This window comes from Pleurodeles waltl, chromosome 7, assembly GCF_031143425.1.
Source record: "Pleurodeles waltl isolate 20211129_DDA chromosome 7, aPleWal1.hap1.20221129, whole genome shotgun sequence".
Lineage (NCBI taxonomy): Eukaryota > Metazoa > Chordata > Amphibia > Caudata > Salamandridae > Pleurodeles > Pleurodeles waltl.
The window spans coordinates 819,221,598-819,293,686 of record NC_090446.1 but is presented as its reverse complement, the minus strand read 5'-3'; positions in this window follow the sequence as shown (position 1 = coordinate 819,293,686).

Here is a 72,089-nt window from a genome sequence, read left to right as displayed (position 1 = left end):
GGAGGATGGTGGTGAAGAAAATGAGGGGGAACAGTACACCACAGCTGCTGGGATACACCACAGACTGCAAATAGTTGATAATTTCTTCACTTAAAAATCACAAAACTCACCTTGTACTTTTTGTCAGTTAACACCTCACTTATTCACACAATCCTGCTTTGGTGTCTTCATTCTCTACAACATATACCTCAGGATTGTCCGTCAAACCTAAGGGAGCACGTTACAAACACTAATCTGAAAAGTACTGTTGCTACATCACATGTGATGCGTAAGATTGTACTGCTATCATCACACACAACACAAATAGCCTCATCACTTGAATGTGATAACTGAAGGGCACAATTTATTCACCACAACATACGAATGACATCCACGTTGCCAACTTGTACAACAATAGCTCATCACAAACAACTACATCATGTCCAAATAGGAGGTAAACACATGCGGCAGTGGATGTCAAAATTTAGAAAGACAGTAATGTTTGAGCAGACCACTGTCACAACTCAGTGTGAGAGTTGCAATGGCTGCATGGAACATGTGTGACAAGGGGGGGGGACATCATTGGTAACAATGGTCATCATGATTATCCCAGGTATGACAAGCAATGGAATAATGTGGGTCTGTGAAGTACATCCATGGTAATTAGTCCTGCCGCTGCCATGGAGCCAAATCCTGACAGAGGGTACACATGACCTCACACTATGCACGGACACATCTGTGGAATGCACATCAGAATGGATAAGAACATATGCAGCTAGGGCTGCAGGTCCACCCCACAAAAAAAACAACCATTGCTAAATGTAATGCGTTTAATCAAACATTTGTGGACAAAACATAATATGGGTGGAATGTAGGCCGAGTGTGTCAATCACAGTATTTACCAAATATGTGCACATGTCAGATATATGAGTAGTTCACACACATGTCACCATAAACTCAAAATCTAGTTATGGAGACAGTTGCCACGTAAAATTTCCTAGGTAGCATTTCTCAGCCATCATCAACAATGCCTGAGCTGTGAATGTTGTCTTCAATGTTATGCTCTGTAAGACAACTACACACATCACATAAGTAAACACAATTCACAATCGCAAACCAGAACTGTTGCATAGTACTGACTGCCACACATATGTGGATACACTGTTGTCACACATGCATACATATGCACAACGTGCACATATTTGCATGCTATTGACTCTGTAACATACACATCGGTGTAACAGACCAATCACACCCACATCACATTGTAGCATAGACTACCACATGTGGACATACACAATATGCCACAATGCAGCATAGCCGGTTTCATTTGTATGTTGAGACAGGGTGCATCCACAGACAATGGAACAAAATCATGCAGTCAGGAATTGAGTAAAAACAATTGACGCAAATGAGTTGAAAACATCCACAAATGCAAAGTATATGACCCATGGGCCCTTAGCGTTAATTCCACGTTTGCACTCTTCTCAATGCTGATTTTCTGTTAATTCGATGCAATAAGGTAACGCATAAAAAAATAAATGACGCACTTAGGTCAAAAGTCCAAAATACTCATGCAAATATCACATGCGTCAACTAAATACACACCTAACAGAAAACGTGACACACGCTGACAGGTAGTGATGTAATAGGAAACTCTGTTTACAAGCATTGTATAGTGGGTGTACTTTCACTTTCTGTTGACAGACTGTGCCTCTTTTGACTGTGTGGTTGTGTCCTGGAGTTGGTGGTGTGATTTTCCTGCGTTTTGTATCTTTTGGTGTCCCTCCTGTCATGTTTTTGTATTTTTGATTGTACTTTGTTCCAGTGTCAGTAAATTTGTGTTTTTTCGTCTACAATTGTAATTGTACTGTGAGGTGTCTGTGCGGGATAGTTCATAAATTGGGTTAGTTGGGACAACTTTTTGGGCCTCAAGATTCCTTTATATTAATTTTTTGTTGTTGTTGTAAACCTGTACCTGGTAAATATGTCTAATAGGGGGAGGTTGACAAGGATGGGAGAGGAGGAGTTGGGTGGCTTTGTGTGGCTGGTAGCCCACTACCTGCCATTAATTTTGGAGATAGGGGGGCCATGCAATTCAAGGTTACTGGATGTAGGCGAGGTGGCTGTGATGGGGCAAGGTGCTCCACCACCTGAAGAGGGTATTTCAAAGCACCAGTAATGAGCACCAGCTCAAGCATCTCTGGGCAGATCTGGTGGCCAGGAAACAGGATCTTCTTGACCATCTTGGTGTGGTGATCGGTGGCCCTGTTGGTGAGTCTCCCATTGGCATACTATTTACTGTTCACCGCTCTTGAATGGCAGTAGCAGATGTGTTGGAGTGCTGCATGCAATGCATGTAGACGGGTGCATGCAACCAGAATGAAGTGCAACCACAAGGCAAAGTGGATCATAGAAGGAGCAGGTAATCACAGACTGCTGAACATGATGTCTGTTTTGTTGGGGTGCTCTTCATGTTCAGGCGTCTTCCAAACCAGGAATTGAAAGAGTGATAAACCTGGCACTGAATATACTCATGGTTACTGCAATGTGTCTATATTAATTGCCTTGTTATATTTTCGAGTTGATGGATGTTTACAAACTATATTGCTTATGGCTCATATCATTTGCATCAATTCCACTACTTTTATAGTACAGTATTTCATATGGTGTAGTGGGTATATAAAAGATGCTTTTACTTTGTCACACAGTGCTTCCTTTTTTACTGTGAGAAGTATCTTTAAATGAAACTGTTTCTTTCAACAGGTTTACATCCACAAATTGCATGCAAAAATTCTCAACCTGTTGTATCCCTTAAACTACTGCATGTAAAACTGACCTTCCAAGCACTTATGTTTTTCAAATCGACCTCTGCTTCTTTCTACCTACCTTCTTTCTCCCTCATCTATGTACAAGTTACTCTAAAAATCTCATAATTAACTGCCCTAGAGCTCTTTTGAAACCATAACAATATTAATTCCAGCTAGTAATTGTGCCTCATGTACCCCCTCTAATAATCACATCAAATGAAACAAGCTTCCACACAGCATGCAAACTAACCCCAATAACCAAATGTCTGACAACTAACTAGGTAGGCTTTGAGTAGTGTGCTACTCACCGTAAAGCGCTTCAACGCCTCATCAGGGATAGTAAGTTCTATACATATACTATATATATATATAAGTGTGCCAGTCTAGACATGGAGTTTACATTTCCTACCATTTTACCAATGCAGGTCAGATGTCTGGTGAGTCATGCATAACCATCACTAAGTCACACATTTCAGGGGCCATGGTGACACCTGTGCCCCAGCATAGTGTCATGTATGATATGTCAAGACACCCCCAGCCTACCATATTTGACTGGATTGTGTCAACAAAGTAATGCATGTGTAGCACTACATTGTCATCTTTTCACACAAATGATCCCTGCTATCATGTTAGCAAAGGGGGTTTACCCGCCGTAGGGGGCGATGTAAATGGGGCATTTGATACCATCAGACCACTTTGCCACATCAGTCATGGATTACTCAACACAGGATCATTGCAGACTAATAATTGAGCTGCATGTCCATCACAAAGTGCCTCTGGGTGCCTTGAAGGACAAGCCTCAATACCTGAGTCAATTGACTTGCAAAGCACCAGGGTAGTGTCATGTATTTGTCACCCAACTTCTCCTCATACAGTGGAGTTCTATCTTCTATAGATTGGCCATATATGGTTGTTGCAGGGTGTAGCATTACATCAGTCTCAGGCCCAGTGTAGGTGTGCAGGTGTGTGGCTCTCACTCACCTGAGTGTCAGTGTCATCGTGCGTTTGCAGTGGTGTGTCTGTTGCACTGTTTTACACCAGGATAATTTGCTCACTCCTCTAAAATAGTACACACTGTAATATGTTGTCCACTGGTAGTGGCAGTCATATGACACTAAGCATGGTTTTACAGGTGGACCTGCCCCCTACACCATTTGTGATTACAGGACCAAGGTGTATCCAGTAAGTCTGATAATGTCTGGTCTGTCCTGTGTAGTAATTAAAGGTTTGGTGTGAATGAGCTCTGTGTGTTGCACACAATGCTAGAAGTGATAAGCTGTCAAGTGATCAGATATCAAAGTAGGCTGGATGGTGACATTGTGGCCCTCATTATGAACACTGCGGTTTGCACCACTGTGTTCATGCTGGCGGTCCTTCCAGTGACCGCCAGCCCCCCTGGAACCCTGCCAGCCGTATCATAAATATTCTGCTGGGCCGGTGGGCGGCAACAGCAGAATGCCTGGCCGCGACATTGCCAGTGGCTCCCCAGGGGAGCCCCGGAGCACCCCTTCCGCCAGCCTTTCCCTGACGGGGAAACTCGCCAGAGAAAGGCTGGTGGAAATGGGATCATTATACGAGGGGCAGCAGCACTGCCCTGTCGGATAATGATGCCGTCCACCACCAGGCTGCCTGTCGTACGCAGCCTGGCGGTGGAGGAGGGCTGCCTATGGCGAACCTCCCTGTCATCATTATGTGGCAGTCTGGCCTGCCATGCCAGATGGTGGGATTTTCCGCCACCGCCGACATGGCGGCCTAGACTGCAAAGTCCATAATGAGGGCCTGTGTCCCATTTAAAGGTTCCCCATGCACAAGCATAGAGTCATATCTTGTGAGGCTTGTGGTGCTCAATGGGCAGCATCGTGTAAACAAGGTGATGACAAGCCACATGTAGGCCCATTGGTGACTAAGAAGTGCACCGTTGTTAGAATACTGACACTGGAACACACTGTCATTCTCACAACACAGAGATGCACCATTTTGACCACAATTTGGTACATCCCTGTATTGTAATGTATATGTAGGACTGGGTTGGCAATTGTCCCCCAGCATGGTGCTCCATATTTTTTACTCCATTTATGTAACACGTATGTGGAATGCAATAGGCGTGCATGCAGGACAAGGCCAGATGTGTACTTGCATGGATATGGGTGTGTAAGCAGTAGTATTGGCACATCAGGTATTAATGGGTGTCTGCACCTGGATACAAATATAGATGTGTTAGAGATATGGATGCCAGCTTCCTATTTGGCAGCACTCCTATCATATGGTCCACTCTCTGACTTCATGTATGAGTGGGCATGCCTTGATGGATGGCCAGGACTGTGGAGATGATGGATTGCATGGCCATCCCCTCTGAGGCAAAAGGGGAGAGGAACAACACATTTGTAGGTAGATGTGATGTTCACAGTGTAGGTGACAGTCATATTGATCAGGCCTGCATGTGCACCTATCAGCACTGACCCCTTATGGTTACTAATTGCATCCTATACTCTCAATAAAATATTTAAGTTACTGGTGATGTATGGTTGAAAACTGACACAGATGATGAAGAAATTTGGCCCTGATCTATGTGAAGGTGATGCTCCCTTTGCATTGTTACACATGGCACAAAATCAATGCACACCTAACTTGGTTTGGTTCCTAATATTACTGTTTGCTTTGGTGTCAATTAAATGATGCTAAGGTAACGTTGTCATTGTATTTATAAGTGCCATTGTCTTTTCTGGAATGTTAGTTGGAGTGCATGTGCAATTAGATGTAGAGTGTATGCTAATAATCTGTACATACTACACACAATTCTGGCATTGATGGTTGCCTGCCTCAATTTAACAGCTGCCAACATGAACAATGAGGAACTGCAGGCATTTCGGAAGAGGGCAGTCTGCTATAGGCACATCCTGGCAGTGGAATTTGGGGTCCAGAGGATGGAAAGCTGCTACCGCAGAGAGAGATCCACCAGGAAACGGCGGGCATTCACCCAAGGGGGACCCACACTGGCCACACCGAGAGGACCAAGCTTCACAGCTATGCAGCTGTCACCACCACTACAGTTCCAACTGCTACACATCCACATCTGTATCACAGCCCACATCAGCTGCAGCCATGGCTATGAACATGATATGAGATCTGCAGAGGGATGTTACACTTGTCCTGAAAATGTTGGATAGTCTGGAGAAGGAGGTGGAAAAAAAACATAAAGAGACTTAAGTTTACCTAAAATAAGCCTTGAGTACAAAGCTGTAATTGGCTTTGTGACTGTCACTCCCAGTTCTGTCCCCTCCTTCCTCATTTGTTTTAATGTTTTGCAGTCGGTTTTAGGGGGTTAGTGTCAGGTTAGATTAGGTCAGTAGGTTACTTAGTATAAGTGTGTTTGGGAGTGGGTTTTCTACTTTTTACATGGTACTTTGTTATAATGTTGGGGCATTTATGTGTTGTAGTAAAAAGAATTAAAGCAAAAGAAACATGTATTGTTTTTAAAAAATACCCAAAATATATATATTTGTTAAGATATTGGTAGTATGTGTGTAGTTTAGTATATGTTGTCCTGCATGTGTCTCGCAATATGAGAGGGGCGGGGAGACCAATGTTCAGAGTGTGTTGTTAAAAATGTTAGGTAAGTTAAGGATAGGGTAGTTAGGGTCAGTTGTTGATTAAGTATAGTTAGGATCGGTTTGGTTAGGTTAGGATAGGTGTTCATCATTCTTTTTAGTTTAGTTTCATTCTTCTTAAAAAATCTTTGGGTACTCCCTTACTTCATGGTTCATATGTTTGGGTCTCAGTGTCTTCCCATGAGTGTACAGTGAAAATTGTATGTTGGCCTAGGGTTGCGTCCTGCCTCCAAATCTGTCTCTTGACATGTTCATCACTTGCTTACAACTGAGAGGTCACATTGGCAGCTGCAACACATCTACTTGTCTATGCATCTGCCATCCAGTAAAACCACCACTCAAGGTGACTATGTCAACTTTGTAATGGACAGGTAGGTGTGGTAATTCAGCTGTCATCGTTCGAGTCCTGTGTAGGAATGTTGGGCACTGTGGGACATCTGACAACAGCCTACATTTTATTTCTATGATGCTAAACTGACCAGTGTCAATCACAGCTAACGATATTGCCCGAGATCTGTTTCACAGCCATTCCTGCCGTATGTAGTGGGTGAAGCATACATGTGTTCAACATTTTTGACATACTCTGTGAATTGCTTGTGGGGGATGAGACCAGCATTGACGTTCATCATGTGGGTGCCTTGTGCGTAGATATGTGCCCCCATATTCCTACACTCTTGTACTGACACTCAAGCATCACAATTCCTAAGCATAGTAGATGTGTCACAACACACAAATACATGCTGGTTGTGTAGGTGGTGTTTAATTACAAGTGTTAGAGTGCAATATTTACTATGTCCTGGTCTGGGACTCCATTAGTGGAATCCATCCAATTGTGACACAACACAAGTCCAGGGTTGAGGGACATGACATGGGACATGCTTGGGTAAAGTGTCTTTCAGTGCAGGAGAACATAAATTGCCAATTGAAAAGTTAGAGACAATTGCAGTCCATAGAAGAAAGGTTTACAGTGTTTCGGTGAAGAGTGCATATCTCCAACTGTGCTAACACTGACATGACATCAAGCACAGGACATAGGAAAGCACTGCCTATGTGGAATGGGCTTGTGCTACTTGGAGCTCCCAATTCCTGGCAGCTGCCATTTGTGGATCTACATATAGTAGCAACATCCCTGTGGTAGGCAGCCATGTCTGCCCTGAGGGAGACCATTTCCTGGTGCATGGAGTCCATCTTGTTCTCAAGCACGCTGATGCCAGTTTGGGAGGGCGGTTTTTGTGGCCCCTCCCTCATGGCAGCAGCTATGTCCCTCAGACACTGCTGGACTCCATGCATTGGGAAGTGTGTGCCTCGTCTGGATGCTGCCTGTTCAGTGGCCATAATGATACATGTGCAGATAACCTCTAGGCTGGCTGCCATAGTCTGCATCCCCACCTGCACCTCCTTGGCCAGCTCCCGCTAGACTCCTACCACTGTCCTCTCAAAGCTGGTTCCTGGGTCCTCAGCTGTGTCGGTGCTGTCAGGTCGTACTACTGGGGTGTTGGGTGGGGCCTCTGGGATGTCTGCTACATTAATACTCCTCCTTGCGATGGGAGGTGGTGTCTGGAGGGATAAAAGGACTTCTTGGAGGGTCTCTTGGCTGATGTTGTCAGCTGGTCATCCAAGTCATTGGTGTACTCCAGGATAGGCAGACCGCAGGAGAGCCATCATCCTCTGCAATGAGATGGTGTAAAATCTGTCTATCTGTGTTGTGGCAGTTGATATGACACTTCACTGACTTGCTATTGGAGGCTCACTGTTATCTTAGTTCCCAAACATTGTTCCTGTACATAATGGTTGCAGTCTATAAGCCCTATGCCACACCTGTGTGTCACATGAAGGGAAGCCCAGTTGGCACAATTGACTGCATCATATCTTCTAGGTATGATGTATATCATTTTTGTGGCTTGACACCATCTTGTCATTTCAACCCTCCCTATGCATAACTTTGGATGGTGAGGCCTTGCAAAGGGTGTTGCCGTGCTCATTCCAATGCACTACACATGGCAGTTTTCCCCTGTCCCAGTCTTACATGTTTCACATTCACCCATGTGGTGCTGAGACCTTGCACCACCCCAGAGATGGCATTGCCAAGACACTATGCTCTTGTTACCCTTGATAGCTCTTCATGTTGATCTTTGTGTATGTGCTACATTGCATAGCACTCATGAACTTAGCAGAGTTCAATTTCATCTTCTGTCTGTAGAGGTGGGTTTGCCTTCCTACACACCTATGTCCTATCCCCTCAACTCAGCCCTCCTTGCACTATGATACATGAGATGCAGCATGGTGGCAGTGCATCTAACTTGATACAGGTACAGGGGTAGACCCAGGGATGGCAGCATGGGTATAAGGTTTCTGCTGAGTACATCATTATGTATGTGACAGTGCCTGATGGCAAATGAGTCTATGGACATAGCCAGTTAACAGGAGTTGTACTCAGGTACCTGTGGCTAATTTGATGGTGATTCAGCAGGTAAAAATAATAGTCCCTCATTTCAAGTGTGTCAGTCCTATGAGCAATTGACAGACATTTTCTATTAGACCACCCCCAACAGCATAGGTGGTAGTTGCAACAGTTGTCAATGTAGGATGTCCCATGGGCCAATGGCCTGGCACTGGCAGGTTTCCAGCATCTTACAGACTAGGAATGCCAGCTGTCCTGTGACACCAGACTATTACTTTCAACGCTACCCTCCAGGTCTGTGTCCACATTTCCACCAGCCTTTGCATGGTGGTGAAAACACCATGTAAATGTTGGTAGTGATGTGCTGTGGTGTGCCCCTGGGTACCCCTGCACAGCCCATGAACCTGGCATGGTCAGTGCATGGGGTCACATGCCCTGGCCCTTTGCCCTTTCCACTGCCTGATTTGCAGGGTTGAGTGCAGCGTGTCCTATCACACCCAATGCACCCCAAAACTGGTACCAACTCTATTTGATCAATCAACAATGCTGTACTAAGTGTCCCACAGAGCTGCCATGAGCAGGCAGATATTCAGCCGACATCCCAGCGTGTGTCTCATGCTGCCAACCGCAAAGGGTACACTGCACTGGCAGTCTTACTAACACCAGACTTCACCATGCACCATTCCTGGGCCATTGATGTGGAATCATACGCCATTATGTTCATAGTGATACATCACGTATTGCATGTGTGTGTTTATTTCCCCGTTCATATGTGTCCCACATGGTTGTGTCAAAGTAGTTGTGGGCTTAGCCTGTGACTGTTGTGACCTACTGTTTGCTATCTGTGGTACATATTTTCTGTAGTGGCACATTTTAGTTCATCATCAAGATGTGTGGTTCGACACTTCAGCAGTTTAGTTGGTCTGAGTAGTGGCATGTTACCAATGATACAGAACCAGCCTGCTATTTCCACAGCGCCTGTTCAGTTTATTGTTCCCTGCAACCAGGGGCATCCTGACTTCATGATGGAGTAGTGGCTACCACGGTGAATGTGCCACCCAGCTCGCAGATTTACTGGATTTTTTCAAAAACATATGGTGTAATTCTAATATGGCACTTGATTGCCTGGCAGCCTTGTATTTTCACACAAAGCTAGGCAAGGTCTAACATGTAATGTGGTGGTAAAGAGACGTTTGCATTCAGAGCTATGGGCCAGATGTATCAAGAATCCATTTTGAGATTCTCAAATAGCGATTTTTAAGAAATCGCTGTTTCAGAGTCGCAAAATGTTATGTATCATATTTGAAATTCGGTAATAGCGATTTCTTAAAAATCGCAAATGCTATTACCGAATCGCAAATAGCGATTCTGACCCCATTTGCACCTCTGGGCCTGTAGGGCCATATTTGCTAATTTTTTGCATTTCCCAAATTGCGAATTCCTAACTAGAATTCGCAATTTTGGAAATGCAAACCCCAGGGTGCTTGGGGTTTGCCAAAGGGGCATGTGTGTGTTACATGTCAATTTTAAAAATTCATTTTTAATGCATTTTAAAAATTTGCACATGGTTACCACCAAAATGTATTTGGTGATAACTGTGATTCCTTAATGCCCAATTCACATTAACCTCTTAGCTGCTGGGCCTTTTCCCCCCCAGTGCTGAGCCCTTTTTTGGCTATTTGGGGCAGTTCGCGCTTAGGGCTTCATAACTTTTTGTCCACATAAGCTAACCACGCCAAATTTGCGTCCTTTTTTTCCAACATCCTAGGGATTCTAATGGTACCCAGAGTTTGTGGTTTCCCCTGGAGGAGACCAAGAAAATAGCCAAAATACAGTGAAAATTTCGTTTTTTCCAAAAAAATGGGAAAAAAGGGCAGCCGAAGAAGGCTTGTGGTTTTTTCCCTGAAAATGCCATCAACAAAGGGTTTCTGGTGCTGAAATCACTATCTTCCCACCTTTCAGGAACGGGCAGACTTGAATCGGAAAACCACATTTTCCAACACAAATTTGGCATTTTACTGGGACATACCCCATTTTTACTATTTTTGGTGCTTTCAACCTCCTTCCAGTTAGTGACAGGAATGGGTGTGAAACCAATGCTGGATCCCGGAAAGCTAAACATTTCTGAAAACTAGACAAAATTCTGAATTCAGCAAGGGGTCATTTGTGTAGATCCTACAAGGTTTTCCTACAGAAAATAACAGCTGAAATAAAAATATATTGAAATTGAGCTGAAAACAACAGCCATTTTTCTTTATGTTTTACTCTGTAACTTTTTCCTGCGATGTCAGATTTCTGAAAGCAATATACCGTTTTGTCTGCTGGACTCTTCTGGTTGCGGGGATATAAAGGGCTTATAGGTTCATCAAGAACCCTAGGTACCAAGAGCCAATAAATGAGGTGCACCCTGCAGTTGGTTTTCATTCTATACTGGGTATACAGCAATTCATTTGCTGAAATATCAAGAGTGAAAAAGAGGTATCAAGAAAACCTTTGCATTTCCAAAATGGGATCAAGATAAGGTTTTGAGGAGCAGTGGTTATTTGCACATCTCTGAATTCCGAGGTGCCCATACTAGCATGTGAATTGCAGGGCATTTCTCAAATAGACGTCTTTTTTACACACTCTCTTATATTTGGAAGGAAAAAATGTAGAGAAAGATAAGGGGCAATAACACTTGTTTTGCTATTCTATGTTCCCCCAAGTCTCCCGATAAAAATGATACCTCACTTGTGTGGGTAGGCCTAGCGCCCGCGAAAGGAAATGCCCCAAAACACAACGTGGACACATCCCATTTTTTGACAAAATACAGAGCTGTTTTTTGCAAAGTGCCTACCTGTAGATTATGGCCTCTAGCTCAGCCGGCACATAGGGAAACCTACCAAACCTGTACATTTTTGAAAACTAGAGACCTAGGGGAATCCAAGATGGGGTGACTCGCGGGGCTCTGACCAGGTTCTGTTACCCAGAATCCTTTGCAAACCTCAAAAAGTGGCTAAAAAAACAAGTTTTCCTCACATTTCGATGACAGAAAGTTCTGGAATCTGAGAGGAGCCTCAAATTTCCTTCCACCCAGCGTCCCCCCAAGTCTCCCGATAAAAATGATACCTCACTTGTGTGGGTAGGCCTAGCGCCCGCGACAGGAAATGCCCCAAAACACAACGTGGACACATCACAGAAAACAGAGCTGTTTTTTGCAAAGTGCCTACATGTAGATTTTGGCCTCTAGCTCAGCCGGCACCTAGGGAAACCTACCAAACCTGTACATTTTTGAAAACTAGAGACCTAGGGGAATCCAAGATGGGGTGACTCGCGGGGCTCTGACCAGGTTCTGTTACCCAGAATCCTTTGCAAACCTCAAAAAGTGGCTAAAAAAACAAGTTTTCCTCACATTTCGATGACAGAAAGTTCTGGAATCTGAGAGGAGCCTCAAATTTCCTTCCACCCAGCGTCCCCCCAAGTCTCCCGATAAAAATGATACCTCACTTGTGTGGGTAGGCCTAGCGCCCGCAACAGGAAATGCCCCAAAACACAACGTGGACACATCACAGAAAACAGAGCTGTTTTTTGCAAAGTGCCTACCTGTAGATTTTGGCCTCTAGCTCAGCCGGCACCTAGGGAAACCTACCAAACCTGTACATTTCTGAAAACTAGAGACCTAGGGGAATCCAAGATGGGGTGACTCGCGGGGCTCTGACCAGGTTCTGTTACCCAGAATCCTTTGCAAACCTCAAAAAGTGGCTAAAAAAACAAGTTTTCCTCACATTTCGGTGACAGAAAGTTCTGGAATCTGAGAGGAGCCTCATATTTCCTTCCACCCAGCGTCCCCCCAAGTCTCCCGATAAAAATGATACCTCACTTGTGTGGGTAGGCCTAGCGCCCGCGACAGGAAATGCCCCAAAACACAACGTGGACACATCACAGAAAACAGAGCTGTTTTTTGCAAAGTGCCTACCTGTAGATTATGGCCTCTAGCTCAGCTGGCACATAGGGAAACCTACCAAACCTGTACATTTTTGAAAACTAGAGACCTAGGGGAATCCAAGATGGGGTGACTCGCGGGGCTCTGACCAGGTTCTGTTACCCAGAATCCTTTGCAAACCTCAAAAAGTGGCTAAAAAAACAAGTTTTCCTCACATTTCGGTGACAGAAAGTTCTGGAATCTGAGAGGAGCCTCAAATTTCCTTCCACCCAGCGTCCCCCCAAGTCTTCCGATAAAAATGATACCTCACTTGTGTGGGTAGGCCTAGCGCCCGCGACAGGAAATGCCCCAAAACACAACGTGGACACATCACAGAAAACAGAGCTGTTTTTTGCAAAGTGCCTACCTGTAGATTTTGGCCTCTAGCTCAGCCGGCACCTAGGGAAACCTACCAAACCTGTACATTTCTGAAAACTAGAGACCTAGGGGAATCCAAGATGTGGTGACTCGCGGGGCTCTGACCAGGTTCTGTTACCCAGAATCCTTTGCAAACCTCAAAAAGTGGCTAAAAAAACAAGTTTTCCTCACATTTCGGTGACAGAAAGTTCTGGAATCTGAGAGGAGCCTCATATTTCCTTCCACCCAGCGTCCCCCCAAGTCTCCCGATAAAAATGATACCTCACTTGTGTGGGTAGGCCTAGCGCCCGCAACAGGAAATGCCCCAAAACACAACGTGGACACATCACAGAAAACAGAGCTGTTTTTTGCAAAGTGCCTACCTGTAGATTATGGCCTCTAGCTCAGCCAGCACATAGGGAAACCTACCAAACCTGTACATTTTTGAAAACTAGAGACCTAGGGGAATCCAAGATGGGGTGACTCGCGGGGCTCTGACCAGGTTCTGTTACCCAGAATCCTTTGCAAACCTCAACAAGTGGCTAAAAAAACAAGTTTTCCTCACATTTCGGTGACAGAAAGTTCTGGAATCTGAGAGGAGCCTCAAATTTCCTTCCACCCAGCGTCCCCCCAAGTCTTCCGATAAAAATGATACCTCACTTGTGTGGGTAGGCCTAGCGCCCGCAACAGGAAATGCCCCAAAACACAACGTGGACACATCACAGAAAACAGAGCTGTTTTTTGCAAAGTGCCTACATGTAGATTTTGGCCTCTAGCTCAGCCGGCACCTAGGGAAACCTACCAAACCTGTACATTTTTGAAAACTAGAGACCTAGGGGAATCCAAGATGGGGTGACTCGCGGGGCTCTGACCAGGTTCTGTTACCCAGAATCCTTTGCAAACCTCAAAAAGTGGCTAAAAAAACAAGTTTTCCTAACATTTCGGTGACAGAAAGTTCTGGAATCTGAGAGGAGCCTCAAATTTCCTTCCACCCAGCGTCCCCCCAAGTCTCCCGATAAAAATGATACCTCACTTGTGTGGGTAGGCCTAGCGCCCGCGACAGGAAATGCCCCAAAACACAACGTGGACACATCACAGAAAACAGAGCTGTTTTTTGCAAAGTGCCTACCTGTAGATTTTGGCCTCTAGCTCAGCCGGCACCTAGGGAAACCTACCAAACCTGTACATTTTTGAAAACTAGAGACCTAGGGGAATCCAAGATGGGGTGACTCGCGGGGCTCTGACCAGGTTCTGTTACCCAGAATCCTTTGCAAACCTCAAAAAGTGGCTAAAAAAACAAGTTTTCCTCACATTTCGATGACAGAAAGTTCTGGAATCTGAGAGGAGCCTCAAATTTCCTTCCACCCAGCGTCCCCCCAAGTCTCCCGATAAAAATGATACCTCACTTGTGTGGGTAGGCCTAGCGCCCGCGACAGGAAATGCCCCAAAACACAACGTGGACACATCACAGAAAACAGAGCTGTTTTTTGCAAAGTGCCTACCTGTAGATTTTGGCCTCTAGCTCAGCCGGCACCTAGGGAAACCTACCAAACCTGTACATTTTTGAAAACTAGAGACCTAGGGGAATCCAAGATGGGGTGACTCGCGGGGCTCTGACCAGGTTCTGTTACCCATAATCCTTTGCAAACCTCAAAAAGTGGCTAAAAAAACAAGTTTTCCTCACATTTCGATGACAGAAAGTTCTGGAATCTGAGAGGAGCCTCAAATTTCCTTCCACCCAGCATCCCCCCAAGTCTCCCGATAAAAATGATACCTCACTTGTGTGGGTAGGCCTAGCGCCCGCGACAGGAATGGATCACACAAGGGTCAATGGTAGTCCTTGCTTGAGGTCTACTGTTAACCCTGGAGTGATTCATTCCTGAAGCAGGCACTAGGCGCAGGCACACAAGCGGGGTTGTGTTTTTATCAGGACAAGTGGGGAAACACTGGGTGGTAGGAATTTTGAGGATCCCTGCAGATCCCTGGACTTCTGCTCATTGGAATGCAAGGAAAATGTGTTTTTTAAGCACATAATGTAATTTCAAGGGGATTCTGGGTGAAGGAAAACTGGTGAGAGCCATGCAAGTCCTGCACCCTTGGTCTCCCCTGGTACTAGTTTGTTAAAGTTAACCCACCACTCACACTGGTTGGTTTTAGCACCTCCAGAAATTATGGTTTTAAAGCATGATTACTTATCAAAGTATCTGAATGTTGAAACCAAGCCTTCTGAAGGTGGGCCATAAAGCCGCGTCCAGGCACCAACCTCTTTATGGTCCATTCACACGCCATTCACGCACAACAAAAAACCCTTTCATATCGCCAGCCACGGGCCCAATCCAATCAATCACTCCACTCACATTAACTTACCGCTGCCAGACAAGGGCCCATCACATTCACACGCCACAGAACGGAATAAGTTTGACTACATTTTACCACCTGTCAAGTAACTGCCTCCTTCTTCCTTAACATTACCAAATGCATGCGTAACAAACCTTTACTAATGACTCCTGTGACAGCCACCTGAGGCTCAGGAAGACATGTTTTTTTAATGCACCTTTAGCGCACTCTCTGTGCTAAATCCAACTCCTTCCAGTTTGTGGATGCAAGTTGGGGGTGTCCGAGTATGCCGTACAAAGCGATTCCTCGAACTGAGTGAGCATATCTACCTTTGAAACTAAGGGAGACATGCTGGGGATTTCTCATGCTGTTACCTAAAGAGAAGGTCATAGGCTACCTGCCTCCTTCTTCCTTAACATTACCAAATGCATGCGTAACAAACCTTTACTAATGACTCCTGTGACAGCCACCTGAGGCTCAGGAAGACATGTTTTTCATGCGCCTTTAGCGCAATCTCTGTGCTAAATCCAACTCCTTCCAGTTTGTGGATGCAAGTTGGGGGTGTCCGAGTATGCCGTACAAAGCGATTCCTCGAACTGAGTGAGCATATCTACCTTTGAAACTAAGGGAGACATGCTGGGGATTTCTCATGATGTTCCCTAAAGAGAAGGTCATAGGCTATGGAAAAGGGTAGTGTTTGGTACATAGGGGAGTCCATGAGAACGTAGCATATGTCCCAGCCAACATTATGTGCAGTGATGTGACTATAATGCACTTATACAGCAAACTGAACATCTACTAAGTTCTGATGGAGGATGAACATGAAAAGCAGGTCAAACACTGACCTATACAAGTCATTCTCCTTTAGTGCTGGGATGGCACCAATGGGTTTGAATCCATAGGTGTAGATGATGTACATCTGTACTACCTTTACTATCTGCCTTCTACCTGTGCAATAACCCTGTGAAGGCACTCCTACCATAAGCTTTCCTTACCCATCCATGTCTCTGTTCTCATCAGAGTCCTGGCTAATCCTGTATAATAGCTAAGTGGACCTATACTAGTTTGTGGAAGCAAGTTGGGGGCTTCCAAGTATGCCCTACAAAGTGATTTCTCGAACTGAGAGAGCATATCTACCATTGAAAGTAAGGAAGACATGCAGGTGAAGAAAGGGTACTCCGTGGCAATGTGGCATATGTTCTGTCTACTAGTATATGCAGTAGGGGGAAGAAAATGCATGTTAATTGAACAGAACACCGACCACGCCAAAAGGAAGTCCATGATGAAGTAAAATTCTGTGGCTCCTTGCCTAACGAAGCAGTGGCCCATTGACGTTCGGTATCCATGCACTGCCACTGAAAGGATTACCCAACAGCAGCTCAACCTCAGTCGATTTCCCAGAACTTTGCTTTAGTATGATACAACGTAAAGCAAGTAGGGATACAGAGGCCTGGTTGTGATGGACACTGGGGACAGTAATACCGACTCTCCTGCCGCTTTCCATGCTTTGAGCACACTTTACAGCGACGACATGGGCGATCCTTTTTGGGTGTTTTAGGTATGCGATCAGCAAAGTGTCGCTCCTGCAGCCTTGCCACATCCTCCAGAACATATGAGGTGGAGGCTGCTGCTTCTTCAGTAACAGCAGTGAGGCTTTCAATTACAGACAACTGGAAGTCAAGGAAAGTCATGAGTCTTCCTGTTGTTGTCTGACGGTAAACAACATACGCATTATATGTTGCCATCTGAATCAGGTGGGTAAACAGTTTCTTGTACCAAGTGCGAGTTTTACGACACGCATTGTATGGTTGAAGAACCTGGTCGTTCTTGTCCACTCCACCCATGTACTTATTGTAATCAAGTATACAGATGGGCTTGTGGACTTCGGCCATCTGACCCCAAACCGTGATGGGAGAAGTGCTCTCATCATGAATTGTAGTGAGCACGTATACATCACGTCTATCTAGGAACTTGACTGCGAGCAGTTCGTTAGAACGCAATGCAGTACTCTGTGATTTCTGGAGCTTCTTGCAAACAAGCTCCCGCGGGAATCCTTTGCGGTTACAACGAACTGTACCGCAGGCCACAGTGCCAGCTTTGTAGAGCTCACTGAACAGCTCTACTCCTGTATAGAAATTGTCCACATAAAGGTTATAACCTTTGTGAAGAAGTGGATGGACAAGTTCCCATACAATCTTACCTGTGACCCCTAACGTGGGAGGGCAACCTACAGGGTTTAGGGTAGAATCCTTCCCTGTATACACTCTCAGGCTGTACACATAGCCAGTAGAGCTCTCACACAGCATGTACAGCTTTATGCCATAGCGAGCTCTTTTGCTCGCAATGTACTGTCTGAAAAGCAGCCGTCCTTTGTACAGGATCAAGGACTCATCGACTGCTATATTCTTTCCAGGAGTATAGATCTCTGGAAACCTGGCAGACAAATGTTCCACGACAGGCCGAATTTTGAACAACCTGTCATGATCTGGATGGTCCCGGGGCAATGCAGCAGAATTGTCATTGAAATGCAGCATGCGCTGCAGTAGCAAAAAACGATCTCTGCTCATGTATGGTGCGAAGATGGGAGTTACCCAAACCGTGCGAGTCGTCCAGTAGGACTGCAAGGTGGGTTTCTGTACTAACCCCATTTTGAGGGTAAGGCCCAAAAATATCTTCAACTCCGCCAGCGAAGTGGGAGTCCACTGGCGTGCCCTAGAACGGGGGCCTAGAGTGCCTCCGCGCTCCCTCAGAAATTGGTCTGCACGCAAATTTGTTTGCTGCACAACTTTCTGAAGAAAGTCAACATCCAAAAACAGATAGATGTAGTCGACTGGCAAAAAGTTAGCTGTATCGACTTTACATCCAGCGTCACCAGTAAAAGGTGGAATTTGGGGCTGAACCAAACAGGGGGGCTGCCAAGAGAGCACTCGTTCTGTGCTTGCGGCAGCAAGCACGTGCTCTCTGGGTTCGGCTAACCCAATGTGGTCCCGCTGCCCAGAATGTGCTTGCGAAGGGACAGCACGGATGTCGTCATTTTCTCCTTCAGACTCACTGGAAGAGGTGTCGTCAGATGGGACTCCGCCGACTGAAAAATCACTCCCAGAATCTGCCCCATTGTCCTCTCCCTCAGATGCTGTCTCAGTGTCTGCTGTCTCAGTCTCTGAGCCTACATCAGAACTGTCCTCCATAACCCGAGCTAGGGCTTGATCAGCAGTCATCCAACGAGACGCCATCTCTGCAACTGGCTAAACTGTCCCTCTAAATTACTATCCTACGTAGAAGGCAGATAGTCACAAAATTGCTTGTTGGTATGTTTGTTGTGTACAACAGGAAATGTCGTCACCTTACCTTCGCTTCTTCTCCAATTCTGCAGATTCTCTGAAAACACTGAAAAAAACAAAAAAAGAATGTATTACTTCACCTTACCACACACCCTGTGCAACAGTCATTTTTGGTGCTCTGCCTCCCATTACCTCCTCTTCTAATTCCCTCAGTACTATCCAGCAAAACTGCCACTACAGAAAAGACATGCATGCATGCATATTGTGTGTATATATATATATATATATATATATATATATATATATATATATTTATATGTTTAGAAACAAAGTGGTTGAAGGGTTGCTGGGCGGCACACTTCACTGCCGGTGCCCAGTGACAGGGAAGACCAATCTAGAAATTATCTAATGCCGAAAAATTTCACCGCACTCCATGAAGTACAAATAAACGTGTATTTTATTGCAGTCAATAACCACCAACGTGTTTCAACTCACCAAGGAGTCTTGATCACGGTCCTCGTGGAGTGCGGTGAAATTGTTCACCATTATAAAACAACACACACAAGAATAACAAGCATTTACAATGCAATGGGTCTCGCATCTGCTCGAGTTAGAGCTATTAGCGTTATAAACTCCTAACCCAACTTTTCTTGCCACATAAATTGATAATTTAAAGTTAAACTCTTTCACATAAGAGAGCCGATTCACAGCGCCATGGCCACCATGAGCATCATGTGAAGAGTTACACAAAAGGAAAAGAAGTTCGCTCGCAGTTAAACGTAACAGCAAAAGTGCAATTACCCATGTACCAGGGGCGATGGCCAAGGCGGTAGCAAAACCTCCCCAAGGAGGGACAAAGGTAAATCATTTTCCAATGCCATCAAAGGAGTGGTAGTGATGGGCGTGAGGTGGGCGTTGTTAGAAGCCCAGATACACACCAACAAGTCAGAAAAGCAGCACATGGACGCTGCAATGCTTGTCCTGAAAAAAATATATATATCTATCTATATATATATATATATATATATATATATATATATATATATATATATATATATATATATATATATATATATATATATCTATATAGATATATATATATATATATATATATCTATATAGATATATATATGTGTATACATATATACACATATATATGAGACTCATGTCACAAATCTTTTTCTTTTTATACATGTGTGCTTGCCCTCGGCAAAGCACACATGTATAAAAAAAAAATGGCCCCTAAGGGCTAACCACCAACAATTTGTTTTTTTGGGGGTTTTTTTACCCTGGGGGGGGCGATCGGCCTCCCCAGGCAAAACTACGTTTTTTTTTTTCCCCTGGGGTCGGCCCGTGTTCCAAGGGCCGACCCCGCCATTTTTTTTTTCTTTTTTTTATTTCTTTTTTTTGTGGGGGGCGCGATCGCCCCCCAAAACAGTATAAATAATTTAAATATTGCCGGGGGGGGGGGTGGCCCTTTTACGAGGGGGCCGACCCCCCCAAAGAAGATCCCTGGTGCCTAGTGGCGTTTCCTGGCCGTGGATCGCAGCCGCGCTGCGATCCACGGCCAGGAAACGGTGCCAGGGAGGCATCGATGGAAAGGGGAGAGCCTCCCCTTTCCATCGATGCCTCCCTGGCATCTGGGGAGGCCGTTTTGGGCTTTTTTTCCCCACGAAGGAAAGAACGCTTACCTCCGTCTCTCCTTCTCCGGTGGGGAAAAAATGTGACGTCAGCGCGCCTCGCGGCGCGCTGACGTCATAAGGGGGCGGGAGGGGGGTGGGATGGAGACGCGGAAGCTCTTCCGCGTCTCCTACGGTGAAAAAATAAAAAATAAAAATCCTCCGGTGCATTGCACCGGAGGATTTTTAACCCCCTCCCTGGTGTCGGCCACTGGTCGTGACCCGCACCAGGGAGGGAGTGTGGGCGTCGGCCAGTGGCCGACGCCCGCATTTAACGGGTTAAGGAAAAGCTTGATATATGTGCTTAAGAAATCGCAAATAAGGATTCCTTATTTGTGATTTCTTATTTAGAGAATCGTAATTTGCAATTCTCTAAACGGGGTCGCAATTTTAAGGAATCGCTATTTTTACCGATTCCTTAAAATTGCATAGCTAATGCCTTTCATACATACTGAAAGTCATTTTTGCATTTGCAAACGGGCGTTCGCACCATTTGTGAATGCAAAAAGCTGTGATAAATCTGGCCCTATATGTCTGAACCAATATGTGTGGTGCTTGTATAATGCACCATGGTAAATGTGCTGTGCAAATCTATTTGTATGTTGTTTGTGCCAAACAAGGTCAGCTTGAGTAGCCCTGACAAGTGTCATTAATCATAAGTGACACAATGTACTGCAAATAACTGCACTGCCTTACAATGCACCAGCGAGAGGCTTCTTGACCATTGCAGGGGGATGCCCAATCACATGCTGTTTACATGTGCATTCCCAAACATTCCAAACCAGGTAAATCTTGAAATGTGCCAGTACCTTCCCAGGAATGACATTACAAGGAGTTAGACCTTAATCTTGCCTTACTTTATTTTTCTATGAATGCTTTGTTCTGCAGCACACACAGATGGTGGAATATGAACAGGAAGACACACCTTCATGCACAAATACATCCCTGCATTTGATAGTTGTAACTTTGCTCCATGGTGCAAGTGTGTCTGCCTTGGCCCTAGGCAGTCAAACAAGCACCAGCACAGGGGAAAAGGCATGATTGTTTTGTATTCAGTTAAATACAATACATTACTTGCAATTTCCTTAAACACAAATCCATGCAGTAGAGAGACTATCTCTGCTGCACTTTGTGTCCATGCTAATTTATGCCCCTGTGTTAACAGTCACAGGACATTAGGGGAACTATACTGTGATCCATATGTGTTGGACATAAACAAATGGTAGGATGTGAAGCACACACACCCAGTCATTACACACTGTTTGGTTCTACACTTCCTTTAGACTGTCCTATAGCATCTCAAGGTGAACACACTCTTGCAGCTCACACACTCTCAGCATGTGCACGTTGTTCTACATTGTAACATTTGTCTTGTGTTTGTCTCACACAGGCACATGTGCTGTGCACATGGTGTTATAATACAAACATATTTTTTAGACTTGGGCAGGGTTCTGCCACGCGGAACTCCACGAAGTGCTGAAAAAACTCTGCCATGCAACAAGGAGTCCCATAGAGTAGTGTTTGCGCTGATATTCAGGACCAGGAGTTTCTCACGTGCTGTAAAATCAGCACAAACGGCATCACGCTAAGCACCAGAGGGCACTAACTTCTTTTTGCTGCTTGAGTAGATTTTCTTCTCGAATAGCCACTTCAATGCGAGAAGCCACTTTCTCAACATGGGCGATCACAAGCTGGTGCGATCTCCCGCATTCAGAAATCTTGCTCTCCAACATAGCAATTTCTCTTGCTCATGCTCTCGAACTTAATGTTGGCAAGCCATGTAAGAGAAAAAATTCTGCTCTGCGTCACTTCACAGAGTTTTTTAGAACTCTGTGTGGAGCGCAGAGGTGGAACGACCTACGGGTGAAGGTGCGTTCCGTGGTCTCAAGACACCAGATTGCAGTTCAGAGGACTGGCGGCGGACCCCCACTTCCTCCCCCACAACTAACAACATGGGAGGAGCATGTCTTGGCTATACTGCATCCTGAGGGCCTCACAGGAGTAGCTGGAGGAATGGACTCTGGTAAGTCAAATCTTAACTACTTCATCCCCCACCCTACCTGCATGCTATCACATACCCCCACCCTTGCCCTCACCCCCATCACTCCAACTCCTCACACATGTCCCACTAACACAAACAACCCATCCCAAACCCAAGCCCTGCACCCATCACCAAAGCATGTCCACTGCACATATCCATACACCCCCCTAGATCATTATTACACAAGGTCCCACACAAGAATGCAAGCACTGGGGTACAGGGTCACCCACCCATTGCACACCATGGCACACACAGATGCAATAATCATGCCTTTACACTCCTGCAGGACCCCTACCCAACGTCACCGGACAGGAGGGTCTAGACATGTCCACTCCACCCACAGAAGAGACCCACAGCTCTGTCCAACTGGATCATGATGACCAGTCCGGCCCATCTGGGACCTCGGGACAGTCGGTTCCCATCACGCTGGCACAGGCCACTACAGAGCTTCCCCCGTCTGGAAACACCAGCACAGCACCCACCCATCGGGCCCATCCTTCTTTCCCCAGTGTGTCCACCACTACAGGGAACCCAGGGTAACCCACCACCCCAACAACACCAGACCTGGGGGCAGTGGTAGTGGGCACACGGTTCAGGGGACAGAGGCCCAGGAACGCAGGGGAACTGGGCGGGCTGCTGTGCGACAGGGGGAGAACAGGCCCAGGAAACCCACTCTCCACGAGGCCCTCTCCAACATCATGGGAGTCTACCACCATTCCCAGGAGACAATGGCAACGGTACTGGCCAAGTTTCAGGAGACCCAGCGGCTGCAGGAGGAACAGTATTTGGGGTTCAGGGAGGAACTCAAATCCATCAATTCCACCCTGGGCACTATTGTAGGGGTGCTGAAGGAACTCGTCAACACCAGGAGGGACACTGTGGCACAACAAGGGGCCCCTGACACTAGCCTGGACGATGAACTGCCCACCACCTCCGCCAGCGCTAGTGGACAGGAGGCACCGCCACAGAACCACGACACCAGCACCCCATTCCCTGCAGATGGAGAACCACCCCGCAAATGGTCCCTGAGATCCAGGACAAAGACAGAGAGCAAATCCAAAACCCCCTCCAAGAAATGAGACCACCCTGATTGTCATCCTTCTGTCCCACTTTGTCACCCTGTCCATACATAAACTGCCCTAGCTCCACTTCCTATGCCCCTTTGGACAATGCACCTGTGAGACTAATAGACTGGACTCTGCCATGGCCATTCCTCCACCATCACCCCTGACCAATTTACAACCCCCTCCACTATTTAACTATTTAGCACTTAAATAAACAACCTTCAATCACAAAACAATCTGGAGTCAGTTTGTGCTTTAGAAATGTGTATTTGCAATAACTAAGCAAAAATGCTATATCCAATGTATTGTCAACATACCTATGTCACACAGCTCTAGTCCATGCGGAAAAAAAGCAGAGGTCACACAGTGGGACCCATATCTGTGAAATTGAAAGGGAAAGTGACAAATCAGGGTCCATACACTGGGTAAAAATGACAGACAGATGAGAGGTAGAAGAATTGTATCAGATGTAGCAGGCAGTATTGTTTTCTTACCTGTGTCTCACTGAAAGTATTGCTGGATCACCGTGTTCCTGTTGTCTATGTCCTCTTATTCTGCTTCCTCATCTTCACTGTCCACAGCTGCCACAACACCTCCATCTGGGCCATCCTCCTGCAGAAAAGGCACCTGTCGTCGCAAAGCCAAGTTGTGATGCATACAGCAGGCCATGATGATCTGGCACACCTTCTGTGGTGAGTAGAATAGGGAACCACCTGTCAGATGGTGGCACCTGAACCTGGCCTTCAGGAGGCCGAAGGTCCTTTCTATAATCCTCCTAGTTCGCCCATGGGCCTAATTGTAGCGTTCCTCTGCCCTTTTCCTGGGATTTCTCACTGGGGTTAGTAGCTATGACAGGTTGGGGTAACCAGAGTCACCTGCAAATGGCAAGGGACAACTGTTAGCCACACACTAACTCTTAGGGACATCCCCAGACACCTAGTCACACTGTATTGGGTCCATGTCCTCACCTAATAGCCACACACATTGCCTCTGGAGTTGCCCCATCACATAAGGGATGCTGCTATTCCGCAGAATGTAAGCGTCATGCACTGAGACAGGAAATTTGGCATTTACATGGGATATGTACTGGTCGACCAAACACACCATCTGCACATTCATAGAATGGTAACTCTTCCGGTTTCTGTACACCTGTTCACTCCTGCGGGGGGGACCAAGGCCACATCTGTCCCATCAATGGCACCTATGATGTTGGGGATATGTCCCAGGGCATAGAAGTCACCTTTCACTGTAGGCAAATCCTCCACCTGAGGGAAAACAATGTAGCTGCACATGTGTTTCAGCAGGGCAGACAACACTCTGGACAACACGTTGGAGAACATAGGCTGGGACATCCCTCATGCTATGGCCACTGTTGTTTGAAAAGACCCACTTGCCAGGAAATGGAGTACTGAGATGACCCGCACTGGAGGGGGGATTCCTGTGGGATGGCAGATAGCTGACATCAGGTCTGGCTCCAACTGGGCACACAGTTCCAGGATTGTGGTACGATCAAGTCTGTATGTGACAATTACATGTCGCTCCTCCATTGTCGACAGGTCCACCAGTGGTCTGTACACCGGAGGATGCTGCCATCTCCTCACCTGCCCCAGCGGACGTGCTCTATGGAGGAGAACAGCGATCAGAGAGTCAACCAACACTGAGGTACGTAAACACAACTTTATTACAAAATGTTTGAAAATCGATATATGGCTATATTAGTGTTTAAGCAAGGCCTAGATATATGTGACGCAGTCAAAATTAATGCTATGTGGCCCCCTGAAATGGCGGCTGCCTGTCCTGTAATGTGGGACAAGGGGATATGAGGTAACTGCGCTGGCGTTGTACACCATTGCGGTAGGCAGTCGAAGACCGCGGCGCAATCCTGCATTGGTTAACATTGGACCCTATGAGTCCCAGGAGCCAATGACGATGTATGCTGGCGGTGACGGTACGCACCGCCGTGGACGGGACCGCTATTTTCTCTCTGTTCACTCACTTGATACCTGATCTTCGACAGGAGAGGACCTATACTGCAAGTGCTGCTGTGACCTCAGTCTGGAAGAGACAATGGCTCATGTGTCTGGGGAAAGGGCCCCTGCCTTCAGCACAGAGGAGTTGGAGAAACTAGTGGATGGGGTCCTCCCCCAGTACACGCTACTCTACGGTCCTCTAGACAAACCAGTAAGTACACTGTGAGCATGCCGAATGGGCAATGCCTGTGTGGAGTGTTGTTGATAAAAGATAGGGAGGGAGAATGAGGCGTGCATGATACAACGGTGAGTGCATGTGCGTCATGGCAAGGGTAGGGATGTGGGCCAATGACTGTGACGGTGCGGACGGTTATAGTTTCTCCTTTTCCCCTGTACTATTCCGGTAGGCCAGCGCCCACCAGAAGAAGGATATTTGGCGAGCCCTTGCTAAGGAAGTCCGGACCCTGGCGGTCCACCACAGACAGATCACCCACTGCCATAAAAGATGGGAGGACATTTGCCGCTGAGAGATTGTGGCATGGCTCTCCCCAGGATGGAGCAGTGGGCAAACCATCCACTGTAAAGACTTGTGAGACTGTGGCTTTGCACTCCCCAGGATACAGCAGTTGGCAAACCACCCACTGTAAAAACTTGTTAGACTGTGGATTTGTACTCCCCAGGATAAAGCAGTGGGCAACCCACCCACTGGAAAGACTTGAGAAACTGTGGCTTTGCACTCCCTAGGATACAGCAGTGGGCATGGAGCCCCCTCGTGGATCTGGCGTTGTGCACTCATCCGGCTGAGGTGCCCCCCTTCCCTTCCCCCTGAGGTGCCTGTTGTATTTCTATCTGATGCCCCAGCAGTGTTCTCTCCATTTTGATCGGGTATCTTGTGTGGGCCTCGTCCATGCATTTTGGGCGCAGTGGTCCACGGACTTTAATGGTGGAATACCTTGGACTTGTATTCTTGGTGTATATATTTGTTTATAGTGTATATATATTTATATATATTTTTGATTTCTGTTTTTTAATAGATTACAAACGTTCAACTCATTTTCTTTTGTCCATGCATTATTCCAGGGGGGGTTGTAAATGTAATGTATCAACATGTACTTGTGTGTGTGTTGTAGTGGGTAAGGGTGGGGGTGGGAGTGCTATGTGTTGCGTGTGTTTGTCACTCTTTTTTCTCTCCCCCCTCCCTTGTGTCGTAGGTGCAGTACTCACAGTGGTCTTCGCCGCCATCTTTGTTGTTCCTGGTAGAGGAGCAGGATGATAAAGGCTGGGAGTATCTGGAGCTCAGGTTCCATGGCGTCCTGGTTCCTCGTGGGGTGTATAGAGGTGAACGTTTTCCCTTCCAAGTCCTGTATCCGCCGTGTTTTTGTTCGCGATGAATCCACCCTGGAAAAGGTGGCAGATTGGACTGTTGTAATACAGTGGGCGGAACCTTGTCTTACGACTGTCTGTTGGCGGTTACCGCCGCAGTGTTTGTTTGTACCGCCGTGGTGGTCGGAGTCTTAAATTGGCTGTCTATGTTAGCGGTTTCCGCCACAGTCGTGATTCCATTTTTTTTACCGCCGGCCTGTTGGCGGTTTTACCGCCGCTTTAACACCGACCGCCAGTGTTGTAATGACCCCCATAATCTCCATTGTCATACATCTCTGGCTAATTACTCACAGTAAAAAGTCATCTGCTCATATTTCTGTGTTACAGGGCTTTGAATCTCATCACATTGCTGTGCAATGCCTCTGAAATGTATGTTTTGATAACTGTGGCCTGAAGTGGTGTATATGAACATGTTGCCAGGAATTGATTCGCTCGTGTAGTGTTTTGAGTATTCCCATGTAGGCAATCTGTGAAAACAAAATTTGATCTTGTACGCCTCACACTTAGCCTTTGTCCATGACAACTGTCACTCATGATCTGTGAAGGTTATATGCAACAGCATTTGCTCCTGTAAAGTGCTGCCATTCTGCATGCTACTACATTGGTGAAAAACACTGAGTGGTTTGTCTCAGGTGTGGACTAATTGGGTGATTTATGTTGCAACACTCACTGAGTACCATACAAAACACACTTTGCTGATATAGAACACAGCAAGGCCATGTTCCGCATCCTGATCAGTGCCTAATTGACCAGTTTTTTGGCCTCCTTCTGGGGATGGGGAAATGGGTTCATGACCCATGGCTATAAACCATATCCTTGGTCAGCTGAAAGTAGAAATATATATATTGCACTTATGTACTTTGTTACAGAAACATACCTATATGTCAACACCAGAGCAGTATGCGCTCTACTGGCGACAAAAATGCAAAAACCCAGCACTCTCAAAACAACGTAATTTATGCATTGTGCTGATATGTTGTGGTTTAACCTTTTGCATTGCAGAGTTCAATCCTGAAAACTTATTTTTAATATGCTTACAAATACTGTTCCTTTGCAATGTATTGCTGCAGGTTTTAATTGTGTGTTAGGGTGTGGCCCCTTTCCAGGGCCTTCCAGAGACTTTCCCTGCAACATGCCTGGGCGTGGTTCTGGGCTGGGCCATGACTCTATAAAAGAGAGCCAGCCCAACTCCCAGTGCTCACTATTCAGAGGTCCCGGTGCAGAGCAGCAGCTTCTTCCAGAGCTCCTGTTCCGGCGGCCTATTTGGATCTTCCAGTCTTCTGCCCTCATCCTTCATTGGTGATCATTGTTCCAGGCGGTAAGACAGTGGTTGGACTGTCCCGACACCGTTATTGAGAATTTTCATATTCTTGGTTTAATTCTTTAATGAGTAACAGATTACTTGGCGCGCTACCATTTCTTGACATTTATATGGTAGTTTACAAATAGGCAAGACGCGTGATTTATTTCATGAAGGTTTGACTTTGTTATTCATTACGCGCTACCATTTCTTGACATTTATATGGTAGTTTACAAATAGGCAAGACGCTCGATTTATTTCATAAAGGTTTGACTTTGTTATTCATTACGCTCTACCATTTCTTGACATTTACATGGTGGCTTAAGAATCGGCAAGATGCACGATTCGTTTTATGGTGTTTAAACATTGTTTTCCATTGCGCACTACTATTGCTTGACATTGACATGATGTTTTACGAATTGGCAAGACGCACAAGTCGTTTCATGAGCATTTAACTTTGTTGTTCATTGCACGCTACCATTTATTGACATTTACATGGTGGCTTAAGAATCGGCAAAAGAAGCGCGATTTGTTTCATTGTACTTTGATCTTGTTATTTATTGTGAGCTGTTATTCCTTGTCATTTATATCGTGTTTTATGAATCGGCAAGACGCGCAATTCGATTAATGATGATTTGACTTTGATATTCATTGCGTGCTACCATTTCTTGGTATTTTACATGGTAACACTCGAATTGGCAAGACGCACGATTCTCTCCTCGAGTTTAATTTATGTTGTTTATTGTATGCCACTATTCTAAGATATTAATTATGTAATATTCGAGTTGACAAGTTATGTGATTTGTTTCCTGAATCCATATTGTGTTATTCATAGTGCTCAATCCTTTTATGGTGTTTACTATATATATATATATATATATATATATATATATATATATATATATATATATATATATATATATATCTCTGCAATATGCACAATTTGTGTTGAAACATTTTAAGAGTACACAGAAGTCTAGAGTTTCTAGATGCAATATTGTACGGTCCTAGTATACATTCTCAAAACACGATTTATATGACTGGTTTAAAATTTTGTCAGAATGTTTTTTCTGATTCTCATGTAAAGGAAAGTACTTGAGAAAGAAAGTTTTCATTTAATTCATCCTGATTCCCCTACAGGTATCCGGCCATCTTGAAACTTAGTCATTTTAAACTTAACTCTTAGATTGTTCCTGTTTTCAGAGTGACTAGGCTTAGAATCATAGTCTAGTATTGATTTCAGGAGATATAATTTTCATATTGTGTGTTCTAACCTTTTTCTTACTACAGGTCTCCTTCCCAGCTGTTCCCTTCCTAATCCCCTCTTCCCCTCTTGAACTCTCTCAGTCTCTGTGATTTATCTATCAGAGTCTTAGAGCTGTCCAGTGTTGGACGTGTTGGGAACGTGCACAGACCCCGAAGATCTGGTGACTCTGACAGAATAGTGAGCCCACAAATTATTATCCTCCTGGTTTGTGTATGTTCTCAGCATGGCCACGCTTGACGAGTTAGTCAAGGCTATCACCCAGCTCCAAGCAGAGGTGGTATCATCCAAAGAATTGACAACTAGCTTAGCGGAGAGAGTGAGTCAGTTGCAAGATAAGGTAGAAAAGAAGGAACAAAGTCCCACAGGTGTGTCTTGGCCAGGTACTTCTTCTCAGGCTTCTGGAAGTAATCCGATTTCCCTAAATGTTCCTTCTGCAATTCCTTTAGCTCCCCCAGAACGTTTCTCAGGTGACCCTTTGAAAGCGCAATCTTTCCTGGTTCAAGTGGAACTAAACTTCACCTGCAGACCAAATACTTTTCCCGATGCCCAGTCCAAAGTAGCTTTTCTTGTTATCATATCTGTCTGGGGATGCAGCTACTTGGGCAATTCCTCTTGTGCGTAAAAATAGTCCCTTGTTGCATAACTGGAGAAATTTTGTTCGTGAATTTGAGAGAGTTTTTGATCGTAGAACTGTAACACAGTCAGCAGATCGTGAATTATTAGATTTACGCCAAGGAAATCAAGACCTAGTGTCGTATTTAGCCATCTTTAACCGGCTGGTTGCCGAGACATCCTGGCCTGAAAAAAAACAAGCGGTCTTGTTTTACAAGGGACTCAAAGAGGAATTAAAAGATATCTTAGCACAAATCGACCCACAACCTACAGACTGTCAAGAATTAATAAATCTTGTCTTGAGACTTGATCATCGTTTAGCAGAACGTAAAGGAACGTGCAAAAAGATTGAAAAATCTTCATGGGGCGTTCATGATAACAGAGACTCAAGAACTCCGAAAGAAAGAACACCGGAACTGATGGAAATTGGAACCATCAGAAGACCTTTGACCAAAGATGAAAAGGACCTACGCAGAAAAAATGGACAATGTCTTTATTGTGGGCGAAAAGGTCATTTTGCCAAAGATTGTCCAACCAAACAAAAGAACAAGCAAGGTCCAGTTCAGAAGGTCGCATCCAATGCACCAGTCGAGTTGGAAAACTAAAACACCCGAGATGCAGAGGAGGGTTGCTCTTGGGTGTCACCGTGGACCCTTCACAATCTAGACATCTTAAACTGGAAATAAGAGTTCAGGTCAAGAAAAAGATCGATTTCAAAAAAGCTCTAGTCGATTCTGGGGCTACTGGGAATTTTGTTGATGTCCAATTGGTTCGTGCATGGGGGATCCCATGTATTGAAAAGAAGACCATAGAAATCATCCAGGCAGTCGATGGAAAACTCTTGACTGGAGGTCCGGTAACTCTTCAGACTATCCCCTTGTCGATGATTTGTGAAGATAAGATTCAAAGAAAGAAACATAAAGAGAAAATCATCCTTGACGTGATCCATGCTCCCCAATATGGGATTATCCTCGGCTTGCCTTGGTTAACTCATCACAATCCACAGATCAATTGGGCAGAACGAAAAATCGTGTTCTCATCTGCGCTATGTAATGAACAATGTCTCCAAAAGTTTCAAGTACCAAAAGTTTGCAACTCTTCCATAGCTACTGCCGCAGAGAAAGAAAGTCAGCTGCCCAAACAGTATTCATCTTACAAAGATGTATTTGATGAGAAAGGAGCAGAGACTCTACCTCATCATAGATCTTATGACTGTCAAATTGATCTGGCCCCAGGTGCGATATTTCCCAACTGTTGTGTAAATGCCCTGTCAGAACATGAAAATCAACATTTACGAAAATACCTAGATCAATTTTTGGAGAATGGCTTAATTCGCCCCTCTACGTCTCCTGCAGCTTCGCCTTTGTTTTTTTTCCAAAAGCTAATGGAGAACTTCGAACTTGCATCGACTATAGGGGTTTGAACAAAGTCTCCATCAAGAATAAATATCCTTTACCCCTAATTCCTGTCTTATTGGAACAAGTAAAGTGAGCAAAAATCTACACGAAACTTGACCTTCGAGGTGCTTATCATTTGGTCAGAATGAGAGAGGGTGATGAATGGAAAACAGCGTTCAAGACAAGATATGGCCTTTTTGAATACACTGTCATGCCTTTTGGTCTGTGTAATGCTCCAGCAGCATTTCAATTTTTCTTGAATGACGTTCTTAGAGAGTACCTCGACATATTTGCCATAGTCTACGTCGATGACATTTTGATCTACTCATACAATGAAAACGAACATGTCCAACATGTCAAGAAAATTCTTGCAGCCCTTCGAAAACACCATGTATATTGCAAACTATCAAGTGTGAGTTCATGTTACCACAGTTGAGTTTTTAGGGGTTATTCTTACCCCTCAAGGTATGGTGATGGCAGAAAAGAAAGTAAAAGCCATATCTGATTGGCCCACCCCAAAGACTGTTTGTGATGTACAATGTTTCCTGGGGTTTGCTAATTTTTACCAGAGATTCATAAATCATTCCTCCCAGACAGTGGCTCCAATCACTAAGCTACTAAGAAAGAAAGAAAAGTTTGTATGGTCCCCAGAATCTCATCAAGCCTTCTCGACTTTGAAGGAAGCTTTCTCCACTGCCCCAGTCTTGACTCATCCTGATGCGAATCAACCGTTCACAGTCGAAGCTGATGCTTCAGATGTAGCAATAGGAGCCGTCTTATCACAACGAAATAAAGACACTGGTCAACTTCATCCTGTAGCTTATATGTCTCGGAAGTTGAACGAAGCTGAACATAACTATGTCATTGCTGAAAAAGAGCTTCTGGCGATTCGTGACGCCTTTAAAGAATGGAGACATAATTTGTTGGGTGCCAAATACACTGTTACAGTATATACTGACCATCGTAATCTTCAATTCACGAGTTCCGCCAGACTTTTGACCCCTCTGCAATTACGCTGGATGCTTTTTTTTGCCGAGTTTGATTTTTTAGTAACCTCAGGCATGGTAAAGATGATTGCAAGGCTGACGCCTTGTCCCGTCAAGAGTCTACCACGTTGACTGCATTTCAAGCCTCCAGAGCTATCATTGCTCCTGACAAGGTTCTATGTATCATAAAAACTGAAGATTTCTTTGAAGAAATTCGCAACTCTTTCACTGTTGAAAAATGGCAAACATGGGCCCAAGCAGATCCCAAAAGGTCAATCAAGCAAGGTTTACCCTTTCATGACGCTCATTTGTTTATACCCACTACCAAACTTCGCAAGATAGTGTTTCATTGGTTGCATGTTATACCTACGGCAGGTCACCCAGGTACTCCTAAAACTCTTGAACTGATCCAACGCTATTTTTGGTGGCCTACCCTAACAAAAGATGTAAAAGCAATGGTAAACAACTGTGAAGTTTGTGCTCACATTAAAACAAGTCATTCAAAACCAAAAGGGTTGTTACATCCACTTCTAACCCCAAGTCGTCCATGGGAGCACATTTCTTTAGACTTTATTACTGGTCTGCCAGTGGTTCAACAGCATTCAGTAATTCTGGTGGTAGTAGATAGTCTCACAAAATATGGACATTTCATTGCCTGCAAAAAATTGCCCACTTCTAGTGAATTGGCAACTATTTTACTGAACAGAGTAGTTCGTTATCATGGACTGCCAAAGGTTATCCTCTTCGATCGGGGGTCACAATTTTCCTCCAATTTCTGGAAGACATGGTGGAAAACACTCCAAGTGAAATCTACGCTTTCTTGTAGTCACCATCCTCAAACAGATGGTCAAACGGAGAGTCTAAATCAGACTTTGAAACAATACCTACGTGCCTATGCTGAAAAGGCACTTCATTCTTGGACATCTATGCTCTGGTTAGCTGAGTTAGCTTACAATAACTCATTCCACACTTCTATTGGCGTTACACCCTTTTTTGGTTTATTTGGCTATCATCCTGACACCTTGCCCATCACAGTTCCTCAAGAAAGTTCTCTTACTCCAGCTGTGTCAGAAACCATTCACACACATTTACATCAAACCCAGAAACTGATTCAACAGCATTTAGAAAAAGCCAAACAAAAATATAAAAGGCATTATGACAAGAAACATTTTGAGGGACCGCAATATCAACCAGGTGACAAAGTGTGGCTTTCCACAAAACATATAGACTTCAAGAAAAAGCACATGTTTAACCCCAAATTCATAGATCCATATACTGTCCTTCAGCAAATCAATCCGGTGACCTATAAACTACAATTGCCCAGATCCTTACAGATTCATCCAGTGTTGCACACTTCCCTCTTGAAAAAGGCAGTCCAAAAGGTCCACCCTTATTCAGCTCCTGTTCTAGTACAAGGGGAAGAAGAATACGAAGTCAAGAAAGTGTTGGATTCTAAACTGAGAGGGTGTAATCTATGGTACTTAGGGGGTCATTCTGACCTCGGCGGTAAAAGGCGCCTACCGCCGGTCAGATGCCCGCCATAACACCGCCGCAGCCGCGGTAAACCGCCACAGTCATTCTGACCCGCAACGTGAAAACCTCCAAAAACCCGACATCTACAAAAGTCCGCCACACCAAAGGTCAGCGAAAAAATGGCGATGACCAAACCTCCACCGTCACGCCAACAGAAATACGCCCATGCCATTACGACCCACGAATCCACGCGGCGGTCTTTCAACTGCGGAATTCTATTGGCGGTACACACCGCCGCGGTCGAAATACACACACCTTTACAAAACATCCCCACATTGGTCAATTTGAAACACACACACCTGAGATACATATACACACCACTCCCACACACCCAATACAAAATAAAACACACACCCACATCACCCACAAACCCCTACGACAACAATTGCGAATCAAGGACCGAGAGGGACAGCACTGCTTAGAGTAGACCATCACACCGAGGCAAATCACAACATCACCCACACAACTACCACGCACAAAACACCATACACCACCACACACATTACACTCCACAACACATACACCACCCCTCACCTCATCCACACCACCCCATGGCACCCCAAAGACACCCCAGGTTCTCTGACGCAGAACTCAGGGTCATGGTGGAGGAAATAGTCCGTGTAGAGCCCCAGCTATTCGGGGCACAGGTGCAGCACACCACAATAGCTAGGAAGATGGAGCTCTGGCAAAGGATAGTGGACAGGGTCAACGCGGTGGGACAGCATCCACGCAATCGGGATGACATCGGGAAACGATGGAACGACCTACGGGGGAAGGTGCGTTCCATGGTATCAAGGCACAACATTGCGCTGCAGAAGACTGGCGGCGGACCCCCACCTACTCCCCCAGAATTTACAGCATGGGAGGAAGAAGTCTTGCATATCCTGCATCCTGAGGGCCTCGCAGGAGTATCTGGAGGAATGGACTCTGGTAAGTCAAATCTTAACTACTACTTCCCCACCCCACCTGCATGCCAGCACATACCCCCACCCTCACCCCCACCCCATCACACCAACTCCTTGTAAAAGTCTCACCATCACAACCCACCCATCCCAACACCAAGCCCTGCATGCGACCACAAAGCATGGACACCCATCACCAAAGCATGCCCACTGCACACACACATCACCCCCACAAGCCACCCTCACAAAAGCCACCACAAGGGAATGCCTGCACTTGGGTACACGGACACCCACCCATCACACGAAATGCCACACACAGAAGCTATAACCATACCTTAATACCCCTGCAGGACCCGAACGCCACCACACCGCCACGGAGGGTACAGAGATGTCCATCCCACCCCCAGATGAGGCCCCCAGCGATGACAGCAGCTCTGTCTCCCTGGAGCCAGACGACCAGCCCAGCCCATCGGGGACCTCTAGTCAGTCGGTTCCCCACAGACAGCCACAGGCTACACCAGACCCAACCCCCTCTGGGAACACCAGCACAGCTCCCACCCAGCGGGCCCATGCCTCTGTCTCCAGGACATGTCAATCAGCGGTGTGTCCGCCACTACAGGGCACCCAGGTTGACCCACCACCCCAACAACCACAGGGACCTGGGGGCAGTGGTAGTGGGCACACCATCCAGGGGACAGAGGCCCAGGAACACAGGGGAACCGGGAGGGCTGCTGTGCGACAGGGGGGGACAGGCCCAGGGAACCCACTCTCCAAGAGGCCCTCACCACCATCATGGGAGCATACCACCACTCCCAGGAGACGATGGCGACGGTACTGGCCAGGTTCCAGGAGTTCCAGGCACAGCAGGAGGAACGGTACATGGGGTTCAGAGACGAACTGAGGAACATCGGTTCCGCAATGGGGACCATCGTCCTGGCCCTTAACCAGATAGTCACCACATTGCGGGACCATGTGGCACCACAAAGGGCCCCTGTCACGAGCCAGGACCAGGAACAGGCTACAACATCCGCCGGCGCTAGTGGACAGGAGGCCCCCACACAACGACAGTCCACCAGAACCCCACCTCCTGCTGAAGAAGAACCACCCCGCAAGCGGAACCTGAGATCTCACAAGAAGACAGAGTAGGATTGCAAGACCCCCGCCAGCATATGATACCCCCTGATGTCATCCCACTGTCCCACATAGTCACCCTGTCCAACATTGAATTGCCCCTGCTCCATCCTTCCACAGGCATATGGACAATGCACCTGTTCGACTGAGAACTGGACTCTGCCATGGACATTACTCCACCCCCACCCATCCCCGCTTCCCAATCATTTACCTATATGTAGCACTTGAAATAAATCACTCATTGCACTTAAAATAACAGGAGTCTGCTTGTATCTTTCACAAATGTATTACACATAACGGTGCAATTATGTTCAGTAACAATGTGATGACAACATACCAATGTCAATAAGCTTTAGTCCATGGGCAAACAAAGCAGTAGTCACGCAGTCGGTCATACAGCTCTGAAAAGGGAAGGGAAAGTCACAATTAACTTAAAAGGAGCTGGGGGGAAACACAGACAGTAGAGACGCAGGAGGCCTTAGGTAAATGTAAATTGGGGTGGCTGTTTCTTACCTGTGTGCTACTGAAAGTATTGTCGTATGACTGTATCCCTGTTGTCCGTGTCGTCCCCGTCGTCTTCCTCCTCTTCACTCTCCACAGGCTCCACAGCTGCTACAACAACACCATCTGGACCATCCTCCTGCAGGAAAGGCACCTGGCGTTGCAAAGCCAGGTTGTGAAGCATACAGCAGGCCTCGATGATATGGCACACCTTCTTTGGTGAGTACATTAGGGATCCACCTGTCATATGTAGGCACCTAAACCTGGCTTTCAGGAGGCCGAAGGTCTTTTCTATGATCCTCCGAGTTCGCCCATGGGCCTCATTGTACCGTTCCTCTGCCCTGGTCCGGGGATTCCTCACTGGGGTCAATAGCCAGGAGAGGTTGGGGTAACCAGAGTCACCCAATAACAACACACGGTGTCTCTGTAGCTGTTCCATCACATAAGGGATGCTGCTATTTCTCATAACATACGCGTCATGCACTGACCCAGGGAACTTGGCATTTACATGGGAGATGTACTGGTCAGCCTAACAGAACAACTGGACATTCATTGAATGATAACTTTTTCTGTTTCTGTACACCTGCTCACTTCCACTGGGGGGTACCAAAGCCACATGGGTCCCATCAATGGCACCAATGATGTTGGGGATGTGTCCATGGGCATAGAAATCACCCTTCACTGTAGCCAAATCATCATCCTCAGGGAAAACAATGTAGCTCTGCATGTATTTCATCAGGGCAGACAACACTCTTGACAAAATCTTAGAAAACATAGGCTGAGACATCCCTGATGACATGGCCACTGTTGTTTGAAAAAACCCACTTGTCAAAAAATGGAATACTGACAGAACCTGCACCAGAGGGGGAATCCCTGTGGGTTGGCGGATGGGGGACATCAGGTCTGGCTCCAGCTGGGCACACAGTTCATGTATAGTGGCTCGGTCAAGTCTGTATCTAAGTATAACATGTCGTTCTTCCATTGTCGACAGGTCCACCAGCGGTCGGTACACAGGAGGATTTATCCTTCTCCTCGCAAGTCCCAGCGGACGGTGCCTAGGAAGGACAACATGGAGCAGAAAGTCAAGCAAACCACAGGTTCGTTCACACAGCTTGCACAGTAAAAGAAACGCAATGCATTGAAAGGCTTGTATGAGTGGCAATGCACGGCCTAGGCCTGTGTGACGCAGTTGAAATTATGCCATGTGGGCCCTGGAAATGGCGGCTGCCTGACCTGTGAAGTGTGACAGTGGGATGTGAGGTCAATGCGCTGGCGTGGCACACCGTGGCGGTAGGCGGTCGAAGACCGCGGTGCGAAGCCGCATTGGTTAACATTGCACCCTATGGGTTGCATGAGCCAATGACGATGTGCGCCGGCGGTCGTGGTACGCACCGCTGCGGTACGCACCTCCGCGGTACGCCCCACCACGGGCGTGGCCGCCATTTTCTATCTGATTAATCACTCGAGACCTGATCATCCACAGAAGAGGACCTATACTGCAAGTGCTGCTGTGACCTCGGTCTGGGAGATACTATGGCTGCTGCGACTGGGGAAAGGGCCCCTGCCTTCACATCTGAGGAATTGGAGAAACTTGTTGATGGGGTCCTCCCCCAGTATGCGCTACTCTACGGTCCTCCAGACCAACAGGTTGGTACACAGGGTGCACGCTGAATGGGCTATGCCTGTGTTGAGTGGGGTGTATGTAAGATGGTGGGGAGGGGAGCGAATGAGGAGTGCAACGCCCGACAGATGGGAACATGTGCCACATGGCAAGGTTGGGGAGGGGGGGCCACTCACATCGACCATGCAGAAAAGTGATGATATTTCCTTTCCCTCCCTGTACATGTCAAATAGGTCAGCGCCCATCAGAAGATCGACATTTGGCGTGCCATCGCCAAGGACGTCCGGGCCCTGGGGGTCCACAACAGACGGGGCACCCACTGCCGAAAGAGGTGGGAGGACATCCGCCGCGGGACCAGAAAGACCACCGAGTCTCTGCTGGGGATGGCCTCCAAACGTAGGAGGGGTGCCAGCCACCAATTGACCCCCCTGATGTCCCGGATCCTGGCGGTGGCCTACTCCGATTTGGATGGGCGTGTGAGGACATCACAGCAGACACAAGGGGATGAGTATCAGCACATTCTGCTATCTTTGCGCGCAGTTGAGGTGTCTGGGTTGGGGAGGAGGGCTGTGGGTAACTCAAGGCTAGGGCGCTTTCTGTAGGCTAGTCCCCTCCGTTAGGCATGGCCCTGTGCCCCCGCCCCCCACCTCTGTAGGGTGCCAAGTACAGCTATCCATGGTCCTGCATCACCCATGTGTACATTTGTCGTCCATAGACCTGTAGGCCTACTCACAATAACTGAGTAGTGTACCCCGATTGCGCAGTGTAGTGCAGGGGGCTTCTGTGTCTGTCCTCTCCGCCATTGGTGTTGCCAATGCATGCACTCAACCTGTCTTAATTTCCCCCCCACCCATTTTCTTTTTCTTCCTGTGCATGTGTGCATTAGCATCATCAGGCGGAGGAGAAGTGGCATCGGCGCACGAGGAAGCTGCATCTCACATGGCCCCGGAGGGCCATGCAACCGACTCCGAGTTCACCAGTGAGACGGAGGGCGAGGGGAGCTCTACAACGGGGACCCGTGGAGACGTCAGCGACACCAACACTTCCTCGGAAGGGAGCTCCCTTGCGGTGGCGCCAACATCCGTGCCCACCGCCACAACAGGTACAGCCACCACCCAGCGCACCAGCCCCGCCCTCCCAGCAGCCCCTTCAGCCTTCGCTCCGTGCCCGCTCGCCCAGGAAGGCGGACATCTCCTTCGCCCCAGGCACCTCAGGCCCTGCCCCAGTTACCCCTGCTGCCCTCAGCGAGGAGGTCATTGACCTCCTCAGGACACTCATTGTTGGGCAGTCTACCCTTTTGAATGCCATCCAGGGTGTAGAAAGGGAGGTGCATCGGAGCAATGCATACCTGGAGGGCATTCATTCGGGTCAGGCTGCCCATCAGCGATCGTTCAACGCTCTGGCCTCAGCACTGACGGCAGCCATTGTCCCTGTCTCCAGTCTCCCTCTTCTAACTCCCTCCACCCAGTCCCACTCCCCTGTTCCTCTGCCTATCCCATCCACACCGTCAGACCAGCCTGCACACACCTCAACACCCAAGGGCAGCTCATCCAGACATAAGCACCACAGATCCCACAAGCATTCACACAAACAACATCCAGATGCAGACATGCCAACAGTCACTACCACCTCTGTGTCCCCCTCCTCCTCGTCTCCCTCCTCCCTCCCTGTGACGTCTACACTCACACCTGCTTGCACACCACCATCAGCCAGTACTTCCATCACCAGCACACCCTCCATTACAGTCAGCACACGTGCAGTCACCACCCCCACTGCCATTTACGCGTCCCCTGTGTCCTCTCCCACTGTGTCTGTCACCCCCTCTTCCAAACCACACAAACGCAGGCAGCCACCCACCCAACAGCCATCCACCTCACTACAGCCTCCAGCCCAAGCACCTGCACCCAAAGACAGCACACTTGACTCTCCTACAACCACATCCTCTTCCTCCACTCCCATTCCCACTGCACCTACCCCTCCCATTGCTCCTAAAAAACTTTTCCTCTCCAAAATTAACCTCTTTGCATCACCTGACCCACCCCCTCCATCTGGTAAGAGTCCAAAGAGCCCCTCAGCCACCACCAGCCCTACATCTAGTATCACCATAGTTCAGGGCTATTGGAGTCCACCAGCTCCTAGGGAAGGAACATCGGCCAGCAGCAAGGGGACAGCCAGCCCACCCCCTGGGAAGAGGACAAGAAAAATTAAGGGCCGGCGCGAAAAGCCTGAGACGGCTGCCACCAAGGAGAGTGGCCTTGCCCCGTCACCTGCCACATTATCTAAGGGAGGCAAGGGCCAGAGAGCTGCAGCGAAGGAGGGCAAGTGCAGCAGGGCGGAGAAGACATGCAGCATGCAAGCGCACCAGGAGGGCCCCACCAGCCCCATACCGGTTGTGAAGGACGACACTCACGGGCCCAAGACTCCATCACAGGAGGGCCCTGCTACCGCAAGGTCGGAGGGCGACTAAGCGGGGAGTCTTGGCCAGGTCTGGGTTCCTTGAAAGACAGGACAAGCACCGCTGAACAGGGCCCCGCTGTGAAGAGCACCGCTGAACAGGGCCCCGCCGTGAAGAGCACCGCTGAACAGGGCCCCGCCGTGAAGGGCACCACTGAACAGGGCCCCGCCGTGAAGGGCACCGCTGAACAGGGCCCCGCCGTGAAGGGCACCGCTGAACAGAGCCCCGCCGTGAAGACCACCGCTGAACAGGGCCCCGCCATGAAGAGCACCGCTGAACAGGGCCCCGCCGTGAAGAGCACCGCTGAACAGGGCCCCGCCGTGAAGAGCACCGCTCCTCTGGGCCCTTCATCTCAAGCACCGCTCCGCTGAGCCCTTCATCTCAAGCACCGCTCCGCTGGGCCCTTCATCTCAGGCACCGCTCCTCTGGGCCCTTCATCTCAAGCACCGCTCCGCTGGGCCCTTCATCTCAAGCACCGCTCTGCTGGGCCCTTCATCTCAAGCACCGCTCCGCTGGGCCCTTCATCTCAAGCACCGCTCCGCTGGGCACTGCCGTCTCAAGCACCGCTCCGCTGGGCACTGCCGTCTCAAGCACCGCTGGTCCATTGACAGTGCCGGTTCAGTGTCGAGCAGGGCTTCAGGGAGCACTCGGGGCACCATGCCTCCTCCAATACCAGTGGAGTCGGTTATCCATCTGATGGACTGTGGCTTTGCACTCCCCAGGATGGTACAGTGGGCGTGGAGGCCCCTCGTGGATCTGGCGTCGTGGACTCATGTGGCTGAGGTGCCCCCTTTCCCTTCCCCCTGAGGTGCCTGTTGTTTTATCATCTGATGCCCCTGCAGTGTTCTCTCCAATGGTATCCGTTCTCCTGTGTGGGCTTTGCCCATGTGTTTGTACACATTGGCCCACGGACTATGGATATTTAACGGACTGTGCAGGACTTATTGCATATGTTTATACTTTGCACTATGTTCATTATTTTATTTTTTTATTCATATGGCATATTTACCATGACTTCAATTAACCTATTTTATACATGAATTTGGAACTTCATTTTAATTATGTCTTTGCATTCTTCCGGGGGCTTGGGGGGTGTCACTGTGACTTGTTGCTCTGCATTGGTGTGTAGGTATTTGGGGTGGGGAGGGTGGGTGTATCGCGTATGTGTGTGCCCGTAACCTTTCCTCCTCCCCCCTCCCCTGTGTCGTAGGTGCAGTACTCACCGTTGTCGTCAGCGCCGGCGTTCGTACTCGTGGTAGATGAGCAGGTAGACAAGAGCTGGTAGGATGTTTAATTCGGGTTCCATGCTGTCCAGATTACTCGCGGAGTGTGTGGAGGTGGGCGTTTTCCCGTTCGTAGTCTGTTTCTGCCGTGTTTTTATCGGCAGGGCTCCCGCCCCGGTAAAGGTGGCGGATTGGTGAGTTGTGATAGGGTGTGCGGTACATTGTCTGCCGCCTGCCTGTTGGCGGTGACCGCCGCGCTGTTTGTCGGTCCCGCCGTGGCGGTCGGAGTGTTAAAGTGGCGGGCTGTGTTGGCGGTTCCCGCCTGGGTCAGAATTGCATTTTTTGGACCGCCTGCCTGTTGGCGGGTTGGCCGCCGCTTTATCACCGACCGCCAGGGTCAGAATGACCCCCTTAATCTCATGGAAAGGTTATGGTCCTGAAAGTAACTCATGGGTTTCCGCATCTGATGTTCATGCTCCAGTACTTGTGAGACGCTTTTATCGTCTTAATCCAAGCAAACAAGGCCCTAGAGCGCGCCTGGGAGAGGGGAGTACTGTCAATACTAGAGCAGTACGCGCTCTACTGGTGACAAAAATGCAAAAACCCAGCACTCTCAAAACAACGTAATTTATGCATTGTGCTGATATGTTGTGGTTTAACCTTTTGCATTGCAGAGTTCAATCCTGAAAACCTATTTTTAATATGCTTACAAATACTGTTCCTTTGCAATGTATTGCTGCAGGTTTTAATTATGTATTAGGGTGTGGCCCATTTCCAGGGCCTTCCAGAGACTTTCCCTGCAACATGCCTGGGCATGGTCCTGGGCTGGGCCAAGACTCTATAAAAGAGAGCCAGCCCAACTCCCAGTGCTCACTATTCAGAGGTCCCGGAGCAGAGCAGCAGCTTCTTCCAGAGCTCCTGTTCCGGCGGCCTATTTGGATCTTCCAGTCTTCTGCCCTCATCCTTCATTGGTGATCATTGTTCTAGGCGGAAAGACAGTGGTTGGACTGTCCCGACACCGTTATTGAGAATTTTCATATTCTTGGTTTAATTCTTAAATGAGTAACAGATTACATGCGCGCTACCATTTCTTGACATTTATATGGTAGTTTACAAATAGGCAAGATGCATGATTTATTTAATAAAGTTTTGACTTTGTTATTCATTACGCGCTACCATTTCTTGACATTTATATGGTAGTTTACAAATAGGCAAGACGCTCGATTTATTTCATAAAGGTTTGACTTTGTTATTCATTACGCTCTACCATTTCTTGACATTTACATGGTGGCTTAAAAATCGGCAAGATGCACAATTTGTTTTATGGTGTTTACACATTGTTGTCCATTGCGCGCTACTATTTCTTGACATTTACATGATGTTTTACGAATTGGCAAGACGCACAACTCGTTTCATGAGCATTTAATTTTGTTGTTCATTGCGCGCTACCATTTATTGACATTTACATGGTCGCTTAAGAATCGGCAAAAGAAGCGCGATTCGTTTCATTGTACTTTGATCTTGTTATTTATTATGAGCTGTAATTCCTTGACATTTAGATCATGTTTTACGAATCGGCAAGACGCGCATTTCGATTAATGATGATTTGACTTTGATATTCATTGCGTGCTACCATTTCTTGGTATTTTACATGGTAACACTCGAATTGGCAAGACGCACGATTCTCTCCTCGAGTTTAATTCATGTTGTTTATTGTATGCCACTATTCTAAGATATTTATTATGTAATATTCGAGTTGACAAGTTATGTGATTTGTTTCCTGAATCCATATTGTGTTATTCATGGTGCACAATCCGTTTATGGTGTTTACTATATATATATATTTATATATATATATATATATATATATATATATATATATATATATATATGTATATATATATCTGCAATATGTGCAATTTGTGTTGAAACATTTTAAGAGTACACCGAAGGCCAGAGTTTCTACATGCAATATTGTATGGTCCTAGTATACATTCTCAAAACAGGATTTATATGACTGGTTTAAAATTTAGTCAGAATGTTTTTTCTGATTCTCATGTAAAGGAAAGTACTTGAGTAAGAAAGTTTTCATTTAATTCATCTTGATTCCCTACAGGTATCCGGCCATTTTGAAACTTAGTCATTTTAAACTTAACTCTTAGATTGTTCATGTTTTCAGAGTGACTAGGCTTAGAATCATAGTCTAGTATTGATTTCAGGAGATATAATTTTCATATTGTGTGTTCTAACCTTTTTCTTACTACAGGTCTCCTTCCCAGCTGTTCCCTTCCTAATCCCCTCTTCCCCTCTTGAACCCTCTCAGTCTCTGTGATTTATGTATCAGAGTCTTGGAGCTGTTCAGTGGTGGACGTGTTGGGAACGTGCACAGACCCCGAGGATCTGGTGACTCTGGCACTATACATGTGTTATGTATACTAACTCATAGATATTTCCTACAGTATTGAACTTTAAGTGCTATATATAAGGTTGACCATTGTTTGACACATGTTTCTTCCAGTTATCTATGTCAATGTTAATGTTGCCCATGTCATGGTCCTTTGGACACTCCCACATGCTGACTTTCATGTTCAGGCAGTAGATTACTCTGAAAGGTGTGGACAACTCTGTGTTCTGTGCACTTACTACATGTCCACAGAGACAAAGTAGTGATCCAATTTTGTATCATATATTCAGTACTAGGTAGGCTTGGACAATGGCAACCCATTTGAGACACACACAAGCATATGTCCTTTTTATAATGCTGAATGTTGTTGCTTGGCTACATGTCTTTCACCCAGCCTTTGATGTGTTCACTTAATTTGACACTGATAATTGCTGCCTATATGTCAACCTTCAGCTAATGCTTGTTGACAGACAGGTAAAGCTGAACTTAGAGTGACACATCAATATGGCAATGTGGACCATTAATATGTAGGAAATACTGATGTAGATACTTGTAGCTTTCTACTACAGACCAGGACACAATACTTTATTGTATGTATATGATTCTACCTTGTAGGGCAGTGGTTTCCAATCTTTTGACTTCTGTGGACCCCCATGTTGTCATTTCACAGGGACCACAACTGAATCATTACTAGAATCCTGGGATCCCCACTGAGTCATTACTGGGAAGGGGGGACCCCAGCCTAAACATTGTCAATGATTTGAACCACAAAACAATACCCATAAAACACAGAAGCAAACATTCATCAAGCATACACAAATGACAACTCAATATTTAATTTGCAAGCACATGTAAATAAAAAAAATCATTGTAATAGGAAGGTTGGAGCATTTCCAAGTTCAATCGAAGCCACACATTGTCCATATGATAGTCTGTTTGAATCACCTGCACTACTCCCACAAACCAAACTGAGGATACTAAATTAATTTTTAACTTCCAATTTAAATTCCTTGACACTTATAATATGTTTTAACACTTACAACTGTATATTTAGCCACTTTATTTATATACACTTTATAAATCTGTTAATATTATTTAATTTTCTAAACAGTCACAGATGTCCTAAGGTGGCTTTGTGGACCCCAGCGTGCCCTGAACCACAGGTTGAAAACCACTGTTGTATGGAATTCTGTACTTCTATCCCTTGATTATGTCATCATTGATGTGGCTTGAGAATATTAAGATTGGATGCTTGGTATATTAGGATTACTTACCCAGGTTGCATTTCATTCTATTTCTAACGCATGGCAGGTTTGCCAGCCTTTTGAGTTTAAAATAGAAAGCTTCATATACTGGGAATTTTGTCTAGTTACAAAAAAATGCTGGTGATGTATCACATTGGTTACAGATGTTAATTTGCCCTGATATCTCTGTATATATGTTTACCTAGACTCTCATTATGGCTGAGACATATGTTTGTTGTGTAATGTTAGTGCTCATATTGTTACACTAAATTGACTTTTACACGACTATGGCCTATACTTACATTGCATGACACAAATGGAATTTACAAATAGTTCTTCCAGATTTGCTCTAGGAATTATGGTCAACATTCAAGTTTTTAGCCATGTGTGACACATGTAATTATGAACACAGGATTAGGTAACACACCATTATTTTATTTTTAAGTTGAACTGCTACTGAGACTAGGTACACCATTTAGGACACACACTTAGACAGCATGTGGAGTTTGAATTAATATTAAGTTGTCTTATGTACCACATGATTATTATCTTGCTTTGTTAACCAGTGCAGATGATCTGGTTCAGTCCATTCAGACAGTGTGGGGAGTGCAAGGCCACAGTCTCTCAAGTGGGTGATTTGCCCACTGCTTGGTCCTGAGGAGTGCAAGGCCACAGTCTCTCAAGTGGGGGATTTACCCACTGCTTGGTCCTGGGGAGTGCAAGGCCACAGACTCTCAAGTGGGTATTTGCCCACTGGTTCTGGAAGGGGCATTGTGCCCAGTGAGCTTCATCCTGGGAAGGATGGGGTGAGTGGATGGCTGCTCCACTGGTTCTGGAGGGGGTGGGGTGAGTGGATGGCTTCTCCACTGGTTCTGGAGGGGTCAACATGCCGTGTGATGCAGATTTTGGGGAGTGCAAGGTAACAGTCTCTCACCTGGGTGTTAGACCCACAGGATTTGCTGGGGCCAGGCCGTACAACAGCCCATGGACGCAGGGCTAAACACTGTCCGCCGGCGGTGGTGGCTGCTCAGTGGTGGCAGTGGTGGTGCTGCTGGTGGAGCTGGCAGTGGTGGGGGGAGGCTGCCCACTGGGGCTTGTGCTGCTGGCAGTGATGCTGATGGCGGTGACCGCAGTGGTGGTGGGAGGCTCCAATCCTTCCCCTGCAGCCTCGGACTGCTGCCCACTGGGACTGCTGCTGCTGGCAGTGGTGCTGGTGGTGGTGCTGGCAGTGGTAGGGGGAGGCTCCAGCCCTTCCCCTGCAGCCTAGGATGGCTGAACCACCATGGTTGGTGGTGGGGGCTCCGACTGAGTCCTAGCACCAGGCTCCTTGTCCTTTTTGCCTGCTGGCGCAGGCCACTTGCCCTTCCTGCCAGCAGCTGGGGATGGCTCCTTGCTCCTTTTGCCTGCAGCTGGGGACTGCTCCTTGCCCTTCCTTTCAGCAGCTGGGGATTGCTCCTTGTCTTCCTTTTACCAGCTGGGGGTGCCTCCTTGCCCTTCCTTGCTGCAGCTGGGGGTGCCTCCTTCCCTTCCTTGCAGCACTTAATGCAGGCACCCTATCAGTGTGGCTGCCTGGTGCCCAGGATCCTATCCCACCTGGTGTAGCTGTGGACACTACTGTGCCCCTGGACTGGGTGGCAGAGGTGCTTGGCTGGGTTTTGACCACCCTTGCCTGATATGAGGGACTGGGGGAGGACTAGGAAAGAGGTCAATGTTGGTGAGGAAAAGCTTCTTAGAGACATTAGGGTGGGAAGAGGGAGATGGTTTTGGAGTGGGGGAAGAGGGCGTGGTTGTAGGAGGTGTCTGTCTGCTGTGTTTGGGTGCAAGTGCATGGGCTGGATGCTGTTGTGAGGTGGATGGCTGTTGGGTGTCTGAGTGCTTGTGTTTGTGTACTTTGGGAGGAGGGGGCACAGACACAGTGGGCAAGGACACAGGGGATGTGTGCATGGAAGTGAGGGTGGTGACTGACAGTGAGGGGCATGTGTTGATAGGTGTGCTGGTGATGGGTGTAGTGGATGAGGATCTAGTGCATGCAGGTGTGAGTGTAGATGAAACTGGGAGGGGGTGGAGGATGAGGAGGGGGCCACAGTGGAGGCAGTGGATGTTGATATGTCTACATCTGGATGGTGTTTGTTCTTGTGTTTGCCATGTCCACTCTTGTGTATTGTCCTGGGTGCATGCTTGTCTGCCTGTGTGCTTGGGATAGGTTGGGGTTGAGGGGAATGGGATTGAATAGAGGAAGTTGGAGGGGAGAGGCTAGAAACAGGGACAATGGCTGACATCAGAGAAGTGGCCAGAGCCTGGATTGATCTATGTTGGGCCACATGCCAGTGTGAATGCCCTCCAGAAATGCATTTGTCTGTTGCATTTGGGCTGCCAGCCCCTGGATGTCATTCACAATGGTTGACAGACCTACAGAGATGGATCTCAGGAGGTCAATAGCCTCCTCACTCAGAGCAGCTGGGCTCATTGGGGCAGGGCCTGAGGTGCATGAGGCGAAGGAGATGCCCACCCTCCTGGGTGAGGGGACACTGGCAACTTGGTGAGGTGCTACTGGGAGGGCGGTGCTGGTAAGGGGGGGTGGCGGCTGTACCTGTAGCTGGGGTGGTCCCAGAGTTGTCTACCACAACCAGGGAGCTTCCATCGGAGGAGGAATCAGTCAGTGATCTCACCTCCTGTCTCCCCAGTGTTGCTCCCCTCGCCCTCCATCCCGCTGGTCCCCGAGGCATCAGTTGACCCTTCCTCCTGGGTCTTGTGGGATGCAGCTCCCTCTGTCATCAGTGCCCCTGCTCCTCCACTAGATGATGCTAACACACACATGGACAGGATGATAGAAGAAGAAAAGGGGGTAGAGAGAAAGGGAGTACTCGGTCAATTTCAGCACCAACACCACAGATGGCATACACATTACCGTCACACACAGGGATCAGAATTGAGCACCATGAATCATACTGGCATTCCATTGGCAAGGTACCACAGAAAGATGTGTGCCAACCACTTCCAACTGCAGCCCTCCTGGGAGTCACTAGGCCCTGTCTCACATGGAATACAACCTAGATAGGTTACCAGATCTAGCAATACAACCATCACCCTTGAGCTGGATCATGCTGCGATCTCTGACCTGGCCTTAAGGGGCACCCACTAACTGACACCCACCATAAGGATCCCATGCCACTGACCAATTATAGTTGTAACACCCACTGTACTCACCCCCTTGTGGGTGCTGTGATGCCCTTAAGTGCCCATCGAGCTCTGGGTAGGCCACTACCAGTATGCGGGCCATCAGGGGTTTCAAGTTCTGAGGCTGAGGTTGGGAGGCCATCCCCAACTGGGTCTCCGTGGTCTTCCAGGCCCAGCATCTCAGGTCCTCACACTTTTTCCTACAGTGGGTGCTCCGTCTTCTGTAGATCCCCAAAGCCCACATGTCCTTGGCGTTGGCACGCCATAATCCCTTCTTCTGATGGGCGCTGACCTACAGAGAAAACACAGACAGGAGGACACCATTACACATACAATTCAGCCTGTCACACATATGGCCCACAAATCCCATTTCCATCTCCATTGGCACACACATCACCCGGCGCCCACCATGTACACTACCACCAGACATACCACCCCCCAAATGACATGATGCTTGCACACACATCTCCATGCAACCATGTCACATGCATTGTGCCAAGGTGTACTCACCTCATGGTCTGGAGGCCCATACAGCTGTCAATACTGGGGTAGGACCCCAGCCACCAAGTGCTCCAACTCATCTGAAGTGAAGATAGGGGCCCTTTCCCCTGTCACCCGGATCATGGCAGGATCCAGACACAGTTCACAGCAGCAAACACAGTGTAGGTGTTGTCCTGTGGAAAGTCAGGAATCATGTGAGGTTATAGACAGAAAAGGGCAGTTACATCTGCGGCGTGATTCCCATTGGCCACTGTACTCCATAGAACCCCATATTAGCCAATGAGGAATAGCACAGCAGTGCAAGACCGCCTTCCGCCTTGTGTGCTCAATTGGAGCCTGATCTGATATCAGCTATCCGTTATCCCACTGGGATCTCCCCTCTTGTGCAGGTTCTATCAGTGCTCCATTTCCTGGCAACTGGCTCTTTCCAAGTGACAGTGGGCTTGGCAGCAGGAATGTCACAGCCTATTTTCTCAATCATGCTAACAAGATTTGGCCACTGTGAAGGCAGGATTCTATGTCATGGGACAGATACCCAATATTATTAGGGCGATTGATGGTACACATGTTGCGTTTGTCCCCTCGCCAGATTGAACATATGTTCAGGAATCGAAAGAGTTTCCACTCACTCAATGTGCAAATGGTGTACCTGGCTGACCAGTACATCTCCCACATCACTGCCAAGTATCCTGAGTCGGTGCATGACGACTTGACGGCTAATTGGTGAGCCTGACTCTCCACACAATGTACGTCAGTGTATGTCTTCTGGTGGTAACCCCATACCATTGTGTAAGGCTAATGTTTGTCCCTCAATACAGGTGATTCTGGCTACCCAAACCTATTGTGGCTCCTGACCCCTGTGAGGAATGCCAGGACAGGGGCTCAGAATCATTATAATTATGCACATGGATCCCTGTGCTACTCACCCGAGAAGGTCTGCCACATAGTAGTAGCATGCTGCATGTTGAACAACCTGGCCCTTAGATGACATGTGACTTATCTGCAGGAGGAGCAGACTGAAAATGCCCCTGTGGCAGCAGTGGACCCTGAGGACAGTGAGGATGAGGAGGCAGAGGATGAGGATGTGGAGAACAGGACGTCAGTTATACATCAATATTTCCAATGACACACAGGTGATGCAGTAGAACTGACCATTCCTCTGATTATTGATGTTTTCTGTCTGGCTGTAGCAGGATGGCATTTACTTCCTTTGCATCTCTACTTACTGTCACATATGGCTCCCCTTTTGCATATGTAGGTGATGTAACTACTGTGTACTGATGCAATGACTACAGACAGATACAGCTCATTAAATGTATGCTATCACAGTGTTCAGATCATTTGCACATGATGTGACTGTTTCCACATATGCACATTTTCATCACATAAAACACTTTCACTCAAGTTGTGTTCAAGGGTGTTTGTTGTAGTGCAATTAATTGACTCAAAAGTGCAATGGAATGGGTGACGGTTGAGGAAATCCCAGGGTATTGTTCCAGTCTGTTCGTAGCACAGGTCCAGTGTCCAAGGGCCATAGGAAGGGGAGCAAATGGAGTTCAATGTGGACAAGGAACAGGGTGGGACACAAGGGGGAGGGTCAGGAGGGTCTCATTTCCTGGCAGTGGTCTTGATCTTGGCAAGTGTCTCTGGCTTCCGTCTGGGTCTCAGGGAACATTTGTGGGGAGGTTCACCTTCTGCAGGGGGAGGGGTGCTGGTGGCCTGTGGGTCCTGTGGCAGAGCCTCCTGCTCACTAGCTGCAGCTGAAGTGGTGGGCTGGTCAATAGACTAGCTAGTGGTAGGGGCCCACTGTTGTGTTATCCCTTCCCTCAAGATGTTGGCCATATCTTGCAGCACCCCTACTATGGAGACCATGGTAGTGTTGAGGGCCTGCAAATGCTCCCTGATCTCCTGATGGTGTGCCTCCTACACCTGCTTGTACTCCTGCATGTTGGTAACGATCTGGCCCATCTTCGACTGGGATTGTTGGTAAGCCCCCAGGACATTGGTGAGTGCTTCCCAGATCGTCGGTCCCTGGGCCTGTCCTCCCCCCAGCGCACAGCAGTCCTCCCATTGTCCCTGTTCCCCTGTGACTCTGTCCCCTGAACGGTGTGCCCACTGCCACTGACCCCAGGTCCCTGATTGTCTAGGGGGTGAGGTGTGGACTGGGGTCTCTGTACAGGTGGGCATACTGCTGATTGACGTGTCCTGGGGACAGAGGTGTGGGGACATTGGATGGGTGCTGTGGTGCTTGATACTGATGGGGGAGGCTCTGTGGTAGACTGTGAGTGGGCTGGGGTGGCCAACTGACCAGTGGTCCCTGATGGCCCAGGTAGTTCATTCAGATCCTGAGGTCCAGAGTTACTGTCTTCCCTGAGGGTATCTTCTGTTGGGAGACTGGTTAGTCGTGGCACCTTCTCACCGCTGAGATTGGCTGAGGCACCTGTGGGGATGTAAGTGGTGTATTATACTTCATGTCTGTGACATATTGTACATCCCTAGCTTCCCCTCTATTGTTTATTTTGCCCTGGCACCTTTGTTTGTGTATGGTGATACATTGTGGGATTGATAGTTCTCCATGCTGTGCATGCTTTGGTTATGGGTGTACATGCAGGGCTGGGAGGGCTGTCCATGTGTTGGTATTGCATGCAGGGCTTGGCATTGGGGTTGGTCAGGTGTGTAGGTATACCCCTCCAGTCTATACCACTCCAGTGTACACCCCTCCACCGTTCACGACTCCAATTTATGTTATTCCACCACACAGCATTCCACTCTATACCACACCACTCTATACTATTCTACTGTATGTTTCTCCACTTTATACAACTCCAAACTAAGCCATTACACTCAACATTATTCCACTCTGCTCCACTCCACTTCACAATGCTCCACTGTATGCCACTCTCTGGATTATACTCCACTTTACAACACTCCACTCTATACTATTATACTGCATGCCACTACACTCTACCTAATTCTATTCTGCAACACTCCACTCTATGCTGTTCCACTCTATACCACGGCACTCTACACCACTCGTCTTCACCACTTCACTCTATGCTATTCCACTGTGTGCCACTCACCTCCACACCACTAAACTCTGTGCTATTCCACTGTATCCAACTCTATTGTATGCCACTCCACCCAATGCTAGTCTACTCTATGACATTCCAGTCTACGCAGCTCCACTGTACAACACTCCACTCTACATTACTCCACTATATGCCACTCAACTACATGTCACTCTACTATACACAACTCCACTCAACACCATTCCACTTTATACCACTAAACTCTATGTTACTGTATTCCACGCTAATCCACTCTATGCAACCCCACTCTATGGCACTCCACTTTATACTATTCCACTCCACTTTATGCCACTCCACTCTTTGCCATTCCACATTATGCTATTCCTCTCTATGCACTCCACTACACACCACTTCACTGTATGGCACTCACTCAATAATATTAGACTATATGCCACTCCACTGTACATGATTCCTGTTAAGCTACTTCAGTGTATGCCACGACATTCCTTGCTACTCCACTCTACCCTATTCCCCTGTTTGCCACTCCACTCTATGCCACTCCATTCTCCACTATTCCACTATATGTCATTACACTGAATGCCACTACCTCCAATGCTATTTCATTCTACACCACTTTAAGCTACTTTACTCTATGCCAATTCAGTCTACAGCAGTTCAATCTACACCACTAAACTCTACACTATTCCACTCTACGGCATTCTACTGTACACTATTTCACTTTACGGCACTCCACTTTACAGCACTCCACTCGAAAACACTCCACTTTGTGCTACTCCACTCTTTGCAACTCCACTACATGCTACTCCACTGTGTATCACTCCACTCCACTCTACACTATTGTATGATTTTCCACTGCACGCCACTTCTTTGTATGCCATTCCACTCTATGCTATTCCACTGTATACCACTGCACTGTACACAGTTCCAATGTACATCACTAAACTCACCGCTATTCCACTCTAGACCACGCCACTCTATGCTACTCCACTGTATGCCAATTCAACTCTGTGTCTCTCCAGTCTATGCCACTACACTTAAAGCTATTCCATTCTAAGTCACTGCACCTTATGCCACTCCAGTTTACACCACTCCACTGTTCATCACTTCACTCTACACTATTACACTGCACACCACTATACTCTACCCCACTAAACTCCACCGCACTCCACTGTACAGCACTCACTCTACACCACGGCACTCTATATCATGCCAGTATTCATCCCAACACCCTATGCCATTCCCCTGTGCCCCACTTCTTAATACTACACTCAATTATATTCTGCTGTATGCAACTCTACTGTGGGCCAACCTACTCAATGTTATTCCACTCTATGCTACTCCAGTCTACACCACTCCACTCTACAATGCTCCACTGTATGCTACTCTCTCCATGGCACTCTGATTTACACCAATCTATTCAACACTCTTATAGTACTTGCCAATGACAATGCCACGCATGAAACTGGGTATTGCACATCTTTAGTCGTCTGCATGTAACTGCAAACTCAACATTCTAAACCTTCATTCTCTTCAATATGTTCTAGCATTTAAATCACAGTTCTATGAAGTCCATCAGGAGCCTAAAGGGTTCTGTCATTGATAACTCACAAAACACTACATCTCCCTCTCAGTTAAACACAAAAGTATAATTTTGTTACAATCCTTTTATAAATATGTACCCAATAATAGTTCTTTGATGAACTTTTGTGGCGTTGTGATTATTCATCCAGATCATTTCTTTGGAAACTGGGAGCTGGCATTAGTAGTGTCCATGATCTGTGTTGGCATTGGTGAAACAGGAGCAACAGCAATTATGGGTTTTTCAACTGTCCTTTCAGAACCAGTTTCTAAGTTGATATCAGTATCCGACAAGCGATGAGATACATTTTGGAAATGTGGAATAAACTTCCCAGGATGTTGGACAGTCACCATGTTTCCTTTGCTGGTTACAGCATGAAATGGCTCAGCATCAAATGGAGCATCAGACTTACATTTTCTAGACTGACAGACAAGCACTCGATCTTCTATAGTGAAAACAATGTCTTTTACATGTCATCTTTTGTCTACATGAGCCTTCATTTTCCTTTTATGAAATTTCTGCCTCATTTACGAGGCTCTAGCGGCACACAGCATCTCCGAAGCATCATTTTTTTTAATGCTCCGGTGGCACAGTGTTCCAGCAATATTTATGATGACATGGAAAGCAACCTTACATGGCTTTTCATGGCCTTGTAAATATGGACCCCTTTCACGCATAACACTAAAGGAAAGGGGTGTTCCATTAGTGTTGCTTGGGGTATTTCCACACAACACCCATGGAACCCGAAGGAAACTGAAGCATTCCCATCTCAGAGGTCGCATAGGCGTGATGAAACAGGGAAAAATATTGTTATTTCTCTCAGTTTTATTCTCTTTCTATATGTACTTCATTGTGCATCACACATAAAATAAGGAAAACACCTCTAGTGTTTGTTTTTGTGCAGGAAGGTGTCTTTCCTGCACAAAAGCAATCATCCTCACAATGCAGGCACCCTTGCACCATGGTGCCTGCTTTGGCTCATGGCAGCAATTTGTGCACCATTGCAGGGGGAGGCGACAGAGATGTGCCCTATCTCGTAGATACAGCACATTTCTGCCTTTTCCCAGTGACGCGGGGTGGAGCAGCAAGAGACTTCCTACACCGCCCTGCACCATGGGACATGTAAATGAGGCCCTGAGACTTTGGTATGGTTCTCTTCCTCAGTACCTGATCTTATGTTGATCCATTGATGAAGCTTGGTCGTCATTGCTCTCCTGAACATCAAAATTTCAGGGCTTTCACTTGTGGTCAAGTGAGGAGTCAAATTGTAAGCTTGCAGGAAAGAATTCAAGACAGTTTTAAGATTGAGATTTTCCAATACAACACACTGAAGAGCTTTCTTTAATGTACTCATTAAACATTCAACAAGACCGTTGGTCTGTGGCGAAAGAGGTGTGTCTTCTTATGCTTCACTTTAAGGTGACTGAGAGAGTCTCTGAATTCTCGACTGTTGAAAGGTGGCTCATTGTCAGATTATAACATTGTAGGAATACCCCATGTCGTAAAGATTTTGTCTAATCTCTTTTTGACTCTCTTTTGGGTGGGTAGATGTAGGAGGCTGTACTGGCTTGTAGTGAGTACCAAGGGGTACTTACACCTTGCACCAGGCCCAGGTATCCCTTATTAGTGTGTAGGGGTGTCTAGCAGCTTAGTCTGATAGAAAAGGTAGCTTAGCAGAGCAGCTTAGGCTGAACTAGGAGACAAGTGAAGCTCCTACAGTACCACTAGTGTCATATGCACAATATCATAAGAAAACACATTACACAGATATACTAAAAATAAAGGTACTTTATTTTTATGACAATATGCCAAAGCATCTCAGTGAGTACCCTCAGTATGAGGATAGCAAATATACACAAGATATATGTACACAATACCAAAATATGCAGTAATTGCAATAGAAAACAGTGCAAACAATGTATAGTCACAATAGAATGCAATGGGGGCACATAGGGATAGGGGCAACACAAACCATATACTCTAGAAGTGGAATGTGAACCACGAATGGACCCCAAACCTATGTGACCTTGTAGAGGGTCGCTGGGACTGTAAGAAAACAGTGAGGGTTAGAAAAATAGCCCACCCCAAGACCCTGAAAAGTGGGTGCAAAGTGCACCTAAGTTCCCCAAAGAGCACAGAAGTCGTGATAGGGAAATTCTGCAGGAAAGACCAACACCAGCAATGCAACAACAATGGATTTCCAGACGAGAGTACCTGTGGAACAAGGGGACCAAGTCCAAATGTCACGATCAAGTCGGGAGTGGGCAGGTGCCCAGGAAATGCCAGCTGTGGATGCAAAGAAGCTGCCACTGGATGGTAGAAGCTGAGGATTCTGCATGAACGACAAGGGATAGAAACTTCCCCTTTGGAGGATGGATGTCCCACGTCGTGAAGAGTCGTGCAGAAGTGTTTTCTCGCAGAAAGACCACAAACAAGCCTTGCTAGCTGCAAGGGTTGCGGTTACGGTTTTTGGATGCTGCTGTGGCCCAGGAGGGACCAGGATGTCACCAATTGCGTCAGGGGACAGAGGAGGCGCCCAGCAAGACAAGGAGCCCTCTCAAAAGCAGACAGCACCCAAAGAAGTGCCAGAACAGGTACTACAAAGTGGAGTGAAATGGTGCTCACCCGAAGATGCACAAGAGAGTCCCACGCCGCCGGAGGACAACTCAGGAGGTCGTGCAATACAGGTTAGAGTGCCGTGGACCCAGGCTTGGCTGTGCACAAAGTAAATCTTCGTGGAGTGCACAGGAGCCGGAGTAGCTGCAAAACACGCGGTTCTCAGCAATGCAGTCTGGCGTGGGGAGGCAAGGACTTACCTCCACCAAACTTGGACTGAAGAGTCACTGGACTGTGGGAGTCACTTGGACAGAGTTGCTGAGTTCAAGGGACCTCGCTCGTCGTGCTGAGAGGAGACCCAGAGGACCGGTGATGCAGTTCTGTGGTGCCTGCGGTTGCAGGGGGAAGATTCCGTCGACCCACAGGAGATTTCTTCGGAGCTTCTAGTGCAGAGAGGAGGCAGACTACCCCCACAGCATGCACCACCAGGGAAACAGTCGAGAAGGCAGCAGGATCAGCATTACAGTGTCGCAGTAGTCGTCTTTACTACTGTGTTGCAGTTTTGCAGGCTTCCAGCGCGGTCAGCAGTCGATTCCTTGGCAGAAGGTGAAGAGAGAGATGCAGAGGAACGCTGATGAGCTCTTGCATTCGTTATCTAAAGAATTCCCCAAAGCAGAGAGCCTAAATAGCCAGAAAAGAGGGTTTGGCTACCTAGGAGAGAGGATAGGCTAGTAACACCTGAAGGAGCCTATCAGAAGGAGTCTCTGACGTCACCTGCTGGCCCTGGCCACTCAGAGCAGTCCAGTGTGCCAGCAGCACCTCTGTTTCCAAGATGGCAGAGGTCTGGAGCACACTGGAGGAGCTCTGGGCACCTCCCAGGGGAGGTGCAGGTCAGGGGAGTGGTCACTCCCCTTTCCTTTGTCCAGTTTCGCGCCAGAGCAGGGCTGGGGGATCCCTGAACCGGTGTAGACTGGCTTATCAGAGATGGGCACCATCTGTGCCCATCAAAGCATTTCCAGAGGCTGAGGGAGGCTACTCCTCCCCAGCCCTGACACCTTATTCCAAAGGGAGAGGGTGTAACACCCTCTCTCTGAGGAAGTCCTTTGTTCTGCCTTCCTGGGCCAAGCCTGGCTGGACACCAGGAGGGCAGAAACCTGTCTGAGGGGTTAGCAGCAGCAGCAGCTACAGTGAAACCCCATGAAAGGCAGTTTGGCAGTACCCGGGTCTGTGCTAGAGACCCGGGGAATCATGGGATTGTCTCCCCAATACCAGGATGGCATTGGTGGGGCAATTCCATGGCCTTAGACATGTTACATGGTCATATTCGGAGTTACCATTGTGAAGCTACACATAGGTAGTGACCTATATGTAGTGCACACGTGTAATGGTGTCCCCGCACTCACAAAGTCCGGGGAATTGGCCCTGAACAATGTGGGGGCACCTTGGCTAGTGCCAGGGTGCCCACACACTAAGTAACTTAGCACCCAACCTTTACCAGGTAAAGGTTAGACATATAGGTGACTTATAAGTTACTTAAGTGCAGTGTAAAATGGCTGTGAAATAACGTGGACGTTATTTCACTCAGGCTGCAGTGGCAGGCCTGTGTAAGAATTGTCAGAGCTCCCTATGGGTGGCAAAAGAAATGCTGCAGCCCATAGGGATCTCCTGGACCCCCAATACCCTTGGTACCTCAGTACCATATACTAGGGAATTTTAAGGGTGTTCCAGTATGCCAATGTAAATTGGGAAAATTGGTCACTAGCCTGTTAGTGACAATTTGGAAAGAAATGAGAGAGCATAACCACTGAGGTTCTGATTAGCAGAGCCTCAGTGAGACAGTTAGTCATAACACAGGTAACACATACAGGGCACACTTATGAGCACTGGGGCCCTGGCTGGCAGGGTCCCAGTGACACATACAACTAAAACAACATATATACAGTGAAATATGGGGGTAACATGCCAGGCAAGATGGTACTTTCCTACAGTAGATGAGAGATCTTCTATCAATGGAAAACTGAAGTATTCAACAATCACTATCAGGTGATGTCCATTCTCGATAGGACCAATAAAGTTAACAGGAATTCTTTCTATCTGTGCTTGGAAAAAAGGAAACTTGCAGTCAGGGTCACTTGAAAAGATTCTGGCCCTCATTCTGACCTTGGCGGTCGGCGGAGAGACGGCGGTCGGACCGTGAACAGACCGGCGGTATTAAAAATGGCATTCTGACCGCGGCGGTCACCGCCGCGACCGACCGCCACTTCCCCACTCCGACAGCCACGGCGGTCATGACCGACGGGCTGGAGTCTGCGCACTCCGGTCCGGCGGTCGACCCAAGACCGCCAACGGTATCATGACCCTGCTTACCGCCGCGGTTTCTGGCGGTCGGGAACCGCCATGCGAACCATGGCGGTAGGCACTATCGGGGCCAGGGAATTCCTTCCCTGGCACTGATAGGGGTCTCCCCCACCCCCCACTGCCCCCCCAAGTCCTCCCCCCACACCCTCCACCCCCCTGCCACCCCCCAGAGGTGGTACGAACCCCCTCCCCACCCCCACCCCGACATGCACATACACGCACCCCGACATGCACACACCCCCTACATGCACATATACACACCCCCTACACACACACATACACAACGGGGACACATACCCGCACACATACATGCCGACATGCGCACCCGCCGAACTACACACATTGCCCATAGGCACAGCAGCACTCCCCGCCCGCATGCACGCACTCACACACCCCCTCTACACACTCCCACGCACACCCCCATGCACGCACACATCACACAACACCCCCCCACCCCCTCCCCTCACGGACGATCAACTTACCTTGTGCGTTGGTCCTCCGGGAGGTGACAGGAGCCATGGGGAGGTGACCGCCAACAGAAGACCGCCAACAGAAGACCGCCACACAGAAATGTGGGTCGTAATTCTGTGGGCGGTGTTCTGCTGGCGTGGCGGTGGAGGTTGACCAGTCTCCACTTTCCCGCCGACCGGCAGTGTGGCTGCTGGCGGTTTTCCGGCGGAACGCTCCCAGCGGTCAGAATGCGCACAGCGGCATACCGCCGCGGTCGGCGGTCTTCACCGCGGCGGTAACTCGGCGGTCTTGCGAAAAGACCGCCAAGGTCAGAATGAGGGCCTCTGTCTCTCCAGAGTCCCTAGGAAAGGAAGTGGTATTATGGGATATGGTGCTGAGGCCAGCAGGGGTATCTGGAGACCAGGGGAGCAGCAACTGCTGAGTGGTAGTCCAGCAGCCCCTGCCACATAGAGGTGCCTGAGGCCTGAGAGAGTGCCTTAGAGCCCAGTGGCAAGCAAGGCTAGGCACTTTGTGAAAATACCTGGCTGCTAGTTGTGAGCTGGTGTACTGCTGCTAATAATGGGCCCTAACGAAAGAGCATTCTGAGGCTGTGTGTAAATGCAGAGGAAGCAATTGCAAGGCTGGTGCAAGACAGAGGTGTGCTTGGCCCTCCATAGCAAGTTTGTGAAGGAGAGAAGTTGGCGAAGGGAAGAGTGCGGGTGTTGTTGGGAGCAGCAGGCCACAATATGGTGGTCATTCCAACCTCAGCATTAAAAGGTGCTTACCGCCAGACAGAAGACCGTCATAACACCGCCGCGGTCGCGGTAAACCGCCACGGTCATTCTGACCCACAACAGGCAAACCACCAAAATACCGATATCCACTAAAGTCCGCCACACCAAAGGTCAGCGATAAACTGGCGATGACCAAACCGCCACAGTCACGCCAACCGAAATACGCCCATGCCATTACGACCCACGAATCCACGCGGCGGTCTTTCAACCGCGGTATTCTATTGGTGGTACACACCGCCGCAGTCGAAATACACATACTCGTACAAAACACTACCACATTGGCCAATTCGAAATACACACACCTGATACACATACACACACCACTCCCACAAACCCAATACAATATAAAACACACACCCACATCACCCACAAACCCCTACGACCAGAAATTCTGAGAGAAGGCCAGAGAGAGACACCACAGTCAACTACCAAGCATCCACAGGCACACAATACCAATACCCACAGAACTTCCACGCACCTCACACAACACACCACTAAATAGCACCCCACCTATCACTACACACTCCACCCTACACATCATCCACACCACCCCATGGCACCTCGAAGACACCCCAGGTTCTCAGATGATGAACTCAGGGTCATGGTGGAGGAAATCGTACGAGTAGAGCCCCAGCTGTTCGGGACACAGGTGCAGCACACCACCATTGCCAGGAAGATGGAGCTATGGAGCAGAATAGTTGACAGGGTCAACGCTGTGGGACAGCACCCAAGAAATAGGGACGACATGAGGAAGCAGTGGAACGACCTACGGGGGAAGGTGCGTTCCATGGTATCAAGGCACAACATCGCGGTACAGCGGACTGGCGGTGGACCCCCACCTCCTCCCCCAGAATTTACAACATGGGAGCAGCAAGTCTTGAACATCCTGCATCCTGACGGCCTCGCAGGAATCGGTGGAGGAATGGACTCTGGTAAGTCTCATCTTCACTACTTCATCCCCCCCACCCCACCTGCATGCCAACTCATACCCCCACCCTCACCCTCAACCCCATCACAACTACCCCTTGCAAATGTCTCACCATCACAACCCACCCATCCCAAAACTTAGCCCTGCATGCGGCCCCAAAGCATGGACACCCATCACCAAAGCATGCCCAATGCACATACCCATCACCCCCCCCCCCCAAAACACCGTCACAACAGCCCCCACAAAGGAATGCCAGCACTGGGGTACACGGGCACCCACCCATTGCACGCCATTGGCACACAGAGAAGCAGTAACCATACTTTTATACCCCTGCAGGACCCGAACGCCAGGTCACCGCGCAGGAGGGTCCACAAATGTCCACTCCACCCCCAGAAGAGGCCCACAGTGATGACAGCAGCTCTGTCTCCCTGGATCTAGATGACCAGCCCGGTCCATCGGGGACCTCGGGACAGTCGGTTCCCCTCAGACAGGCACAGGCCACAGCAGACCTTCCCCCCTCTGGGAACACCAGCACAGCACCCACCCAGCGGGCCCATACCTCTGTCCCCAGGACACGTCAATCAGCGCTGTGTCCACCACTACAGGGAACCCAAGCTAACCCACCACCCCAACAACAACAGGGACCTGGGGGCAGTGGTAGTGGTCACTCGGTCCAGGGGACGGAGGCCCAGGGAAACAGGGGAACTGGGAGGGCTGCTGTGCGACAGGGGGGGACAGGCCAAGGGAACCCACTCTCCACGAGGCCCTCTCCTCCATCATGGGAGCATACCACCGCTCCCAGGAGACGATGGCGACGGTCCTGGCCAGGTTTCAGGAAATCCAGCTTCTGTAGGAGCAACAGTATATGGGGTTCAGGGAGGAACTAAGAAACGTCAGTTCCACCATGGGTACCATCGTAGTGGCCCTGAATGAGTTAATCACCACATTGCGGACCACTGTGACATCTCAAAGGGCCCCTGATACTTGAATGGACCAAGAACTGGCTACCACCTCCGCCGGCGCTAGTGGACAGGAGGCCCCGACACAAGACCAACAGGCCACCAGAACCCCACCCCCTGCAGAAGGAGAACCACCCCGCAAGCGGGCCCTGAGATCCAGGAAGAAGACAGAGTAAGATGTCAAGACCCCCGCCAGCAAAGGATACCACCCTGATTGTCATCCCACTGTCCCACATCGTCACCCTGTCCAACCTTAAACTGCCCCTGCTCCACTTCCCACAGGCATTTGGACAATGCACCTGTGATACTGATAGTCTGGAGTCTGCCATGGACAATCCTCCACCATCACCCCTCACCGATTTGCAACCACCCATCCAAATTAGAGCACTTGAATAAACACACTTATTGCACATAAACAATCTGGAGTCTGTCTGTGATTTTAACAAATGTATTAGACATGACAGTGCCAAACTAGTTATTCACATTGTGATGCCAACAAACCGATGTCACACAGCTGTAGTCCATGGGAAAACAAAGCAGATGTCACGCAGTGGGGCCCACAGCTCTGAAAACGGAAGGGAAAGTCACAACACAGTTACCATACACTGGGGGAAAAAGTCAGACAGTAGAGAGGTAGGAGTCTTTAAGTAAATGTAATATGCCGGTGTGTACTCTTACCTGTGTGTCACTGAAAATATTGCTCTATTACTGTGTTCCTGTTGTCTATGTAAACAACAGCTGCTACAACACCACCATCTGGACCATCCTCCTGCAGAAAAGGCACCTGGCGGCGCAAAGCCAGGTTGTGAAGCATACAGCAGGCCACGATGATCTGGCACACCTTCTTTGGTGAGTACATTAGGGATACACCTGTCAGATGGAGGCACCTGAACCTGGCCTTCAGGAGGCCAAAGGTGCATTCGATCACCCTCCTAGTCCGCCCATGGGCCTCATTGTAGCGTTCCTCTGCCCTGGTCCTGGGATTCCTCACTGGGGTCAGTAGCCAGGACAGGTTGGGGTAACCAGAGTCCCCTAATAGCCACACCCAGTGCCTCTGGAGTTGACCCATCACATACGGGATGCTGCTATTCCGCAGGATGTAGGCGTCATGCACTGACACAGGGAACTTGGCATTGACATGGGAGATGTACTGGTCTGCCAAACAGACCATCTGTACATTCATCGAATGATAACTTTTCCTGTTCCTGTACACCTGTTCACTCCTGCTGGGGGGGACCAAAGCAACATGTGTCCCATCAATGGCACCAATGATGTTGGGGATATGTCCAAGGGCATAGAAATCACCCTTCACTGTAGGCAAATCCCCCACCTCAGGGAAAGCGATGTAGCTCCGCATGTGTTTCAGCATGGCAGACAACACTCTGGACAACACCTTGGAAAACATAGGTTGAGACATCCCTGATGATATTGCCACTGTTGTTTGAAATGACCCACATGCTAAGAAATGGAGTACTGACAGCACCTGCACTAGAGGGGGGATCCATGTGGGTTGGCGGATGGGTGACATCAGGTCTGCCTCCTACTGGGCACACAGTTCATGTATAGTGGCTCGGTCAAGCCTGTATGTTAGAATGACATGTCGTTCCTCCATTGTCAACAGGTCCACCAGTGGTCTGTACACAGGAAGATTCCTCCATCTCCTCGCATTGCCCAGCGGACGGTGCCTAGGAAGGAGAACAGCGAGCACAGAGTCAATCAACCCACAGGTACGTTCCCACAGCTTGCACACAACACGATTCACTATGCATTGAATGGTTTGTATGAGTGTGGAGGAAAGGCCTAGGTATGTGTGACGCAGTAGAAATTAAGCCATGTGGGCCCTTGAAATGGCGGCTGCCTGACCTGTGAAGTGTGACAATGGGATGTGAGGTCAATGTGCTGGCGTGGCACACCATGGCAGTAGGCGGTCGAAGACCGCGGCGCAAAGCCGCATTGGTTAACATAGAACCCTATGGGTTTCACGAGCCAATGACGATGTGTGCCGGCGGTCGCGGTACGCACCGCCGCGGTACGCACCGCCGCGGGCGTGACCGCCATTTTCTATCTACTTAATCAATCGATACCTGATCTTCCACAGGAGATGACCTACACTGCAAGTGCTGCTGTGACCTCGGTCTGGAAGAGACAATGGCTGCTGCGACTGGGGAAAGGGCCCCTGCCTTCACTTCTGAAGAATTGGAGAAACTCGTGGATGGGGTCCTCCCCCAGTATGCGCTACTCTACGGTCCTCCAGACCAACAGGTAAGTACACTGGGACCATGCTTTGTGGGCAATGCCTGGGTTGAGTCGGGTGGATGAAAGATGGTGGGGAGGGGAGCGATTGAGGCATGCATCAGACGACAGATGAGAGCATTGGCCACATGGCAAGGGTGGGGCTGGGGGGCCACTCACATCAAGCATGCAGAAGGTGATGATTTTTTTCTCCCCCTGTACATGTCACATAGGTCGGCGCCCACCAGAAAATCGCTACTTGGCGTGCCATCGCCAAGGACTTCTGGACCCTGGGGGTCCACAACATACGGGGCACCCACTGCCGGAAGAGGTGGGAGGACATCCGACGCGGGAGCAGGAAGACGGCGGAGGCTCTGCTGGGGATGGCCTCCCAACGTAGGAGGGGTGCCAGTCGTCAATTGACCCCCCTGATGTCCCGGATCCTGGCGGTGGCCTACCCCGATTTGGATGGGCGCGTGAGGACATCACAGCAGACACAAGGGGGTGAGTACACTCTCATTCTGGTGACTTTGCACGCAGTGGAGGTGTCTGGGTGGGGGAGGTGGGCTGTGGGTATCCCTAGGCCAGGGCGATTTCTGTAGGCTAGGCCCCTCCGTAAGGCATGGCCCTGTGCCCCCGCCCCCTACCTCTGTAGGGTGCCAAGTACAGCTATTCATGGCCCTGTGTCATCTATGTGTGCAGTTGTCGTCCATAGGCTTGTAGGCCATGTCCCACTGATTGAGTAGTGGACCCCAAGTGCGCAGCGTAGTGCAGGGGGCTTCTGTGTCTGTCCTCTCCGCCAACGGTAGAGGTAATCCATGCACTCAACATGTCTTTCTTTCTCCCCCCCTTTTTTGTGCTCTTCCTGTTCATGTGTGCATTAGCATCATCAGGCGGAGGAGAAGTGGCATCGGAGCACGAGGGAGCTGCATCCCACATGGCCCTGGAGGGCCATGCAACAGACTCTGAGTACACCAGTGGGACGGAGGGCGAGGGGAGCTCCACAGCGGGGACTCGTGCTGATGTCAGTGGCAGCGACTCGTCCTCTGAAGGGAGCTCCCTTGTGGTGGCGGCAACATCCGTGCCCCCCGCAACAACAGGTACAGCCGCCACCCAGCGCACCAGCACCGCCCTCCCAGCAGCCCCTCAGTGTTGGCCCCGTGCCCGCTCACCCAGGAAGGGGGGCATCTCCTTCGCCCCAGGCACCTCAGGCCCTGCCCCTGTCACCCCTGCTGCCCTCAGTGAGGAGGTCATTGACCTCCAGAGGACCATCATTGTTGGGCAGTCTACCCTTTTGAATGCCATCCAGGGTGTAGAAAGGGAGGTTAACCGGAGTAATGCATACCTGGAGGGCATTCATTCGGGTCAGGCTGCCCATCAGCGATCGTTCAACGCTCTAGCCTCAGCACTGACGGCAGCAATTGTCCCTGTCTCTAGCCTCCCCCCTCCAACTTCCTCCACCCAGACCCAATCCCCTGTACCTCTGCCTATCCCAGACACACCTACAGACCAGCCTGCACACACCTCAACACCCAAGGGAAGCTCATCCAGACATAAGCACCACACATCACACAAGCATTAACACAAGCAACATCCACATGCAGACACACCAACAGCCACTGCCTCCACTGTGTCCCCCTCCTCGTCGTCTCCCTTCTCCCTCCCTGTGACGTCTCCACTCACACTTGCATGCACAACATCTTCAGCCACTACGTCCATCACCAGCACACCCACCAGAACACTCCGCACACATGCAGTCACCACCCCCACTACCATTTACACGTCCCCTGTGTCCTCTCCCAGTGTGTCTGTCACCCCCTCTTCCAAACCACATAAACGCAGGCAGCCACCCACCCAACAGCCATCCACCTCACGACAGCCTCCAGCCCAAGCACCTGCACCCAAAGGCACCAGACTTCACACTCCTACAACCACATCCTCTTCCTCCACTCCCATACCCACTACACCTAGCCGTCCCTCTCTTTCCAAATTGATTTTCCTTTCCAAACTTGACCTCTTTCCAACAACTCCCCCACCCCGTCCATCGAATAAGACTGCAATCAGCACCTCAGACACCACCAAAGCAGGACCTATCAAGACTGTTGTCCAAGGACTGTGGAGTCCCCCACCCTCAAGGGCAACTAGTTCTGCTAGGAGCCAAGGCACTGCCAGCCCACCCCCGGAAAAATACCCAAAGATTACCAGTGCCCAGCACGAGAGGCCAAGGATACCAGGGACCAAAATCCCTACCCTGGCTCCGGCTGGAAGTGGGGTGCCACCTGGCACACCGCCAAAGGTGGGAAAGGGCCACAGATGACCAGGGAAGGGTGGGAAGGGCAGCACGCCCGACAAGTCCGGCAGCAGGCCAGCTGCCCAGGAGGGCCCCACCAGCCCCATCCCAGGTGTGCAGGAGGACATCCAGAGGCCTGGAACGGCAGGCCAGGAGGGCCCCGCAAGCCAACAGACAGATAGGCAGGAAGGCCCCACCAGCCACATGTCAGGTGGCAAGTGACATCCATGCCTGGGCCGGAACCGCTGCACTGGACACTCATCTCAAGCACCGCTGCACTGGGCCCTTCATCTCAAGCACCGCTCCGCTGGGCACCGCCGTCTCAAGCACCGCTGCACTGGGCCCTTCATCTCAAGCACCGCTCCTCTGGGCACCGCCGTCTCAAGCACCGCTGCACTGGGCCCTTCATCTCAAGCACCGCTCCGCTGGGCACCGCCGTCTCAAGCACCGCTGCACTGGGCCCTTCATCTCAAGCACCGCTGCACTGGGCCCTTCATCACAAGCACCGCTCTGCTGGGCACCGCCGTCTCAAGCACCGCTGCACTGGGCCCTTCATCTCAAGCACCGCTACACTGGGCCCTTCATCTCAAGCACTGCTGCACTGGGCCCTTCTTCTCAAGCACCGCTCCGCTGGGCACCGCCGTCTCAAGCACCGCTGCACTGGGCCCTTCATCTCAAGCACCGCTCCTCTGGGCACCGCCGTCTCAAGCACCGCTGCACTGGGCCCTTCATCTCAAGCACCGCTCCGCTGGGCACCGCCGTCTCAAGCACCGCTGCACTGGGCCCTTCATCTCAAGCACCGCTGCACTGGGCCCTTCATCTCAAGCACCGCTCCGCTGGGCCCTTCATCTCAAGCACTGCTGCACTGGGCCCTTCATCTCAAGCACCGCTGCACTGGGCCCTTCATCTCAAGCACCGCCCCGCTGAGCACCGCCATCTCAAGTACCGCTGCACTGGGCCCTTCATCTCAAGCACCGCTATACTGGGCCCTTCATCTCAAGCACCGCTGCACTGGGCCCTTCATCTCAAGCACCGCTCCGCCTGGCACCGCCGTCTCAAGCACCGCTGCACTGGGCCCTTCATCTCAAGCACCGCTCCGCTGGGCACCGCCTTCTCAAGCACCGCTGCACTGGGCCCTTCATCTCAAGCACCGCTCCGCTGGGTCCCGCCGTCTCAAGTACCGCTGCACTGGGCCCTTCATCTCAAGCACCGCTGCACTGGGCCTTTCATCTCAAGCACCGCTCCGCTGGGCACCGCCATCTCAAGCACCGCTGCACTGGGCCCTTCATCTCAAGCACCGCTCCGCTGGGCACCACCGTCTCAAGCACCGCTGAACAGGGCACCGCCGTCTCAAGCACCGCTGAACTGGGCCCTTCATCTCAAGCACCGCTGGCCCATTGGCGGAAGGGGCAGTGCCGCATCTGTGTCGGGCAGGGCTGCACGAAGCACTCTGGGCACCAGTCCCCCTCCAGAACCAGTGGACACTGTCATCCACTTGAGAGACTGTGGCTTTGCACTCCCCAGGATGGTACAGTGGGCAAGCCACCCACTGTATGGACTTGAGAGACTGTGGCTTTGCACTCCCCAGGATGGTACAGTGGGCAAGCCACCCACTGTATGGACTTGAGAGACTGTGGCTTTGCACTCCCCAGGATGGGACAGTGGGCAAGCCACCCACTGTATGGACTTGGGAGACTGTGGCTTTGCACTCCCCAGGATGGGACAGTGGCCATGGAGGCCCCTCGTGGATCTGGCGTCGTGTATTCATGTGGCTGAGGTGCCCCCCTTCCCTTCCCCCTGAGGTGCCTGTAGTTTTTCTATCTACTGCCCCTGCAGTGTTCTCTCCGTTGGTGTCAGGTATCCTGTGTGGGCCTTGCCCATGTGATTTGGGCCCAGTGGTCCACGGACAATGACTGCTAAAAGTATCAGACTTTTAATATTTATGTATATATTAGTTTTAAATGTGTGATATTTTTATATGCCAATAATACAATATATTCGACTGTTTATGATCATTTCATTTTGTCTTTGCATTCTTCAGGGGGGTTTGGGGGTTTTAACAGTGATGTATTGCTATGCATTGATGTGTGTGTTGTAGTGTGTGAGGGTGGTGGTGGGTGTGGAGCGTATGTGTGCCCGTAATATTTTCTCCTCCCCCCTCCCCTGTGTCGTAGGTGCAGTACTCACCGTAGTCTTCTGCGCCGGCGTTCGTGCTCCTGGTAGAGGAGCAGGAATACAATAGCTGGTAGGATGTGTAGTTCTGGTCCCATGCTGTCCAGATTCCTCGTGGGGTGTATGGAGGTGAGCGTTTTCCATTTGAAATGTCTGTTTCCGCCGTGTTTTTATCAGCGGGCTACTGCCCCGGAAAAGGTGGCGGATTGGTGGGTTGTGATAGGGTGGGCGGTACATTGACTCCCGCCTGTCTGTTGGCGGTGACCGCCGCGCTGTTTGTTTGTCCCGCCGTGGCGGGCGGAGTGTTAATGTGGCGGTCTCTGTTGGTGGTTTCCGCCAGGGTCAGAATTCCATTTTTTTAACCGCCAGCCTGTTGGCGGGTTAGCCGCCGCTTTAACACCGACCGCCATGGTTGGAATGAACCCCTATGTCTGCAGGCATTTTAGTGTCCACTGTACTGTTCAAGGACTACACCTAGTCCGACTGGGCTTGTGTCAATGCCATTTCAGTAGCATTCTATATAGCTTGCTTGATTCTCTTAAAGCTTTGCTAGCATTCATGTGACCAATGAAATGAAACATTCTCAAGAGAGCAATCATGAGGGCAAAGTCTCATATGTATCTGGAACAGTACATTTTCAAACCAAGCATTAAACCTAACATGCAAATATCTTGTGGGGGACTGGTAGCTGAAAACACTCGCAGTTTAGCTGGATCGCGTGTCACACCCCCATCAGAAAAGGTACGGCTAAAGAACGTTTGCTTGTTCTCATTGAATTCACAGTTCTCAGCATTCAAAATTAAATCAGCATCAACAATTAAAATATACCTCTGCTTGAGAGCTTTATTGTTCTCCTTCTATCTTGCTGTCATCATTATAGTTCAAAACATTCATGACAGACTGTATGACATGTCGAATTACATCTTGGAAGGGCCCTGCAGCTGATGACACAACAAAACTTAGGTGCACATTATGACATTGGTTGTATAAACCACCTACCGCTGCGGTGACGGCCTCCATAAGACCATCACAGTGGCTCCCATCCCTCCGCCAGATTAGGGCCACAGCCGGACTTCTGCCACAAGAAGGGCGGAAATCTGGCCGTGGCCATACTGGCGGATGGTGGTAAGGTGGCGCTGCTACCACCAGCACCACCACAACAGTAGACTGCCACCAGCTATATCATGACATATGATACGGCCTGGCTGTATTCTGCTGGTGGGTGCTGCTGGAGGTAGTAGTGCCCCATCCCGTTCCCTGATGGAAGACCAGCTGGATGAAGGTAAGTTGGGCTTCTGACAGGGGGGAGGGGTGGTGGGTGTTGTGTGGGTGTGTGAGGGGGTTGTGTGCATGAATGTGTGAGTGTGTGCGTGAATGTGTCTGTGTGTGTAGTGTTTGCATGGGTGTATGCATGTGTGTGAATGCAGGTAAGAATGGAAATGTGAATGTGTGTCTGCATGTCAGTGTGAATGTGTGTACGGATGTGAGCGAGCATGACTGGAGGTATGCGTGTATGAATGTGTGTATGCCAGTGTGAGCGAGTGAGTGGCTGCGTGGTGAGTGTCTGCAGGTGTGTTCATGTATGGGGGTGGGGGATGTGAAGGGGGGGCGTGGAGGGAGGGTAGGTGGGGGGCATCAGGGGAGTGTTTGGGGGGTGGGTGAGCCTCCTACCAATGACAGAGAAGGAATTCTCTGTCACTGGTAGGGCCTACCACCATGGTTTTAGTGGCATTGCTAACGCTATGTAAACCATGGCGGTAGGCTGGCTCAAAATGCCGCCGCCGGTACTATACCGGCCACCGGGCTGGAGATTGATATCTCTGGCCCGGCGGCTGCTACCACCATGGTGGTATGAGTGGTAAATTGGCGGGTTGGCTGCAGCCAACCCGCCAATGTCATATATGTGGCGGTATGTACCGCCAGCCTGTTGGCGGTACTACCGCCACCTTACCACCTACCGCCGGGGTCATAATGACCCTCTTAGTCTTTGATATCAAAATAGACCAATATGTGTAGAAAATGTTGTAATGTACATGCAATGCTCCTCGACTTCCAACTGTTGATATCCTTTATTTAAATTTAAATCAAGGCGAGAGAAGACCTTTCCAATATTCAATTGTGTTATTATGTTAGCAATGTCTGGAACTGGATGTCGTTGCCCTTCAATCGCATTGTTTGCTTGGCACAAATAAATACATATGTGCATAGCTCCTTCATGGTCCTTATCAGGCACTATTGCTATGGGAGAAACCCAGAGCGTTAGACCAGTGGATTTTTCAATAATGCCATGGGTAAGTAATGATTCAACAACCTTTTCAACAACTTCTTGTAAATGAAATTCAATTTGTCTGTGTCTTTGAGCAACGGGACAGATGCCCCCATTAGTATGAATTGTAATTTTATATTCTTAAATTTTCCTAATCCATGAAACACAAAGGAACTGACTAACTATTTCATGATGAGCATTCATATTGTAGTTCACTGAGATCATTCCCATGCTAAAACTGAGTAGACATGCACTTGACGCCGTACCTTGAAGCACATGATTGGGAACTTGTGTTTTATCGTCACTATGAATGAACCTTAACTTTTCAATGGCATTGACTCAGTCCATACATATACTTTAGTTTCAATGGAATCAATCGTGGCATTGGAGATAGTTCTTTATTCTTCTCCTAAGGCATAATGTTTATCAACTTACCACTGCCGATAATGAAAGGTATTGAATAATCGTTTATTTTCAGGGTAATCTTCCTACGATGTTTGATTGACTTTGGTACTTTTTTGTCGACTTCTCTTTGACTGGTATTTTTCTTTACATGTAGCCAGTCCAACATGTGCATATTTTTCTGAGGTAAAGATAGACATTGCACAATCATCTTCACTTTCACTTGATATTGATACTGAAAAACCTTTTGACAATGATTTAGATGATGGTCAACTTCATTTGCTGTCAATGTGTCTCAATAGTTGTTGTCACTTGGCCTCGTGGGCATTCATTGAACATCGCTTTTGTACTGCTCGGATGGTCTTTTTTTCATCTTGCCATGACACATTTTTATTCCTATGCGTTGCAAACCATTACAAAATGGTTCTCCTCCCGACAGCCTTTTAAATCTGTTCAATGGCCAGATATTTACCTTTGTGTGGAAACAAACATCCACACCTTTTTTTTCTGTGGAGACATCACTTTGTGCCCTTCAACCTTGTGCTTCTGCTTGCTTTTCATGTTCAAGACTGACTCACTTTGGGCACCTTTAGCCTCCATGTCAGCAGTTTGTCGATCAGCATGCTCTTCAGCTCGAGCAACCATATGATCTGACTCCAGACTAACAGCTTCATTCAGCATTTATCATTTGAATAAATCTGACAGGCATCCATCAATCACTTTGAGACATATTTCATCCTCATCATTAAATTCATTGAGCTTACAGTATTTGATGAGCAAATCCAGTCTCTCAACAAATGTGTCTATGGTTTCACCAACTCTCTGTCATTTTTGACTGAAATTGTACCGTTTGTAATGTACACTTGGCATTTGATTGAACTTGAAAGTCAAGGCTTCTTTCATTTGAAAGCATGTAATTTCTTCAACT